At 48.1% G+C, this 69,914-nt stretch overlaps 5 protein-coding genes and 1 pseudogene across 10 annotated transcripts; 4 read left to right on the forward strand and 2 right to left on the reverse strand.

Annotated features, from left to right (window-relative positions):
- The first annotated feature begins 18,553 nt into the window (after positions 1–18,553).
- On the forward strand, positions 18,554–25,158 carry LOC120654965 (transcription factor TGAL9-like). Of its 5 annotated transcripts, none has more exons than XM_039932651.1 (10): positions 18,554–19,003; positions 19,807–19,910; positions 20,818–20,876; positions 20,970–21,086; positions 21,626–21,775; positions 22,009–22,086; positions 22,301–22,355; positions 22,447–22,742; positions 24,288–24,536; positions 24,654–25,158. In XM_039932651.1, the coding sequence occupies exons 1-10, from the start codon at positions 18,903–18,905 to the stop codon at positions 24,870–24,872; spliced, it is 1,428 nt and encodes a 475-aa protein (XP_039788585.1). In that variant the 5' UTR covers positions 18,554–18,902; the 3' UTR covers positions 24,873–25,158. The 5 variants fall into 5 exon arrangements, with proteins under 5 accessions (XP_039788585.1, XP_039788586.1, XP_039788584.1 ...); XM_039932652.1 differs by having other exon boundaries at positions 18,560–19,003; positions 19,804–19,910; positions 20,976–21,086; XM_039932650.1 differs by having other exon boundaries at positions 18,561–19,003; positions 19,804–19,910.
- On the reverse strand, positions 25,046–29,193 carry LOC120654966 (protein ABHD18-like). Its single transcript, XM_039932657.1, has 6 exons — positions 28,817–29,193; positions 27,141–27,593; positions 26,601–26,685; positions 26,355–26,524; positions 25,882–26,195; positions 25,046–25,553 (listed from the first exon to the last, which is right to left on the reverse strand). Exons 2-6 carry the CDS (start codon positions 27,514–27,516, stop codon positions 25,398–25,400), a joined length of 1,101 nt encoding a protein of 366 aa, XP_039788591.1. The 5' UTR covers positions 27,517–27,593; positions 28,817–29,193; the 3' UTR covers positions 25,046–25,397.
- An 8,671-nt stretch (positions 29,194–37,864) lies between these two features.
- Positions 37,865–43,061, forward strand: LOC120654967. Its single transcript, XM_039932658.1, has 12 exons — positions 37,865–38,796; positions 38,898–39,100; positions 39,183–39,380; positions 39,471–39,542; positions 39,901–39,996; positions 40,466–40,545; positions 40,639–40,714; positions 40,788–40,998; positions 41,248–41,441; positions 41,522–41,627; positions 41,713–41,802; positions 42,094–43,061. Exons 1-12 carry the CDS (start codon positions 38,253–38,255, stop codon positions 42,828–42,830), a joined length of 2,607 nt encoding a protein of 868 aa, XP_039788592.1. The 5' UTR covers positions 37,865–38,252; the 3' UTR covers positions 42,831–43,061.
- Positions 43,062–44,295: 1,234 nt separating this feature from the next.
- On the reverse strand, positions 44,296–46,088 carry LOC120654968 (zinc finger A20 and AN1 domain-containing stress-associated protein 8-like). Of its 2 annotated transcripts, none has more exons than XM_039932660.1 (2): positions 45,926–46,088; positions 44,296–45,166 (listed from the first exon to the last, which is right to left on the reverse strand). In XM_039932660.1, the coding sequence occupies exon 2, from the start codon at positions 45,152–45,154 to the stop codon at positions 44,639–44,641; it is 516 nt and encodes a 171-aa protein (XP_039788594.1). In that variant the 5' UTR covers positions 45,155–45,166; positions 45,926–46,088; the 3' UTR covers positions 44,296–44,638. The 2 variants fall into 2 exon arrangements, with proteins under 2 accessions (XP_039788594.1, XP_039788593.1); XM_039932659.1 differs by having other exon boundaries at positions 45,920–46,079.
- Positions 46,089–49,684: 3,596 nt separating this feature from the next.
- Positions 49,685–50,344, forward strand: LOC120653252 (annotated as a pseudogene).
- Positions 50,345–51,108: 764 nt separating this feature from the next.
- LOC120654969 (chaperone protein dnaJ 6-like) lies at positions 51,109–54,410 on the forward strand. Its single transcript, XM_039932661.1, has 8 exons — positions 51,109–51,446; positions 52,734–52,832; positions 52,917–53,018; positions 53,099–53,158; positions 53,247–53,353; positions 53,472–53,554; positions 53,735–53,825; positions 53,936–54,410. Exons 1-8 carry the CDS (start codon positions 51,336–51,338, stop codon positions 54,135–54,137), a joined length of 855 nt encoding a protein of 284 aa, XP_039788595.1. The 5' UTR covers positions 51,109–51,335; the 3' UTR covers positions 54,138–54,410.
- The last annotated feature ends 15,504 nt before the right edge of the window (positions 54,411–69,914 follow it).

The raw sequence follows: 69,914 nt of genomic DNA on the forward strand, positions 1-69,914 counted from the left end.
GGTGTGGCCAAGGTGCGTGCAGGCGTGTGTGTGTGTGCGTGCGTGGTGGTCTATGTGGGGTGTAGGGTGCCCTCCAGGTATTCACGGGAAATGCCCCAAGGGCCGGTGCACATCGCGAACGCGATGTCATGGCGGCGTTCGGCACGGTGCGGTGGTGGTGTGGCACCCTAGAGGCGATGTCGACAGTCCCTAGCGGCTAGGCCACGTGGCTTGGGGCGAGGCGTGAGTGAAGGCTCTGTCGATGCTTAGCCGCCAAGACTACTCAGGGATACCCCCAAGAAGTAGGATTATAAGAAAGGGATCGACTAGTTCTGGAGTCCATGGTGCAAGGAACACAAAGATCTAGACAGGTTCGGGCCGCGAGATGCATAATATACTACGTCTTGTGTGGTTGTTTGTATTGCCTTAGATGAGATTATCTTTCGAGGGGGTCCTTGCCCACCCTTATATAATCTGGAGGAACAGAGTTACATGAAAATCCTAGTCGAATACTACTTAAGGGGCTCTCCCTAATGTCTATCGAGTAGTTTTCTTTTATTTGACTAGTCCTACTTCTGTACGAGTAGTTATAATAGAACAAGTTACCCCGCGAGGTGCCCCGTGAGGTCCAACTTGTTAAACTCTAATCAAGCAACTTGTTAAATCAGTAGGCAACTTGTACTAATAATGGCATCTCGCTTGAATTTGGAACACAGAACACCGAAAGAACCCAAATAAACAGCAAGAAGCAAAAAAAAAATACTACTATACAATGTCAACAAGCTTTTGCGCAGATTTTAACATAGCTTACATATGCATAACATTCTAAATAGCCAGTTATAGCCTTTGGGAGAGGACGAAACTGGATATCCATCTCTTAGCTCTAAAACGCTAAATCTGCTAATAACTGGATATATCCTGCTATAGCCGCTAAATTGTGGGTTATTTAGCCAGCTAAACCATATAATTAGTCTTTATTTATTGTTAGTTTAGTATTGAACTTCATCATTTACAAAAATTAGTATTTTATCAACGACGTAATGAGGGAATGAAGCCCAAGACATACTTCAGTGCATGAAATTTTCTTCATTTCATTTTTACATGCAAAATTACTAATAGATTTATGCATGGTTTTCATGGTTTTGAAATAGAAATGTATAATTGTGAGAAGCTTCTAGAAGATTAGAGAGTATGCATGAACCATGGTTACCATGCTTCATGGTGAAATATGAAATACTCTAAAATTAGATATTTGTATGGTTAGATAAACAAGAGAAAAATTTTAGAGTTACATATTTTGTAAAGAATTGTGTAGAAGATGGACACATGCCAAAACCATTTGAGCCATGGAGTTCTATAAATATGGGTGCTCCCTTCCCCTCTTGCCATACCATGGCATCAGAGGTCTCAAGTCGAAGATGATAAAGTTGCCATGTAGTGTAGTAATGTCATAGTAGGGTCCAATCCTTAGCTCCAGCTACAATATCTAGGATTTGCTCATTGGTAGAGAGCAAGAGATCGTTCAACTCCGCGATGCGAGCTTTAAGAGGGAGCAGCTAATGATCACAATCCACCATGCATACCTGGAACATGGTGTTGTAACACTCCTGTAGCTCGACCATGGCTTCAAACTTACAATCCAAAAGCTCAGGGTTAACCAATCTAAATCCATGCCTTCCAAGTCGGGCCCTCGTCTTCCCTTTTTTTGCATCTTTTAGTCAGAATATCTTTTATGCCGTAAATGCTAGCAAACACAGCTGTTTTGCGAATGTGATAAGAAAGTAGGGTTGCATCTGATGTATGTCCCAATCTTTTAGCCTAGAATAGATTTCCGAAATAGCTTCTTGAAGTTGTTGCCAAGAGTTAATAGATGAGGGGGATAAACTTTGGCCGTATGAGTTGAAAGCGATGATTCTTTCAAGATGAGTGAAAGTAAAGCATTGAGGTCATTCCAACAGGCATCACTGCTACATTTTTCCTTTGCAATAGCCCATTGTATGATCGGATACCTTGTATCTCGTTGTTGTTCCCATGTATTATCACATTCTTATCAAAAATATAATTTCAGGTGCTTAGGTTATAATCCATCTTTAACAGATGAGTGTATGTTGTGACATAACCATGAGCTCGGAACGTGTAAATAACTCTATTTCTCATTGTAGCTATATCTCTATCAAGCCGAAAATAAAGGGAAGTGAATGAGTAATGTCCATTGAAAAACCTTATATTCTTCCAAAAATGCGTAGCACTGCTTGTCCAGAGTCTCATGAGTTGAGGTGGTGTTTCTTGATTTGCTAATCCGATTTGTCCATTCTGGCAGCATAGCCTTGTTGGTTCATGCTCAAATTTCTTTGCATCACAAAATGCATAGTTTTCCTCAGGTTTTAGCATGTGTGCGTTGTCTGGTATGTTGCTATAGATGATGTCATATGGATCAATGATGTTTGAACCCTCAGTATTGGTTCTCTCGTCTTCCTTGATTTCAACCTCTACATCTTCTTTCCATTGTATTTTGAGTTGTAGGATTTCAGAAATTAGGAAAATATACGACATGATGATGGATAGATATTTTAAAGGTGTTATAAGCATACATTAACCATAAATCATGTTATCTTCCTCGTCGGTATCTTCTTCAAATTTGACCCCTTCACCTGCGTACAAATGTGTTAATATATATGTTGGTTACTTTTTATGTTGCATGACAATATGAATGCACTTGATAGTCTTACCATTATCATGATCATCGATCTCAGTGAGTGTGTTGATGCGTCCCCGTCATTGTTGGTTGGACACATTAATGAGGTATGTCTGTTCATGAAGGATAGATTTTTAATTTTAATTGTGGGTGCATTTCGTATTTGATTGGCAGAGTTGTATGCACAATTGAGCTTATTACCTTCTTTTATGACTTCTAACTGTTTTGGAGCTTGTATATCATTAGTGACTTTTGTATTCTTGGAACCTTCTTCTGGTAGTGTAGAATTTTTTCTGTTTAGTGCAGCTCTGAATTTTTTATTACGACAAGTGTTGCGGGATTTCTAGGGTACCCACAGCCGGGTGGCGGAGCGCACCCACCTATTCCCAGTGAGGGAGGACTCGGGGAAGTACTTTGGCGATTGGGCTGATCTTGCTTTGAGACAGGCACACAAGAACACACGATTTAGAGTGGTTCGGGCCGCCGGAGCGTAATACCCTACGTCCACTGGGAGAAGTATTGTTCTTGGTTGTGTATGAACCTATCCTCTGCCGGGTCTTGGCGTTCACCCAGCCTGCCTTCTTCTAGCGGGCGCCCCCCTTTTATAGACCAAGGGGTGCGGTTACATAGGACGTTGGGGCCCCGACAAGTGGGCCCAACGTGACTGTGCAGCATACTGCGCGGAGTACTTAAATGGCTACAGTAGTTAAGAATCTTTTCTCCGATATGCTTCCATACCCCACCGCCCCTCTGACTCAGGGGAGTCTTCTCTTGTCCCGTCAGCTAGGTGCCCGTTGGAGTATCGTAGCTTGCGGCGTGGCCTGCTGAGGCTATTATGTAGGCGTCATAATGGGTGAAGCCGAGCAGTCGTATCCATCTGTCTGGGCAGACTGACAGGCGCGGCGCGGGCGGCGCCAGCGGCTCCACTACACATCTTGGTAATACGCGATCAATAGTGTTCCTTGGTCAATGAATCGCCTCAGCTTCTGCTATATCAATGCGAACGTCCACCTACCGCAATGAATGCAGTGGTAGGTGAGCTTTAGTATGGAAACCAGGCAGGCATATCTTGCAGACACGTGGCGGCTCCGGACCACCTCGAGGCGGGGTGTCGATTTCATCCCTTAGTGAGGGGTCCGGTTACTATACAGGGGGTCCGGGACCCCATGAGGGGTCCGGGACTTCCACGGGGGTCCGGACTCCACGGGAGGTCCGGAGCCCCGGCTGTTCGGGCTGAGCGCCTGCCTCTTCCGGGACACGCGGTGTTCCTGGACCTTTCCCAGCCGTGAGACAGGTCCGGGACCGTTGTCGGGAGAACAGGACTCCGGACCACAGGGGTCCGGCTGTTTGGACGTAGTCAAGGGTAACTACAAGGCCCTTGCCTAGACACAGCAAGAGGGGGTACCCCAGTCCTGGGGTACCGACAACAAGCAAGCAAAGCCTGTCTTTCTCCTGGTGTTACGTGCTTCTTCTTTCTTGTACTTACTGCAGATGGACTAACATCGGTTGATTCACTTGTTTTGATATATGCAGGATTCTACATTGCGATTGAATCTTTGCTTAGAGTGTCGCGCCTCAATGCTTTGTTAGCAACAACTTGCTCTATCTTTGCTTTCTTTTGGTCTGGTTGCATATTTGAATAATTTGTCCTGTCTCGAATGCTGTTTTTAATTTTTTTTCCTGTTTTTCTTGATCAAGAACTTCCTCTCGACAGAGAAGGCAAAAGATAAAAAAAAATAGATCTCTCATTTGGGGCCGATCCCCAAATCTTCCTCTCGACAGCATGCGGAAACCCCCGCCGCCGCGGCAGTCCTCACCCCCAGTGGGACATGGGAGAAGAAGCCCGCAGCAGCAGCCTACCAGAGTTGGGCATTGCTAGATCCCGTGGTTCTAGAGGAAGGCCCAGCCGCCGACTCCACCGGGTTCGCCATCTGCGCTGCGAGCGACGACCGGGAGGTCCGGGTGTCCCTCCGTCTCGCCGAGACGCCGTCCCCTTCCTATCTCCAGCTACACACTAATGCCGAAGTGCACGTAAAGCCCATGCCATTGGCCGCTGATGGTGATCTGCTTCTTATTCACATGGTGGTGGCCGTCATTCGTGATCCTCCATTCCCCTCCTACGAGGACAACATATTCGTCTACAAGTCCCGCCCGAAGCCGGCGATGGGGTGCCTGCAGCTTCTCCCCCAGTTTCCAGATCATGCTGCCCCGGTCCGACACACTGGCATCGCATGCCGAGGCAAGGACTTCGTCGTGGCAGGGTTTCATACAAGTGTCATTGGCGACGATGAGACAGGCCTGCTCTCACGCTTCTCATCATCCACAGAGCGATGGGATGTGTTAGATCTCCCCATCCCCTTCAATCCCAAAAAGGGTCTCTACAAGTTCATATGGGAGTCGGATGATATGTTCGCCCTCGATGGGCTCATGTTCTGGGTTGACTATCACCGGGGTATGATCAATTGCGATGTGTTTGCTGATTCCCCAGTGCTTCAGTTCATCCAGCTACCTGGAATTGACATTTGGGACCAAGATCATGATTATACCCGGGGCTGCCAGTTACCTCAGGCATATAGGACGGTTGGTGTCAGCAGAGGTGAAGTGAAATTTGTTGGTATTGACGATGGATTGTTTGGAACTAAGAAGACTTCTGGTTTCAAAATAACGACTCGGTCGTTGAAGTGGACTGACTTGAAGTGGGTGAAGGGCACTGTTGTCCAAGTTGATGATCTCTGGTCACTCCCCAACTTTCGACACTTACCTCTGCCAAGTTGGGTGCCGAAGCATCCGGTTGTGAGCAAGCAGGATTCAAACATCATCCACTTCATCCTAAGAGGACCTCAATCTGACGCAAAGGCGTGGATCATTACTTTTGACATGAGGAATGAGGTGTTGAAGTCATTCAGACTCTTCACGAATGAGTTAAACTTGGTATTTGAAGATTATGATGCGGACACAAAAAAAATCTTCTGTGATACACCGTTCATCTCTTGTGATTTTGATCACCCGAGCAATTCTACAGGTACAAGTTACAACTGATGTGAGCAGAACCTAGTATTTGAAGATATAAAAAAAGAACAAACCCTGTTACAGTACCAATTCGTTAGAACCTGGACCTGAAAAAAAAATAGAGTCATGCAATAGTTAAGGGATAAGATAAGGTCCTCCACACACGCACACTCGGCGACTCGTGAGCCCAGTACATTTTTCTTTTACAACACGTAGGCCTGCTAGTGGGGTGTGTTGAAATGGATTTTATAAGATGTGTTTTGATGTGGAGTGTATTTAGTGGATCAAAATGAGTTGTATTAGATAATAAGGCGGAACGGAGCAAGTTCTATGTAAATATGGATTGGGATGGATTGAAATGTATATTTTGTGCAAAACATTATGACTATATATAAATGTGGTTCCACTTTAAGAGCCGGACTCTGAAATTAAAAACCACACATTCACATCATAAAATTTTATCAAAATTGATTGAATTTGACTCAGTATGACTTGTGACCACTCTATGCAAGTGTCGGTAGAACTACTCATGAGCCCTGTTGGAATAAACAGCATTTTAGTGATGAACAAATTAATTCCGACAATCATAAAAGGAGCAACAGCAGGTGACAAGGGTGAATAAACCACTGGCACTACACAACCTAATGCTAGAGACATGAAGAAAACAAGATCAAATAGCTGAGAGAGTTTAGACATTCTTACAGTGGGGTTGTCGGCACCGAAACAATGCAAAAGTAGACGAAGCAGACCAGCGAAGCAAACGAACGGCGCTTCCCAAAAACCTTATACGTCCCCTATCCCGTGTAGGGACACGAGGAGACGCGGGGCTTCGGAGATCCTGCTCTCCCGACACCGATGGCACGCCCGCAAGGTTAAGACGAGAATTTTGCCGGACCATGCAAACGCATGTCGTGCGCCCGCATATTTCGCCACGCCACGCCACGCCTGGCCCGGCGAGGCGAGCGAGCGCGCGCGCGCGTGTGGAGCTTCCTTTGCCTCCCCTCCATAGCTTCAACCAAGTGGATACAGCTCAACTATTTAAGTTGGTCTCACTCCACCTAGAGTAGCAAGGTGGTACTAAAATTTCCCACCACCTCATGCATGTGTGAGTGTGCCTTTGGGATTTATTTGGAATTATTATTTGGGCCAAGCCCAAAACTTCTAACAATCCCCCATCAGATCCCAGAGGCACGCTTCATCCTCCCTGTACTATAGTACTATTAATATACCAGCCTTTCCAGTGGAGACCGATTAAGGTTGAACATCCACCTAGAGCTACAAGATAGACCAACCCACAACTGCACAATGGACTAAGCCTTGAATTGGCAGTTTGGTGTGAACAGGCTTCTCTTGAAGTCTTGATTGATACTAGGCCGTCATATGCCTACCCCGCGTGTGGAGCGTATAGGTCATACTACATGTCTCACTTCATGAGCTTCTTAAAGAATACCCAGTTCTTACAAACTGTGACCACCAGTTGAGCTCACATAGGTGTGTTCTTTCAAGGACACTCTGTAGGACAGTATCCCGCTATAAAAGCCTCAGAACACATTAAGACTAAGTCAGCCTACCTTACAGAAATGAGAGTACTGCATCTCCAACGGAGTGGGTTAAAGGTTAAGTGTACTCTCCCGTTAACCAACGGCTTGTTCTTTCCAAGATCTAATTCACGGGATCTCCGATCACATAGGTTGGGTTACCACTGAGGTTAACTCACACGGGTCTCAATCCCATCTCCTTTGATGCATTATCAATCACAGTACGTGATAGCCCCTTAGTGAAGGAATCTGCCAGGTTCTTAGCTGTCTGGATATATTCCACAGCTATTACTCCGGAGCTTCTCAATTTCCTGACAAACTTTAGCCTGTGTTTCACATGTTTGTTGGACTTCATGTTATCCTGGCTATTTTTCACCTTCGTGATAACTGTTTGATTGTCACAATTTATGAGAATAGTAGGAATTGGTTTTTCAACCACGGGTAAGTCCATCAATAGTTCTCTTAACCATTCAGCTTCAGTAGAAGCTATCTCCAGAGCCGTGAGCTCAGCCTCCATGGTAGACTTTATAAGTATTGTTTGCTTACAAGATCTCCACGAAATAGCACCACCACCCAATGTGAATATATATCCACTTGTGGCCTTTAGCTCATCAGCGTCCGTAATCCAATTTGAATCACTATATCCTTCAAGTACACTTGGGTACCCTAAATAGTGAATCCCATAGCTCATTGTACCCTTCAGGTAGCACAATACCCTATCAATACCACGCCAATGATCATCTCCTGGATTAGATGAAAATCTACTCAACTTGCTTACAGCAAAAGAGATGTCAGGGCGGGTTGTGCTAGCTAGATACATTAGCAAGCCAATAATCTGGGAGTATCTCAGATGATCTTTTCCTAATCTCTTATTCTTTCAAAGTATAAGACTAGGATCATAAGGTGTTGGAGAAGGTTTGCTATCTGTATAGCCAAAATGGCTCAATAATACCTTCTCCACATAATGAGACTGCAAAAGAGTAATCTCATTTTCACCCTTAATGAGTTTAATATTCAGGATCGCATCAGCTTCCCCCAGATCTTTCATATCAAAATTTTAGGATAAAAATGATTTTACATCATTTATCTCATCGATACTTGTTCCAAAAATCAGTATGTCATCAACATACAAGCATAGGATTACTCCTTTGCCCCCACCATAGCGGTAGTACACACACGTGTCGGCTTCATTTACAGTGAACCCAGCAGATGTCAAAGTTTATCAAACTTCTCATGCCACTGCTTGGGCGCTTGCTTCAAGCCATACAAGGACTTAATTAACATGCACACCTTGCCCTCTTGTCCTTGTGCTATAAATCCATCAGGTTATTCCATATAAATTTTCTCCTCTAGCTCTCCATTTAGGAAAGCCGTCTTCACATCCATTTGATGAACAAGAAGACCATGGGAAGCAGCCAAGGATAGCAGCACTCGGATTGTAGTTAATCTGGCAACAGGTGAGTAGGTATCAAAGAAATCCTCGCCTTCTTTTTGTGTATAACCTTTAGCCACCAACCTTGCCTTGTACTTTTCAATAGTACCATCAGGTCGAAGCATCTTCTTGAAAACCCACTTACAGCCGACTGGCCTGCAGCCCACAGGTCGGTCCGTTACTTCCCATGTACCATTTGCAATGATGGAGTCCATCTCACTACGGATTGCATCCTTCCAGTATTCAGCATCAGGTGATGCATATGCCTCTACAATGGTTGTGGGAGTATCATCAACAAGGTACACAGTGAAGTCTTCACCAAAGGACTTTGCTGTCCTTTGTGTCTTACTCCTTCTAGGAGCTACTTCACTGTCATCCTCTCTGTTTTTTGGTGGATTTTCGATTGGCTCAATTGCAAGTGTGGGTTCAGGAATAAACTCATTAAATTCACTAGGTAGAGAATATGCAGCTTTCATCGGGAATATGTTCTCAAAGAAGGTAACATCCCGTGACTCCATTAGTGAATCAACTAAAATGTCAGGCATGTCTGATTTTATCACCAAGAACTTATAAGCTGTGCTATGGTGCACATACCCTAAAAAGATACAATCAACTGTCTTAGGTCCGAGCTTACACTTCTTATTAATTGGTACTCTAACCATGGCCAAACAGCCCCACGTACGCAAGTAATGCAGCGAAGGTTTCCTTCCTTTCCATCCTTCGTATGGAGTTATCTCACTATTTTTAGTGGGAACTCTATTCAGAACGTGACATGTTGTTAAGATAGCCTCCCCCCACCATGCCTTAGTCAAACCGGACGTTCCTAACATGGCATTCACCAAGTCCATTAGCGTCTGGTTCTTTCTTTCGGCAACTCCTTTAGACTGAGGCGAATATGGAGGTGTCCACTCATGAATTATTCCATTCTACTAACAGAAAAGATCAAACTCATTGGAAAAGTATTCACCGCCTCTATCAGACCTAACACATTTAATTTTCTTTTCCAATTGATTCCCAACCTCAGCTTTATAAGTCTTAGAACATTCAAACGCCTCATCTTTAGTTTTTAGAAGAAACACATAGCAATATGTGACATCCCGGAAAATTTACTAAATTAAATCACGCGCTAAAATATTTTTTTCCAAAAACTTTTCATCGCTGAGCTCAAAATCCGCCTAAAACCCTGAACCCTAATTCCCGGAATATTTCTCTGTTCCAAACGTCCGATCTCCAACACCCCCGACCCCTTTTTCCTGTGGCCTCGTCAGCGCGTGCACGCGACCGCTGAGTGCGGCCGACCGGCCCCACGGTCGACGCCGCGATCACCGTGGCGCGAATCTCCGTCTCTCTCTCTTCTCTCTCTCTTTCCCTTTTTCTTTTTTTCCTTTTTCCTTTTCTTTTTCCATTTTCTCTTTTCTTTTCTTTTCTTTCTCCTCCCTCCTCCCTTCTCCTTCTCCCTCCTCTGCCCCGCTCGGCCCGCGCTCACGCCCGGCCCGGCCCTCCCCTCTGCCGCTCTCCCCTGCGCGCTGCCCAGCCCGGCCACGCCCGCACGCCGCTCCTGCACGCGCCGCACACCCCGCCTGCCCAGCCCGCGCGACTCGCCTTCCTGTGCGCCCACGCCGCCCCAGCTTGCCCGTGCACACGCACACGCACGCACGCACGCGGCGCTCGGCACGCCGCGCCGCGACATCGCTCGGCCCACCATCGGCCGCCTCCACACGCGCATGACTCGGCGCCCTGCTCGCTCGCCCCGCGCACCCGCCGCGCCTGCGCCTGCTGCCGCCTCGACGAGCGGGTGCGCACGTGCACGCGCACCGCATGGCCGCGCCGCTCGCTGGCCGCCCCGGTCCTGCTTGTCCTACTCCCGGGCCCGCCCACGCACTGCTCCCACGTGCGCTCGCCACGCCGAGCCCCACGCCGCCGCTGCCACCTCCACGTGCTTGCCTTCCTCCTGCTCGCCGTTGTAAGGATCACCGGGGTGTCCGACCCTAGAGGGGGAGGGGGTGAATAGGGTCGCTAATCGCTTTTCTATCCTAGGGCTCAATCTAATTGCATAAGATAAACCTAACACGTCCTACACATGCTAGTTATGACTAAGGTTTATCTATGCAACTCTCTACTTACCCCTAAAAACTTGCAACCTATAGCCAATCCTAATCAAACTAACTAGGAAAGTAAAGGCACACAAGAAAGAGTAAATGCGGAAACGTAATAAGGTAAGTAAAGAGGTAAGTGCAAGAGGGATGCAAACTCCCGAGTAGACACGGTCATGTAACGTGGTTCGGCACAAACGCCTACGTCCACGGGACACCGAGGCTCTTCCGATCACCGTCTTGCACTACGCCACCAAGGCGATGCCGGCAAGCAAAGGCAAGTGCACACAAGACACCGAGTCTAGTGCACCGCCACCGTCTCTCTCAGTCACCCGGCCGAAATCCACTACGGAGCTTCTCCACCAAGGAGGGGGCCTCCTCTTCCCCCGCACAAAGTGTCGTTGCCACTCCACACCAAGACGGAGGGTCACACGACGGATCACAAGTTGCTTGCCGCAGCAAGACTTCTCTCAAGGGAGCTCTCGCAAGAACTAATCCCTATTACAAGCACTAAGCACTCTCACAAGTGTGCTTAAGCCTATATGATGTACAATGAAGCTCTATGGTGGTTGGAGATGTTCTTGGGTGTGTTTGGGATGTTCAGCAACTCTAGCACACTTCAAATGGACGGGGTGAGGCGTATATATAGGCCACCAAGTCTTGTAGCCGTTGCTCCAACGGTCAGCTGAAAAACTGCGTATCACCGGAAGAACCGACGCCTCTTGGTGGGGTAGCGTCGGTTCATCCGGTCACTCACAACATGAAGTAGCCGTTGAAGTCCTGACAGCAGACGCAGAGACCACCGGTTGAACCGATGCAATGCACCGATGCCTCACCGGTTCAACCGGTGCTGAAAGAATCTTCTCCTGGACGCTGACGTCATTACACCGGTGGTATGCACCGATGCACCGTCGGTTGAACCGGTGCTGAAGAAACTTCTTCTGGGCACTTGACATCGTCTCTGGTACAAAGGACGGCCATTGCACCGATGCCCTATTTTGGACCGTCGGTTCAACCGGTGCCTATAGGCTGACTTGGCTTCGATTCCCTTCTGCACCAAAGTATCATGGCGTCGGTTCTTCCGACTACCACCGGATGCTCCGATGCCGTGGCGTCGGTTCTTCCGGTGCTCCTGAATCGAAGAGCCTCTCTTCTCTTTGTCATCACTTGAACCTAAAAGCCTGAGAATAGTCATCTTAACAATCACATTAGTCCAAGTGTTGTGTGTGTCATCAATCGCCAAAACATTATATTGAAATATGGCATGAGAGGCCATTTTCGCTACAGCCGTGCCGCTGCCCGAGACATCGCGTCAACGCTGCGAATCGCGCGTCACGCCGCTCCGCGACGCCCTGGGCGCCATTAATGGCCACCGGCCAGCCACCACCGGTGCCTTCCCCCTCCACCGCCTCGCCACGCCTATAAATAGGCGCTCCTCGCGGCCATCCACCTGCACAAGCGACACCACCCCCGTGTCCCTCCTCTCCGGTCTTGCAACACCGCCGCCTAGAGCCGCCGTGGACCGACCTCCTCGCTGCGCCCCTACCCAAATCGAGGTGGGGAACTGGTTCCCCGAGGCCCTCTTCCCCTTTTCCCCCTCCCCATGGCCGCCGCCGAGCCCCAGGGCCGCCGCTCAGGCGCCGCCGGCGACGCGCCGCCCCCTCCCCTGTTTTCCAGCGTGGGGAGAGGAAAGAGAAGGGCTGTTTGCCCAAAAACCCCCCACCTTCCCTCTATTTACTAAAGAACCCCACCCTTTATAACCCTTTTTTTTTCCAAAAAGACACTTCATGTTTTCCCTTTTTGCAAACAAGCCCTCCCACCATATATAATTAATTTTAAATAAACCCCTACACCTTTTCAGTATGTCCCGGATATTTCCAAAAATTATAATCAAGCCCCTGCCTTCTCGAGGACAATTACAAATAGGTCCCTGACTCCTTGTTCAACCCCTAAACCTCGCTGTTACCTATCATTTCATGCGCCAAACAATCACCGATCGACCTGAAACTTTACCACACCTTTTCTGGCATAGTTTTGGCCATGTCATTAGGAAATCGCCCAAAAATATTACTTCTAACTCCATACCTTATTCGCTTCTGAATCGAGCTCAACGATAAAGCTTTTATTTCTTTTCTTGATTGTGTGTCTGTTTGTATACGTCGTAGATCACGGTGTGAACGAAGGAGAGCCCGTCGACGAGCAATACTGCGAGCAAGCGAACGAGGACCAGTTCCGCGATCCGAGCCCGAAGGACAGCACCTCGATCAGGACTTCCCGGAAGGCTTTGAAGACGGCAAGTTTAATCCCGCCCTCTGATGCATGTTTTGTCCCAGTTTTTATAAACACAACCTATTGGCCTATTTTATAAAATTGCATATGTTTTGCCTGCTGAAAACATGGTTGGATAGCCACCCCTTGATTTGCTATAACCATTTCTTGACCACCTAGATTAATGTCTGAATGTGTTTTGTTTGGACGTTAATCGCTGCTAGAACGCTTAGGACCTTATACACAATACAACTTGTTTTTATAAAGAAAAGGTGTGTGTGTGTGGGAAGGGAGAAATGTGAAATTTCGAAAGATGCGTTTAGACGGGATGGATGGCATTTCTGTGTGATTTGCCGATTGGTGTGCTCGTGCCTGTGTGGCAGAGCAAGGAAGGGAGATATCCATCTTGTCACAACTAAGGACCGAGTTGGTGTGTCATCTCACCTAACTCCACTATCGTGCAAACCACTTGACCATTGAATGGGCAACGGCTTAGCATAAACCCCACTAGTTAGTCTGATAGCCATCAGGAGAGCTGAGAGCAACGGGTGATCAAGGAGAAAGGATTAGCTCTGTGTGACTTATGCCCCGGTTAAAACCTCTGTGATAGGTCAATGACCTCTTGGTGGATCCCGTGATGGCTAGTCAGGTCTAGCTAAGGTGGGTAATGACTTTGTTGGGATCTACACCGACACTACAGTGTTCGAGCTGTGGTACCCCGCTTGTGGGTAAAGTTGCACACCTCTGCAGAGTTAAAATCTATTCGAATAGCCGTGCCCTTGGTACTAGGCGAGTTACGGTGTGGTCACATAACTAGAGTTTATTTTGGGATGGGTTGGCGTGAGTTATTTTGGAAACGTGTCCGGCAGTTGTGCCGTGTGCTACGGCGGATGAGGAGTCCGGTAGCAGTTTAAAACTTGGGTCCTGTGTGGATCAACACCATGTGTTACTCAAAAACTGGTTTTGGAAATGCTTGCTTTCAAATGAACCCATGCATAAATCTAGCTTTCCGCAAAAGTAAACCCTAACCTTATCCTTGAATTATCCTGTGCATTACATTCTGTTTATACCCCCTCCGTGGGTGTGGTTGGACTTGCTGAGTACGTTTGTACCCACCCCATTCTTAATTTTTACAGAGGAAGACCCAGACTTCGTTCCCGAGGACGTCGAGTAGGGTACCGTCCTGCACCCAACCTTGCCTGTGGATTAGGGTCACCTGCAGGAGATCCCGCATGGCGCAAGACTCTGACGACCCCCTTTTTATAATTAATATCGTTGTGTGGGTGTGGGTTGTAATCCTCGCGATAGTTGTACAGTGATGAACCATCTGATGTAATAAATGTGTCATCAGCCTCCTGGGACTGATGTTAGTATCACATTTAAGTCTTCTCTTATGAGGGGATGCTTCACAATACCTAGTTGCATCATCAATTAAAGTCATAAAGTAATGTTTGCCTCCTTTTGTCACCACACCATTCATCTCACAAAGATCAGAATATATGAGTTCTAGTGTAGTCGTGCGCCTCTCGTCTACAACCTTGTGTGGCTTACGAGGTTGCTTTGCTTGCACACACGCTTGATATTTAGAACCTTTGATAGTTGTAAAATTCGGAATTAAACTCATACTGGATAGACGTGACATACAACCAAAATTAACGTGACACAAACGAGAATGCCATATATTAGCCACATAATTGTTTGAATCACACACACAGTTCACGACTTTGTTGCAAAAATCCGAGAGAGAAAAGCAGAACAAGCCTCCGCTATCATAGCCCTTGCCAATGAATTGGCCATATCTCGAAATGACTACTTTATTAGACTCAAATACCAGCTTGAATCCATCTCGACATAGGAGGGATCCACAAACGAGGTTCTTCTTTATTGAGGGCGTATGCTGCACGTTCTTCAACCGCACGATCTTCCACGAAGTAAACTTCAGATCGACCGTACCAACACCAAGAACAGTAGCATGCGAGCCGTTCCCCATCATGACGGCTGAACCTCGTCCGACCTGGTAAGATGAAAACATGGAGATATCAGTACAAACATGAATATTGGCCCCTGTATCTATCCACCAATCATTAGATTGACATACAGAAAATATACTTGGTAAATTACCGTACCCAGATCCGCTAGGATCGCCAATAGTCACATTGGCAGATTTCTGCCCAAGCTGATTCTTCTTTCCCTTGCGGTTCTTGCACTTCTTGGCGAAGTGGCCATTCTCACCGCACACGTAGCAGACAACCTCGTCCATGTTCATCTTCTTCTTCTTGAATATGACTGGGCTTCATGTTCTTCTTCCCAGCATGCTGCACCATGTTTGCGCTAGACTGCCCTTCAGGTGCCCTTGGTGGAGCATCCTTTGCCCGAGCCTTCTCTTCAACATCAAGACCAGCCAACAAATCTTCAACGGAGATTTTCTGTCATTTATGTTTCAGAGCTGTGGCAAAGTTCCTCCATGAAGGGGGCAACTTGACAATCATGCCGCCCGCCACAAATTTATCGGGCAAGACGTGTCCGTGCTGTTCGAGTTCCCTCACAATAAGTTGGAACTCATGATCTTGTTCCACGATCAAATGGTTTTCAACCATTTTGAAGTCGTGGTACTGCTCCATCACGTACAGCTCGCGCCCAACGTCAGCGGCAAAGAACTTATGTTCCAGCGCTTCCCACAGTTCAGCAGCGCTCTTGATGTTCATGTAAACATCGCACAGCTGGTCAGAGAGAACGCTAAGGACGCATCCGATGAAAATCGTCGTAGCCGCAGTAAACTCCTGCAGCTCTTTCTCGGATCCGATCGGTAGTGCGGGAGGGTTACCCACGACCCAAAACATGCTCATAGCCGAGAGCCACAATTGCGCTCTCGTCTGCCATCTTTTAAAGTTCACACCAGTGAACTTCTCGGGTTTCATCGTATCAGAAAATCCAGCCATCACTAAATGCCTATAAGGTTTTTGGATTGTTGGAATAAACATCAATTTAGTGATGAACAAATTTATTCCGACAATCATAAAAGAAGCAACAACAGGTGACAAGGGTGAATAAACCACTGGCACTACACAACATAGTGCTAGAGACATGAAGAAAACAAGATCAAATAGCAGAGAGAGTTTAGACATTCTTATAGTGGGGTTGTCGGCACCGAAACGATAAAAAAGTAGACGAAGCAGACTAGCGAAGCAAACGGACGGCGCTTCCCAAAAACCTTATACGTCCCCTACCCCGTGCAGGGACACAAGGAGATGCGGGTTTCGGAGATCCTGCTCTCCCGACAACGATGGCACGTCGGCGACGGGATGGGGAAGACTGAGGCGGCGCAGCAAAAGAAAGCCGCGCGCCCGTAAGGTTAAGACGAGAACTTTGCCGGACCATTCACACGCATGTCGTGCGCCCGCGTATTTTGCCACGCCCGGCGAGGCGAGCGAGCGTGCGCATGTGGAGCTTCCTTTGCCTCCCCTCAATAACTTCAACCAAGTGGATACAACTCAACTATTTAAGTTGGTCTCACTCCACCTAGAGTAGAAAGGTGGTACTAAAGTTTCCCACCACCTCATGCATGTGTGAGTGGGCATTTGGGATTTATTTGAAATTATTATTTGGGCCAAGCCCAAAACTTCTAACAAGCCCCACATCAAAAGCCGGACCCTAGAAATAAGTATTGCATTCACACTACAAAATTTTATCACTGTTCACACTACAGAATTTGTTGAAGATAATTCAGTATGATTGGCAGCTACTTTGTGAAAAAAAAATAACTAGAATTAAACGTGGGCTCCAAATCAAGAGTCAGATCTTTGAAATAAAACCTATCTTTTAAATTGCGTGGCTTGATAAGAATTTGATCCTCTGTAGAACATTTAATTGTATATAACCTTTTGTGCTGGCAATCGTGTCCTCTTTTTTTACAAGTCCTGCATGACTTAACTTTTGCATCATCTTAATCTCTACTACCTATCTTTATCTCTACCTATACCTTCAGCTAGCCATTTGGTAACAGCCAGAGCACGAAATTAATGGTCGGTGATCACAAGCTGGTAGTGTCAGCATGAGGTCACGCACCAGCCCTCTCGATGACCATCACCTGCTCGACCTCAGGCGACGTGTCGGCCGTACGGCTCACAGGGCAGCGCGCATCATGAACGAGTACGATCGGTGCCAATCAATTCCGTAGACCCCGTGGCGTAAACTCGTCAGGCACACGCACACACTGTTCCATTCGTGTAAAGAGTCTCCAACAGTGTCAAATCAATTTGATTCGGCCGGCGACCTGGCTGTGTCTGTATGGACCCAAGAATTTCTCCCGAACCCTGAAAGAGACTCAAACGTTTTGTGCAGCATTCTTAATCATTCCTTGTCGCCAAATAAACAGGCCATTACCCATGAATAATTGCTAATTAATGAGCAAAGCATATATCAGTAGTATTATTTTTTCGAGGAATATCAGCTAGTATTAGTTTAGCACTTTAGATTTATCTTGCAATATATTGCTATGCTATAAACAAAAAAATTGTTATGATATACCAAAAGACATAAATATTGTGATATGAAAAGTTGAAAAAAAAAAGATTGACAGGACAGAATATCTTCCTAACTCTTGATGTCTAAGACATGTTTCTCATGTTTAATTTTTGTACTATATATATTATGTAACATCTGTAAGATGTTTTCCCTTGTCTCTGTCAGCATCAAAATTGCAACAGATCTCTAGCTAGCTAGTTCTGATATATTAATTTTTCAGCATCGTTACTTTATTTTTCTCATTTTATTTAGGGCTGCTGAAGATGCAACGCATATAGATCATACAAATGCACGCGATGCATAGTGAACGGCTGCAAACTTATTGCGTATCATCTGCACCTGCATGGCAAGTGGCAATGTACGCGTGGCGGTTAGCTGGATACATTCCCCTTTGTCCTGGTCGTCTAGCTTTTCCTGAAAAGTTTTGGGAATTCTCTAGGATTTTGTTCTAAGAAACCTTTTCTGCTGTAGCTTCGGGACTCAATGCTACTTGATTTCAGATACTGTTTGTGAATCTGGCTTAGTTTGTTGCTAGTAGCTATAGGATATCACGATCACCTTTTTTCCATTAAAAGTTTGGATAGTCACAAAGCTTTTTGTACACAACAAAAAGTGTGTGTGCGCCATGCATAATAAACCAAAGAAATAACAAATCATTTCCCACATCAAACATAATCCTGTAACTGAAGTTGGCTTTCCAGGACAAAATTAATTCTCCATATAAATCCTGCGAAAAGCTCAGAACTTAACAACAAATAGTACTTGGCATTGGTAGAATGTCTCTCCCAATTGATGGCCTATGGCTTTTTTTTCTTCGTTAAAATTGACTTGAGTAAATTAAGATGAAACATGAAATCAACTAGCTAAGCAAATTAAATCAATATAAAACTAACTGCTCCGAGACCAGTCATCCTACCGGACTCGATCCAACGACACCCATCGTATTCTACCTTTTCTAAAAAAGTCCAATTATTGTGCCTAGCTTTTTCCATGGTTTGTAACCACTCCCTTATATTTCTTGTACAAGCACTCCACGTCAACCAGGCTACAAGTCCTACTTTTGCTAGCTTCCGGTCAGAAGAAGCCATAGAAGACACAAAGCCGGCAAGGAAGAAGAGGAGAAGGAAAGGGGAAAGAAGAACAGCGGCGACGCGCGTCTACCGATCATAGTCTCGCATATCGATCAGAATCGGATGTGAAGAATTTGAAGATCATTTTTGAATCATCTTTCCTGCTTCAGTCCAGTTGGGAGACGTCTGAGCCGAGAGGATCCGATCGATAATTAAGGTGATCAAGAAGCTACCTCTGCACAGGTAGCAGCTTGTGCATGCAGGTTGCTGGCATATAGGCAAGTGATTGCATGCATGGGGGATAGGCCATGGCAGCAGCAGCCACATGAGCAGGCTTCCTATCCACACGCCGGGATGGTTCAAGCTGCTTCCTCCTCCGCCCATGGCGGTATCATGTAAACCCTAAACACACAGATATTTTGAATTAAGTCTATAGCTTGCTTTACTTTTTTGCAAAAACAGATGGAATTGAAGGCCGTTAGCTTTTGCTTACTTGTCTTTCCCCTTCTGAAGAACATGAGTATTTCTTGAATTCGTGCTTTATTATGCCCCTAATTTGTCTATTTTTCGTCAGTTTTCTCGGCCTGTGCTCTTTCTAAGGCTTCGGAGTTGTTTTCGTATGATTAGTTATAGCTACGCACCAGGCATGATTAGGAAAACATAAAGAATCATTTATCTGTCTGACTTTACACTTCTGGAGATTATGAATGAAGTTTGGGCACCTTGATTTGAAAATGGTTCATGCTTTAAAGTGTCTGTACTTTGCTTATGTAATATTCACTGCTCATGACACGCATCTTAGAGAATGTGATGGTGTAACAAATGCATGCTCCAGAATTTTTTATTTGATTTAAGTAATTATGAAATGTCAATTCTCTAAGAAATATTTGACAGCCGGGTCTTAGGGTTTTTTTACTGGTCTTCTTTCTCTTAAATATTAACTTTCCCCAAAAGATCTGAATGAATCGGGTAGCATTATATTTCTAGTGGATTTGTTTAGCATGTGATACTTGCTCAGACATCTCGTCCTCATTTTATCCCCTTCGTTCGGTGCCTCGGCGGAGTCACGGTTCTTTTATATAAAATCTTAAAAATATATGAAGGAACAAGTAACTAACCCAATCATATATAATTAATGATGATATAGCTATCAATTTTGTAACTTTGTTGCATGTATTAATCTGTGCAAGTGCAGCAGAAAGGAAGGTGGAGGGGGATACGACGACATGGCAGAATTCGATCAAGTCCTCTTCCTCTACCTCAACAGCCAGGATCAAACATCAGCTATTCAAGATCAACCTCGTAAGCCATACTTAAGTCCGGGCTCCTTTTTTCGTAATATGTCACAATCAATAATGCAATCTTATGCATATATAGCTGTAATGGGCCAGAGGGAATAAACTTTTTCCCAATCATATGAACTTTATTTGTTGCTTCATAGTTCATATATGCATGGTTTCCTACATGCCAAATAAATTAAGCATGCCATGTAGCATGCATCTACTAATACACTGATTGGATATGGTTACATGAGTATGGAGCAAAGAATTTTTTAAAAAAAATATGGATCAAAGATGTGCGGCAATGGCGATCAAAACTCTCAATAATCATTTTTAATTTCTCTCTTTTTTGTCTGTAAATTAAGCTTCTTCTGTCTGGAAAAGCAAGTTTCAGAAAAGGGAAAAAAATTAAGGAGTTAATCCCTGCTAGTTCAAGGAGAGTGACATGTAACAAACACCTGCTCATGTATGTGTTCATCCTAGGTCGTTTTCTGCTCAAACAAGGCAGTTAGGCAGAGAAGTGATTTCTCATTGCCTACATAGCTCGCTTGTCGCTCCTTTCACCGCTTCACTGTTCCAACAACCATGCATGTTGGGATGCATTTTTCCCTGGCTCATATATATATATTCAACCCGATTAGCTAGATTTTTTTTAAATGTTACTTAGCTTGTAGAATATTAGTCACATATTTGCTGATGAACACCTAACGTCACTGTAGACTGTACATGTTCACATGTGTGTGTGTGTGTGTGTGTGTGTGTGTGTGTGTGTGTGTGTGTGTGTGTGTGTGTGTGTGTGTGTGTGTGTGTGTGTGTGTGTGTGTGTATTATCTGTGTACATTCCAGTTCCCATCTTTTATTATATATATTTATATGTAAGTATATACATGGTATGGCGTGCTCATGCTGCATGTGCGGACATTGTGCAGAAACTCTCAACATCTTCCCTTCTCAGCCAATGCACGTCGTCGAGCCTGCACTACCGAAGGTATAAACTTGGGCATCTGATTGAGTGCGACTCTTAATCCCTTACATGCATCGACCTTGCTTCTGAAGTTCCGATCGATGAGCTTATTTCTAGCATCAGGGATCCATGGGGACTAACAACACGACGCCGAACGCCGGCGCCGGCCCTTCTTCGAAGCGGCCGCCGCCGGCAGCAGGAGGCCCCAAGGACGGCAAGACGGCTGCCGTCAAGGTTAGTGCGTTCAAGTATATATCTCTATTTGTGTCAAAGTACTAGTCTGAACTCTGAAGCTTTGAGCATATATACACACACATCAGGCATCCATGCATTATATCTCTGCACGTGCACGGCTTAGCTTGCTAGATTGTGAAATGGCATGCACGCATTTTCGGGTGTTGTTGGTCCCGTTTGGTTTGCAGCGTGCTAGTGAATATTGACAGTTTGACCGCTAATTACGGTGTCAAATAAAGACAGTTTACAAAACCAACTTCAAAACCCCCGCGCTAGTGACCCTGGAGAATCTAATGAGGCATTTGAACGCGCGATTAGAGAATGATTACTGTAGCATAACTGTAGCAAAATTAATTAACATCATTAGATTCGTCATGAAAAGTTACACACATTTCTAAATTTTTTTTGCAAATAGACTTTATTTAGTCCTTCATGCGGGAAAGATTCTCTTCTAGCGTTATAATTGTAGCGCCAAACCAAACAAGGCCGTTGTGCCTTGTCCGCGTGCTTGACGTCGTCCATGTCGTCGTCGTCGTCAGAGAGAAGCAGGGAGCAGCGGTGGCGCCTTGGGCAGCGGGACGCCGTCGACCTCGAAACACCAGGAGGGCCCCAGGACGCCGGACGCCAAGACGCTGAGAAGGCTCGCTCAGAACAGGGAGGCGGCAAGGAAGAGCAGGCTCCGAAAGAAGGTACTTCATCCTGTACTACCTAACCAACAAATAAAGTGCGAGTCAAAAAAAAAACAAATAAAGTGAGTCCTAAAAAATCAATGGAAAAATTATTGGATTTATAACAAGATTCCCATGTCTGTTTTTTCTATGTCATATATAAATTTATAAAAGTAGTGTTCCATGGCCTGGATATAGGATGATTATATTAATGTTCCATTTTGTTATTTTGTCTGTTGTGTCTCAAACTGTAGGCTTACATTCAGAACCTAGAGACAAGCAGGATTAGGCTGTCCCAGCTGGAACAAGAGCTGCACAGATCCAGAACTCAGGTATATATGCACGCTGAAACTGAAAAAGGATTACATATATGAGCTAAGCGGTGTGTTTTGTTCGCACACCTAGACCACCCAGTGCAAGTTCGTCTTAATTCTGCATTTTTAAAGAAAAAAAAGCAACACGAGCTTAAGCAAAGTTATTGTTGAAAACTAGGGGTTAATTGTGTTTGCATTGTTTCGTGCATGTCGCCAAACACTAATCATCCAGGAAGCAGTGTTTGGTGGTGGAGTTCTTTCTGGTGGCAATGGCAGATTAAGCCCAGGCATGCAGATCAAAACCCTAGCTACCTATATACAAACTGCTCAAATATTGCACATTGCACGTTTATTATTACTGCAAATTATTGTTGGCAGAGGCGGCATGGTTCGACGTGGAGCACGCGCGGTGGCAGGAGGAGCACGGCAAGATGATGCGGCACCTGCGGGCGGCGCTGGAGGCGGAGGAGCATGCGCACGCCGCGGCGCCGGCGGCGGACGCGCAGCTGCGGCAGATGGTGGACGCGGCCGCGGCGCACCACGGCGTGCTGGCGGAGCTGAAGGCCGCGGTGGCGTGGGCCGACGCGTCCCACCTCGTGTCCGGGGCGTGGGCGTCCGCCGCCGAGCGCTGCTTCCTCTGGATCGGCGGCTTCCGCCCCTCGGAGCTCATCAAGGTTAGTTCCAACAACTTTAACTGACTCATTATCATTGGTACACTAGCTAATTTGGGCATCTATGATAAGTATGTTAGATTATTTTTATGAACTAAACTTATCCCAAACGTCATAAATTTAAAAACGGATGGAGTACATTGTTACCTAGCACGAATTGAGAAAATATATATATAGTACATTGGCACATAGTTTAGTATAGAGCAGTTGTGTGTGACAACAGATACTACAATCCTCAATTCGTATCAGTAAACGCTGAGCTCACGTTTGTGTAAGCATGAGCTCACCGGTTCTACGCACGTACTCTAACCATCTACTCCTTTTCTATTGGTGTGCTGAAAAACGATTAGTATATAGTAAAAGTACATGGCATGCACTTGATTAATTTTGACCCATACGCCACAGAGATCTTGTTCTTGTACAAGCATGCATGTGTCATGACTCACGACTCACGAGTCATGATTGACTATGTATGCGCATATATAGTAGGCTAGCTCCTGTACATGCTGATGTGCAGGATAATAATATGTTACGAAATAAATACACTATTGAAGAATAAAGGAAAGTACTGTTTGCTAATATTAATGGACAGCCATCAGGTACAAGCATACATTTTTTTTTGAACGAAGGTACAAGCATACATGGACAAATCACAGATGTACATGATGGATTAGCTAGCTGATTAGGTAGGTCAGAGGTCCCAGTTGATGGAATTGTCTTTGGAATTGTCTTTGGACTTTGCTTATATTATGCAGTACTAGCAACGCAGCCATCTCCTACTACAATGCGGATGTTACTTTCTGCAACTGCAACAGGGTTAGGTTAGATAGGAGATGGGGACGGGGATGGTTAACTTACCTACAACGAACCAAAGGACGTGTTTAACACATTTTATTTCGGCTTCTAGATGGATTGGTTGGAATTGAAACAGAGATACCGAGGTCTCAAAATAAAATATCAAGCTTCGTCAACATGTAACTTGATCACATGAACGACCAACCCCTATCTCGTACTTCCTCCATCCTAAATTATTTTATTAGTCGTTTTGATTTTTCTAGATGCATCTAGACATAATATATATCTAGGTGCAGCATTAGAAAAGCCAAAAACAAAAATAATTAATAATTTGAGACGGAGTGAGTACGAAAAAAGTCCACATTATTACCACCTTTAGTGTATAGGTCTAGATTTCAGAGGATCTATGTTGATTTGATTGCAAGATGGATATATTTTTAAAGAAAAAATATATACAATACGTTCCAAATTATTAGTTGTTTTTTACATTTTTAGGTACACATTCTTTGCCACACATCTAGATATACTTTACGTCTATGTGTAGCAAAATTTATGCATGTATGAAAGTCAAAACGATTAATAATTTGGAAATAAAAGAGTAATTATTAGATCTATGGCTTAATTTCACATGCTTTATTCGCGGTTAATTTGTGCAAGTTTCAGATGATTTATTGTAAAGCTTCTCGGGAGGTGTGTGGGTGGAGGAGAGGAGATGAACTGATCAGCCACCATGCATGCATGCATGCTCCGCAGGTAGCCGTCCGGCACGCGGAGCCCCTGACGGAGCCACAGGCGATGGGCGTGTGCGGCGTGCAGCAGTGGGCGAGGGACGCGGAGGCGGCGCTGGACCACGAGCTGCAGGCGATGCACCGCTCCGTCTCGGAGACCGTCTCCTCCGACGCCGCGGCGCTGCTCTGCCCCTACTCCGACGTGCCCGGCTACATGGCCACCATGTCCCTCGCCATCGGCAAGCTCGCCTCCCTCGAAGCCTTCGTCAGACAAGTAAACAAACAAACAGTCTGCATCCCAGCATGTTTACATATAAAATGAAGCATTGACAAGAACAATGGTGTTTGGTTATTGGTGAATGAGTGAATCATCTCATGGTTGCGTTTGCAGGCGGACGCGCTGAGGCTGCAGGCGCTGCACCGACTGCCGCAGATCCTGACGGCGCGGCAGTCGGCGCGGTGCTTCCTCGCCATCGCCGACTACTCCAACCGCCTCCGCGCGCTCAGCGAGCTCTGGCACACCCGGCCGCGCCACGAACCGCCGGCAAACACACCGCCGGCCGGGTCCAGCCACGGACAACTCCACCAAAGTAGGGATGGTTTGGTATAGATACAGCCTCACGGACAGTGATGGAATAGTTTCAGAGATACACATACATATAGAGGTGATCAGGAATTCAGATGACCCATTTCTCGACTATTTGACATCAGTTCTAGGAGTATTTATATATTTATTTATAGCTGTGTATACACAAAGGATAAATAGGAGCTGATTCAGCAGTATGAAATACTAGGAAGGAATAACCATTGAAACTGCCAGATTGCCATGCAAGCTGATTCAGCCAGTATTGACATGTCAGACACTTTGATAAATGGTGAGAAAATAAGTTATTGCAGAACTACCGCCAAATAATGGGGTGTTACATGATATGTGATGTACAACCAGCCTTCCTCCGATCTCATGCCGAAAAAACAAACAATTAAGTTACAACAAATTGTCATTTACGAAAACCCTTCAGCACAGGGTGTAGCTATCATGGCATGTGGTCATGGGTTGAGCTGATCTAGTAACCTCAAGTTCAGAAACAGTCGCACAACATAAAACTGGCATCACAGGGATGACTTCCCTCTGGTGTTACAATCTGTCAAGGGCATCAACAATGGCCTTGCGGAACGCGTCGTTGTGGAGGAAAAAGGAGGAAACATGGCCGCCTGTTACCCATCGGACTTCTGAGCCTGGCCATGCCTTCTGGAGCTCCATAACTGAATGTCTGGGAATGTAGCCATCATCCTGAAAAGAGAACATAGATTCAGATTAGAAGAAAGCTCCAGCCGAATAAGAATACTCAAGTAAGCAATCTCTTTGTCTGAGATAAGGAGGTATTTTAAACAATCTTCAAAAGATAAGAGTGCTTGAGTAAACTATCTGCTATCAAATATCATTTTCTGATCATTGCTGAAGCGCTATATTAACATGCTAAAAACAGTGCAGGCAAAAGATATAATGAGAAAATTCAGAAGTCCATCCACTGTAATAGTCCTAAAATAGCCAGTAAACTAGTGATATAATCCGCTTTTGGTTACTCTATCAGAATCGTGAAACAAAGTAAAAGACTAACCGTTGCACCAACAAAGATGACAGCCTGCGGATTCTTTGGGACTGGAAATCTAGTGACGTCAGTCAAAGACAACACTGACCGCAACCTATCTCTGACTTGCTCGATAGTGATCCCAGTTTTCTGTGCTGCATCTTCCGTCAAAGATGTTACATGTTGAGTAATTGCTGCTGCATCTTCTCTCAACACATCCCAAGCTGTGGCATATTTGTAGACTCCTTCACAGAAAGGTACTACGGCAGAGTGTGGAGCGAGAAATGGCAGTGTGGCAATAGGTGTAGGATGCAGGGATCCCACCATCGCAGCATGGACACCACCTGGGTCATCAGCAAAGAACCCTTTCTTAGAAAAATGTACATGGAATCTTGAAAAAAAAAACAGAAATCTATAAGACTCAGATGGCTTTGACAAATAGTCTGCCACATTACTCTTAAGGCTCACTTCATTCAATCATGAGCGAAGCCAGTATTACATACCCATGCTGAGTCCACATATGCCCATCTTGCCATAGCCAGCCTCAGTCTGCAGCCAGTACAGTAGACTGCGAGCTTCATCAATTGTGGCTTTCCCTAAGAGTAATAAGTCGCTCACACACTGGAGCTTTGCACCACGCTGCATACTAGGACGGCGCTGTCCATAATAGGGGCTGTGGATCATGAGATATCAGATCTTGGTGAGTTGTGGACGAAAACATTATACCAAAGAATGCAAGTAACTCTTACCTCTCAAGAACCATAGTTGCAATATTGTTCTTCAGAAGAGGCCCACCGAGCCGAAGCCTGCGCTCAAATGTGTGATCACCAGTGCCTATTTTATTTCAAAAACTTTAGATTGATTCATTAGATGAGAGCCAAAGGCATACTTTTATTGGAAACAAAAAAGTGGCACAGGTTTTTGAAAATATGGAAAAGATTTTTTCGAGTAACAACTTCGTAATAATGCTCATGAATAAATATGAAAGTAACAGTAAAAAGAAACTAGCCCTTGTTCGATTTTGGCACCAGGTAAGGGAGAAAAGTTTTTATCTTGAAGAAAGACAGGGAAGCTGTCAAACAAGAATGTTAAAGTTGGCAGTGCTAGAAAGCCAGCAGGCTAATACATTCATACAGCATTCTCCCAGCAACACACAGAAAACTGGGGTGAAAATAAAAGAAAAGAGGAATGCATACAAGCCAAACATTCATATATATCAGATAAAATGGTTTTCCTAACCTGTCCAGTGAATTAGGAAACAAATCTAATGAAACTACAAAATCATGTACCTGCAAGATGGACCACGCATGCCATCTTCTCTGGTGTGATGTTTTTAGGAGTAAGAAAAGCAACTCTTGCATTGTGACTCTCAGGGGGCAATGCATCGATTAATCTCTCATCACATGTAGTCCTGAAAACACCCTCTCGCAGACACGAACTGTTTGTCTCCCAAACTGTTTTCCACATTGGATGGACAGCAGTTGGTGGCCAGTTTTGGCAATGTGCCTCAGGGAATAACTGCTTCACCATCCTCTCTAGCAAATCAAGTTTGGTACCTCCCCATCCTTTTGAGAAAAACGGTGTTCCTAATTTGGTGCGATGAAGAAGAGTTCCATATATGTGGTCCAGTACATAATGTACTAACCCAAGATTAACTGATACCATATCCAAGCACTGGTTGAATAAAACTGACTCTTCAGGCCTTAATTTTATAATTTCAAATCACAGGGGCAAAGATATGCCTGCAATACAAAATTAACAAGAATCCAGGTTAGCATACTGCAGAAGATCAATGTATCAGGAACACTTCACAGAAGGAAAATGGTCTGCGCCATATCACAGTACAGGTTCACTAATTTGCCAAGCTTGAAGCAAAAAATGTTTCAAGTAGATAAAGGCACCAGCTTGAAATTTGGATAGGGCATAACGAGACAAAGTAAGCATTCAAGCAGATATATAGACCAGTGAGCTACAAGAGCTAAGTCCAGATTTGGATAGAATTAGTAACCATGATCAGAGTAGAGAACTCCTGAGGGCCAAACTAGAGTAGTGAGTTCTGAAATTGGACTAACCAATAAAACGTAAATGAACACTAACTACTAGCCAACCACAAAAAAATGAAGCCAAATATTTCTTAAGAGGCAGATGACCTGACCATAATACATTTTTAGTGATTCAATCTCCATAGATATGAAAATGAAACATTGTGTGAAAAGGTGCCTTCTTCATTTGATACTTTGAACATGTTTGCTTGTATTTACCCATTCCAACAACCACATAATGTTTCCGTACATATCGACCACAATAGCAGATGCTATGACAACTAAATTTCACTCGGAACTAATCAGCTGCCAATGCCATCGATTTTGTATAATGTAGCATCATTTCATCACATACAAGTACAGCAACCACAGCTTAGACATCCAGGGCAGTGAAAACAACAACTTTTCCACGGAGGTACGCATCTAATTGAGGTAGATCCTGAACAAATCCAATAAGCTCACTAGCAAACATCGTGCAGATGCAATGCAGGTGCTCAAATGCACTCATCCCAGCACGCACAGAACATATCATCACATCGATTCGAAACTAGGAGGAGTCCAGAAGGCCAGGGGCGGATCCAGCATAGGACATAGGATGTACACCCGATAATTCTTCAAACAAAATCGAAGCAACATTGTGCAGATGCAATGCAGGTGCTCAGATGGACTCATCCCAGCACGCACAGAACATATCATCACATCGATTCGAAACTAGGAGTCCAGAACAGGGGCGGATCCAGCATAGGACATTTGTTTTTGGAGAAAATCCAGCATAGGACATGGGTGTACACATGTACACCCGATAATTCTTCAAACAAAATCGAAGCAATTAGGTAATATATTGTGACTGGGAGAGATCCGAATACAAATTAGGGTTTGGGGTGCTCCGTTTCGCAGATCAGGAAGGGAAGGGGAGGGCATACCTGGTGGGTGCTCGTCGCGGCAAAGGGTCCTGCAAAGACCGAATAGCACCACCGCCGCTCGCCAAGTCGTCGCCTCCAGGGAAGGAACACCAAGAGATGATAGATTGAGAGAGAAGGGAACGGGGAGAGAAACAGGGATGAGGGGGAGGGGTGCACCGTGAAGGCCTGGCAGGGACGAACTGCGCCGTGCGGGTGGCCGCGGCGGTGATGCCGGCGCCAGGCGGTGAAAGGGAAGCCAGGGGCGGAAAAGGAGGAGGATTGACCACCGACCACCGTCGAGCTCGGCGGAGGGGAGCGGTGGCGGCAATGGAGTTGAGGGCCGGAGGGAGCCGCGAGCCGGACGGGAAAGGGGAGGCGTGGGATAGGGATGGGGAGGGATACGTGGGCCCGGCTGCACTCGGACCCACATTTCAGTGGGAGCGAGTCCCTACACGGGCCGACCTGATAAACGGGCCGTGCCCTGCCGGGACGCTGTGCCCCGCTACCGCTAGTGCTCAAGCATAGAATGGGCGAATGACTGTCATATTGTGCTTGTTTGCATACTGACCTTTTTAATCGTAAATCGTAAGAGCATCTTCTTCAATACCCTTACTTCAGCCCTCTACTACTTAAGTAGGGATGGACTCCGACTTTCTGGGACTATGATTTCATATTCAACTCCAGCAATAATTTTTATTGAGTAAAGTGCGTCATCAGTTCCTAATTTTGTTCGACTGTGTCATTCCGGTCCCTAAACTCATAAATCGATCGTTTAGGTTCTTAAACTTGTTTGACTGTGTCATTCCGGTCCCTAAACTTATAAACCATCTGTTTAGATCCTCAAACTTGTCCACTCGTGTCATCCCAGTTCCTAAATTTGATTTTGAGTCTCATCTAAGTCCAAACCAGACGATCTAAAACCTCCATATCAAAAAATAATTTATAATTTTTTCATATGAACTCAAATCAAGACAAACTTTATATTAAAATTGTATCTCTCGACGCGATCTACAACTTTGCCGTTGAAAATTTTTTGAATTAAAATTGTTTAGAGTCCCAAAATTTAATTTTAACTTTTAAATTTCAAAATCTATAAACTTACAACAATATTTTGTGACCCTAAACAGTTTTAATTCAAAAATATTTCAACTACAAAATTGTAGATTACGTCAAGGGCTACAATTTTGATATAAAGTTTATCTTCATTCAAGTTCATATGAAAAAATTATGAATTACTTTTTGATATATAAATTTTAGATCGTGTTGTTTTGACCCATATGAGATTCAAAATCAAGTTTATGGACCGGAATGACATGATTGAACAAATTTGAGGACGTAAATGTTTGATTTTTTAGTTTAGGGACCGGGATGACACAGTGGAACAAATTTATGGTCCGAGATGACATAGATGGACAAGTTTGAGGACCTGAACGGTCGATTTGTGAGTTTAGTGACCAGGATGACACAGTGACACAGTGACACATGACAAGTGGAACCTACCCGTTCTCTCTCCTCCACTACTTTCTTCCTCCTCTCTCCATGTGTGCCTACCCGATCCAATCCTACCATGGCGAGCTCGGGTGGCATAGAGGACAGCGAGCTCGGGCGGTGGCCGGCCCGTGCAACAGAGCGGAGTAGCGGGGACACGGCGGCGGTCCGTGCGGCGGCGCAGATGAGCGGGGACTGCGAGCTCGGTCGGACAGCGTGGGGGCAGAAGGAATGTGCAACGGCGCGGCGAGCTCGTGCGGCGGTGTGGTGGGCTCGCAGGGCGAGCTGGCCGGTGCGGCGAGCTCATGCGGCGGCGGCGCGGCGAGCTCGCGGAGCAGGCCAGTGCGGCAAGCTCATGCGGCGGCGGCGGCGACGCGATTCCATGGCGGTGCACAGGAGCTTGGGGGACAGGGGAGTGGTAGGTCGGCGGCGGCTGGCGGGGTGCTCGAGCTCGAGCTGGAATCCTGCGAGGGAGAGAAAAAAATTAGGGGCCTCCTCAGGGACCGTGGGAGAAAGGGCTGGATGGGGAAATTTGGATGCCTCCCTACTCTAGGGACCCAAGTAGAATCTTGCTGGAGATGATTTTTTTTCTCTTGTCCCCTACTTTAAAAGTTGGATAACAAAATCGAAACAGCTAGATTTGTTCTATTTTTTATGTTTTAATAACCCTATTAAAAATCCAGTATTTTCTTATTTTTATTTTATTTCTTAATTTCTCCAAAACGATATAACAAAATCAGAAAACAGTTATTTTCCTCTTCTAATAGGAAATTAAGCACAGATACATGCTAAGTTTAAGATGACCATGAAACTCTGCTCCTATCACTATCATGTCGGTTGTCGGGCCGACCTTTTTTTTTATGTAGGCTACTGACCTAGCCTAACTTTAGTGTTTTACACCAAATCCATGACATGACACTCGAGAGAATTATAAGCTGGTAATACGACATTTTCAAAATGTTGTCATCGCATTTCTATATTACATACATACATTGGCATCAGAATCTAACTAGGTAGTGGAATCTAACATGTTGATCTAACAAAAAAATATTTTATGGAGCTGAAACTATAGAATTCCAACAATGTACATAAACAAAATCTAATATAAGCTATCATGTTAATCTAACAAAAAAAATATTTTCCAGGTTTTTTAAATATTCATGCAAATAGAATAAATCTACAAGTCAAATGTAAAATATATTTGGTTATAGTTCTAGTGGTATTTATATTATTTCACTTAACCAATTGAGTGAATAAAAATTGTTGGTAAAAATTTGAGAAGAAAAGTTAATAGTACCGTACTCCCTCCGCCCTAGCTCCTATAACATAAGGTATTGAAGAGTTCAAAATTTATATCCAAAATGACAACCGAATAAGGTGACATAGGTAAATGCTAGGACACCCTATATGTTACTACAGGAAGGAGGGAGTATATTCATAATCGGATGAAGCATGAATACTATCTGATCTTGGATGGAATGAGGTTGGTTCTCGCCTCAAGGACATCCTACACGACAACATGTTGCCAACCTTGTGTCATGATCAAGAAGGTACACAAGAGGCTGCTCCATTTGGCTCAGCGACAGGCGAACGAGTGAGGCCGACGCTAGCTTAGTTATCGGCCCAGCAGAGGCCCATTTCAGTAGCTTGAGTCTGGTATAAAGCCAACGATTTCATTCTGTAACAGGGAGGAGAAACACAACTCGCATTTGACTTGAATGAACACAATGTTCATCGTCTTCCCCACGGTTCCTTCCGTGTTCCTCTGCTTCCTACCCCAAATTCTCTGCTAGCCTCTCCCCAAATCTGTTCTACACATATCTAGATCGTAACAAAGCCTCTCACCACCAAACCTCCCCAAAATTTTCCCCCATCTGTTTGGATTTCTTTGTCATGGCTCCTCCCCGCAAGCCCACCAAGATGCAGCAGCAAATGGCATCCTCCATTGAAGACCTCTCTCAAAAGTTTGATGGATTTGATGCCGTGATGCAGCGGATTCTCGACAAGGTCTCAGGTCTGGATTCCTGGCGTGTATCGGTGGATGCCTCCATGGCGGAATTGCTGCTCAAGGCAGACGACAATGCGGCGCGACTCCAGCGACTCGAGTCGGCACCACCGCCCCGACCTCCGCCCCCTCCACTGTCTCCTTCTGCGTGGGTGAATCCCTTCGACCTGAACCTGGCTCCGGGGCCGTCGGCGCGCCCATCTGCGTCGACGGGTGAGCGGCCCAGCGGGCACCGCGTCAAACATGGCAACCGAGATGCTGGCGGGGGAATCCTTGGATCCCACCCGCCACACCCGGTCACGGGTATGGCTCCAACTTCCCACCTCCGTACTCATGAGTTTGTTCCTGAAGTCAGTGCTGGTTCTTCTCGGTCTAGTCACAAACCCAAACTCGAGTTTCCCAAATTTGATAGTCAACAGCCTAGGTTGTGGAAGGATAAGTGTGAGTCATATTTTGAGGTTTATGAGATCAGTGATGCCTTGAAACCCCGCTTTGCTGCTCTTAATTTCACGGGTCCAGCCGAAACTTGGTTGCACATTGCCGAACTTAGAGGCCATTTCATGAGTTGGGAAGCTTTGCACACGGCTATTTGTGATCGCTCTGATCGGGACCAATACCATCTCCACTTGAAACAGTTACACAACCTAAAACAGATTGGATCCGTTTCCGAGTATCTTTGCCGTTTCGAACAACTCACCCACAGTATTTTGCTGTACAACACTGCTTATGACGACACTTATTTGGTCACTAGATTTTTGGGGGGTCTCCGGGATGATATTCGTGCTCCTATTGCCCTCCACCGTCCCAAAGATGTCGCTACTGCGAGTTCTCTGGCTCTTTTGCAGGAAGAGGAAGTGGATTCTCGAATCAAATTACCCAACTCTCGGGCTGATTCCAAGGATTCTGGCAAATCTGGTAGCAAGGTTTTCTCTACCATGGATAAGCCTCGCTCTCAATTCAAGAAAGATGATACAAAAAAGCCTGACAAAGCTGTGGTGGATGATAAATAGGCTGCTCTTTTGGCACACAAGAAGGCCAATGGGTTATGTTATACCTGTGGAGAAAAGTGGACAGGCAGAGGTCACAAATGCCCTGAGCAAGTCTCTATTCACATGCTCCAGGAATTGGTGGATTTATTTCAGGTTGCTCCTCATTGTGATTTAGACTCTGATGATGAGCCCTCTTCTGAAGAAATTGTTCTGGCTGTCCAAGACCCTCCCTCTGTCCCTCTCAGAAAACGGAGAGCTATGCGTTTTCAAGGCATGGCTGGTAAGCAAGATATTCTCATTCTGTTGGACTCTGGGAGTGTGGGTACCTTTATCACACCAGACTTGGCAGCTTCTCTACCAACACTTGTTCAGCCGTGTGACCAAATGCAATACTCTACTGCTGATGGCAGTCCTATGGTGTCTGATACTTGGCTACCTGATTTCAAATGGTCTATCCAGGGGCACTCTTTTGCTGATCCTGCCAGAGTGTTGCCACTTAAAAGTTTTGATATGATTCTTGGCAGTGATTGGTTAGAGGACCATAGTCCTACATGGATTCATTGAAAGAAACGCAAAATGTGGTTTCCACTGAATGGCAGACGTGTTTTGCTTCGTGGCCTCTAAGATGACATCACTAGTTGCAAGGCTATCAGCTCTGGCAAATTAAAGGGATTGTTGCGACGTAAAGCAGTGACTCACTGTGTTGAATTGAGAAAAGTTTTCCCATCTTCAGACTACCATTCAGTACAAGCTCTCTCTTCTGAGGATCTTTCAGAGTCCCACCAGTCTGAAGTGCCTGAGGCTGTCCACAACTTAATTCAGCAGTTTGCTTCCCTTTTCAAGGAACCATCAGAGCTTCCTCCTCCCAGACAAGATGATCACCATATTCCTTTGGTCCCATGTGCTCAGCCAGTAAATGTTCGGCCCTATAGATACTCTCCACAACAAAAGACTGAAATTGAGAACCGAATCACAGAGATGCTGCAGAAAGGGGTGATTCAGCACAGCTCATGCCCTTTTGCATCCCCAGTTTTGCTAGTCAAGAAGAAAGACAGTACATGGAGATTTTGTGTTGATTATAGGCACCTCAATGCCATTACTATCAAAAACAAACACCCCCTGCCTATTGTAGATGAGCTCTTGGATGAGTTGGCTGGTGCCCAATGGTTCACTAAATTGGATTTTCGATCTGGATATCATCAAGTCAGAGTTGCTGCGGGTGATGAGTTTAAAACTGCATTCAGAACTCATAGTGGTTTATATGAGTTCAAAGTAATGCCATTTGGGCTAACAAATGCCCCAACCTCTTTCCAAAGTATTATGAACAAGATTTTTCATCCTCTTCTCAGGCAATGTGTCCTTGTGTTCATGGATGACATTTTGATCTATAGTTCTTCGCTTGAGGAACATATCCTTCATCTGCAGCAAGTCTTTCAAATAATCCAAGAGCATCAATTCGTCATCAAGAAGTCTAAATGTGTTTTTGCCCAGCAGCAACTTGAATATTTAGGCCACATTGTCTCCTCTCAAGGTGTAGCCACAGAACCCTCAAAAATAGTAGCTGTTTCCAATTGGCCAGTTCCTACTAATCTCAAACATCTTAGAGGGTTTCTTGGCCTCACAGAATATTATAGGAGATTCATTCAGCATTATGGTATCTTATGCCGACCCTTGACACAGCTGTTAAAGAAGGGTGTTCAATTTCAGTGGACTTCACAAGCCCAAGAGGCTTTCCAACTATTGCTGCTTTGGTTCAAGCACCTGTCTTGGCACTTCCAGATTTTACTAAACAGTTTATCATCAAAACTGATGCAAGTGATGATGGTTTTGGAGCTGTCTTAATGCAAGAGAAACATCCCATTTCATACCTGAGCAAGTCAGTTGGTCCAAAGAATAGAGCTCTCTCTACCTATGAAAAAGAGTGTATGGTTGTGATCTTGGCTGTGGACAAGTGGCGCCCATATTTATACCATCAGGAATTCATCATTCGGACTGACCACCGCAGTCTATTATTTCTGATGGATCAGAGGGTCACCACTAAAATGCAGCAGAAAGCACTGTTGAAACTGATGGATTTGAAGTTTATCATTCAGTACAAAAAGGGGGTTTCAAATTCTGCTGCTGATGCTCTTTCTCGAGTTCCTCATTGTGAAGTATCATCTCTGAATTCACTGTCCACTTGCACACCTGCATGGTTAGAGAAACTACAGGAAGGGTATTCTGATGATCCGGAGACACAGCAACTACTGGCTGAATTGTCCATCTCTCCAGATAATGGAAAGGGATACAACTTACAGAATGGCATAATCAGGTTCCATGGAAGAATTTGGGTAGGCAATAATGCATTGGCTCAAAATCACATTATGCAGGCTCTACATTCCAGTGCCATTGGGGGCCACTCTGGCTTCCAAGCTACCTATCATAGGATCAAAACTTTATTTGCCTGGCCTAAACTAAAAGCCTCAGTCACTTCATTTGTGCAGTCTTGTGAAATATGTCAGCAGGCCAAGATTGATCATGTTAAACCTCCTGGACTCCTACAACCATTGCCTATTCCTGAAAGAGCTTGGTTAGTGGTATGCATGGATTTTATTGAGGGTCTTCCTAAGTCACATGGGCATGATTCCATTTTGGTGGTCATTGACAAATTTACCAAGTATGCACATTTCTTACCACTATCTCATCCTTTTACTGCGTTGTCAGTGGCTCAATTATATTTCAACAATGTGTACAAACTCCATGGGCTGCCACAAGCCATCATCTCTGACCGTGACAGAATTTTCACTAGTGCTCTTTGGAAAGAATTGTTCAAACTCTCTGGCACTGATCTTCTCATGAGTTCTTCTTATCACCCCCAAACGGTCGGGCAAACTGAGCGTTTGAATCAGTGCTTGGAGGCATTTCTTCGCTGTACTGTCCACTCTTGTCCCAACCAGTGGTCTAAATGGATTTCATTGGCTGAATATTGGTATAATACCTCTTATCACAGTGCTTTGGGTCTCACTCCATTTGAAGCTCTTTATGGCCACCCACCTCGTCATTTTGGCATCACAGATCCTCAGGAGGTGCTTGTTCCAGATCTGGCTGAATGGTTGAAAGACAGACAGCTTCTTACTCGCCTGATCAACCAACAACTCTCTCGTGCCCAGTAACGTATGAAAAAGCACGCTGATACTCATCGGTCTGAAAAGGAATTCATGGTGGGGGATTCTGTGTTCTTGAAGTTACAACCTCACATCCAATCATCCGTGGCTACCCGTAGTAATCAGAAGTTGAGTTTCCGTTACTTTGGTCCATTCACCATCCTGCAACGCATTAGAGCTGTGGCCTATAAGTTGGACCTTCCATCCACCTCCCAGATACATCCAGTTGTGCACGTTTCGTTACTCAAGAAATATGTTCCACCTCAATTGGTTGAAGCTTCAGATCTTTCTACTGTCTGTACAAACCCTACAGCTGATTGTGTTACCATTTTGGTTCTCGACAATCAGCTGGTCCCTCACGGTAATTCTGTGGCTTTTGGTTCAATGGAACTCGGTTTCTCACATGCAGACATGGGAAGATGAGTTCGACATTCGCCGTCGCTATCCTCAAGCACCAGCTTGGGGTCAAGCTGCTTCTGAAGGGGGGAAGACTGTCATGACCAAGAAGGTACACAAGAGTGCTCCGTTTGGCTCAGCGACAGGCGCGCAGACAGGCGAACGAGTGAGGCCGACACTAGCTTAGTTATCGGCCCAGCAGAGGCCCATTTCAGTAGCTTGAGCTTGAGTCTGGTATAAAGGCAGCGATTTCATTCTGTAACGGGGAGGAGAAACACAACTCGCATTTGACTTGAATGAACACAATGTTCATCGTCTTCCCCACGGTTCCTTCCGTGTTACTCTGCTTCCTACCCCAAATTCTCTGCTATCTCTCCCCAAATCTGTTCTACACATATCTAGATCGTAACACCTTGATCTTCTGACACTGGAACGATACTCATCGCTGTGCATCCTGTTCACCCATCTGGTGTCCTCTGGTGTGAGTGTGACTGGCGTGGTCTCTTCCTCTTGGGCCTTACGCACGATTGTTCTGTAGTCAGAAGAACTAGGGGGCTGTTTGGTTTGGCGCCTACGGCGCCACACCGCGCCACACATCGTGCGCCGCAGGTGTGGCGGCCGAATCGGCCGCCGCAGGTTAGGCGCGGTGTGGCGCCGTAGGCGCCAAACCAAACACGCCCTAGATGCCATGTCCAGATAAGGCAAACAACGGGGAAACAAGATCGAGTAGATGCCAATGCCATGTCATGTCCTGCGCACGCAGCAGCATGCCAGGATCCCGGAGTCTCCGACAGAGTAGGTTGTGACCTGACGCATCCGCTCTCCTCCGGTTTCGGTTGCGAGCTCCGCGGCCAAGTTGCCATCTCCGCCCCTGGGTCGGAAAGGGGCAGAGAAGCTTTCTCTCCTCGACGTGATGCCGACGCGCCACTCGCTGCCGTCACGGTCGGCTTTGCGGCGGACCGGCGGTCGCGTGCAAGCAAGCGGCTCGCGACGATCACGGCGGATTGGAACGGGCAGACGGATGGATGGGTGATGATGGCTTCGCCTTGCGGCTCTTGGGGTCCAAGAATCCTCGGCTATAAACCGTCGCTCTCCGCGATGCGCGTTGGTCGCCCGCCACTCTTCCGGCGAAAAAGGGGCGATACCCCCTTCTTCTTCTCGCGGCGGAAGCATCACTCTCGCAGTCTCACTCCCGTGTAGCGAGTGGACTTCATCTCCCTGTTGCTTGGGAAGAGGCGAGGGCGGGAGGCAGGGTCGTCTTCTTCAATCCTTACTTCCTCCGATCTTTGTTACCCTATCGTGAACTGCTTTCCCGCAATTCTCGGTTGAATCGCCGATTTTTTTTCTGCTTAATCTTTATCCTCCTCGCCCTTCTCAAGTGGGTGTCGGTCAACTGAGGACCGGGTAACGAGTGGGTCTTGGCAAGAAAGGGGGTGATGGCGCGAGGGCCGGGCGTGCCGGTGGCGGCGGTGGTGATCTTAACCGCCGCCGCCTGGCTCGGCGCGGAGGGGAAGACCTGCACGAATGCGTTCCCGGGGCTGACGTCGCACACAGAGCGCGCGGCGGCGCAGCTGCGGCCGGAGCCGGCGTCCAATCACCACGGCCACGAGCATGGCCAGGAGCAGCACCTCACCCACACCGACGAGTCCACCTGGATGTCGCTCATGCCGCGGCGGGCGCTGCGGCGCGAGGAGGCGCTCGACTGGCTCATGCTCTACCGCAAGCTCCGGGGCGCCACCACCGGCGCGCCGTTGCCCGGCGCGGCCGGCGCATTCCTCTCCGAGGCGTCGCTGCACGACGTGCGGCTTGAGCCGGGCAGCCTATACTGGCAAGCCCAGCAGACCAACCTGGAGTATCTGCTCCTCCTGGACGTCGACCGCCTCGTCTGGAGCTTCCGCAAACAGGTCGGACTGACGGCGCCGGGAACGCCCTATGGCGGGTGGGAGGGCCCTGACGTCCAGCTCCGGGGACACTTTGTTGGTGCGCCACTGCATCTCAGTTTGATTTCGATTTTGCAGAGTTTACCTAGAACAATTGTGCAGCTAGACTGAATTTCAGTGCCTTGATGTTCTTCTTTTCAGGGCATTACCTGAGTGCTACTGCAAAGATGTGGGCTAGCACTCACAATGATACTCTTAAAGTAAAAATGTCGTCTGTCGTTGACGCTCTCTACTATTGCCAGAAGAAGATGGGCACAGGGTACCTGTCGGCCTTCCCGTCCGAATTCTTTGATTGGGTTGAAGCCATCAGGCCTGTCTGGGCTCCTTACTACACAATCCACAAGGTGCAAGGGGGTTTCAGTTTATACTTGATTAATACGTGAATGAACATTACCGAGTTGAGTGGGTGTAATTTTTTGTTTGCAGATTATGCAAGGCCTTCTTGATCAATACACAGTGGCTGGGAATTCCAAGGCTCTTGACATGGTGGTAAAGATGGCTAATTATTTCAGTGACCGGGTGATGAATGTCATACAGAAATACAGCATTGAGAGGCATTGGGAATCTCTCAATGAGGAGACTGGTGGGATGAATGATGTGCTCTATCAGCTCTACACGATAACGGTGAATTGCCATTTGTTGCAAGTGTAGCATCGATTAATACAGTTACGTCTGCAGGCTAGCTGATATGCTTCCTTTCTCTTAATTGAGCAGAATGATCTGAAGCATCTGACACTGGCTCATCTCTTCGATAAGCCGTGCTTTCTTGGGCTGCTTGCAGTTCAGGTCTGCAGAACACTGATCTGGTTTCCTAGTTGTGAATCTTCAGCTATTTAGTGATAGCTAGGATTGTGATTAGATAACAATAAATGACTAAAATAGAAATTAACCTGTTTCAGTTTTAAGTATGTTAGTGATTACTACTTCAGTTTAATTTGTTTATCATACGGCAGTCACTACATATCTATATATCATACAGACCTAAATTATGCCATTATTGAACTGGTATTACCATGTACAGGGTATACTTTCATTGAAACTGAACTTGGGTTCCTACTAGATCAATCAATGGACTAGAATTACTGTTCCTCTCGAGGGATTTTGTTTCAGTGATAGCCTTGTGTGTGTATGTGTTTCATTTCAGGCCGACAGTATTTCAGGCTTCCATTCCAATACCCACATTCCAGTTGTCATTGGTGCGCAGATGAGGTATGAAGTTACAGGAGATCCTCTTTACAAGGTAAAATTCATTGCAAATTTTATTACTAGAGAGCTGAATATTCCGTTCATAAAAAGTGAGGTATCTGTTATGGGATGCAGACATAAGTGCATGCTGTTATTAGTTTAGATTATGATAGCGATTACTATTCAAAAGGGGAAACAAGTGGACTATTTGACTCCCAAATTCCCATATAAGTATGTTTGTCAGGTTATGAGAACATCAAGATATGTATGACACTAGCTGTTATTAGTGAAATTCTGAGCTGGTCAAGCTAGAATGTTGTTCAAATTTTGGAAATATGCTAGACATTGTACACATTCAGCATAGCTGTTTAGATTTATATATATGCTTCTTTCTTTTATGTCCATTTTAGCCTTTTTGTCTATGAGTGTATGTTTCTGAAGTAGTACCGGCTTCTGTTCTTCTGTTTCTCATTTGTTCTCTGCCATTTGAGTGAAGCTGACCATAAGCCTCATTTTTGAAACAGCAAATAGCGACATTCTTTATGGATACAATAAATTCTTCTCATAGCTATGCAACTGGTGGCACATCTGCCGGAGAATTCTGGTAATATAGCTTGTATGATGCCTGATTAATGACCTCCATAGAATATCAACAGTTATATTTGGCAAGGAGCTTATTCTCTTAATTGATTTTCAGGACCTACCCAAAACATTTAGCTGAGACTCTGAGTACTGAGAATGAGGAATCCTGCACCACATACAACATGCTTAAGGTTGTTAAATTATCAAACCACCCTAAACATTTATTTCTTTTTAAGAAATGTGTCATATTAAAACCATGTGCAGATTTCTCGCAATCTATTCAGATGGACAAAGGAAATAGCATATGCAGATTATTATGAAAGAGCACTGATAAATGGTGTTTTAAGCATTCAAAGGGGGACAGATCCTGGTGTGATGATTTACATGCTACCCCAGGCCCCAGGACACTCAAAAGCTGTGAGTTATCATGGTTGGGGAACAAAGTATGATTCTTTTTGGTGTTGCTATGGGACAGGTAATATAAAAACCGCCGGCATCTCTATTTTCTGCCTTGGTGTGAATACTTTGCAGCAGTAATTACTAATTATTATGCTTTATTTCAGTCAACTGTGTTCTATCTCTTATTTTGATTCCATAAGCTAAAGGCAGTGTCTAGCCCCTTCATTTATACCTTTTTGCTTTATATATCAAACTGTGAAAGTTAGTGTTGCAATTATTCTCGAGCAGATTGTTTATTTTGAAATGTTATGATTTCCATCTGCAGGTATAGAATCCTTTTCAAAACTTGGTGATTCTATTTACTTTGAGGAGAAAGGAGATACACCTGCACTAAACATCATTCAGTACATACCAAGCACTTTCAACTGGAAAGCAGCTGGGCTTACTGTTACTCAGCAAGTCAAAACCCTCAGCTCTTCTGACTTGTATCTTCAAGTTTCACTATCCATTTCTGCAACGGTATTTATTTTTCAATTGTTTATACGTGAAATTCAGATAAAAGCATCTGCAGTCAGCTCATTTGTTTTCTGTTTGTTCAGACGACAAGTCAGTCGGCCAAACTGAATTTTAGAATTCCATCATGGACATCTGCTGATGGTGCAGGAGCAACTTTAAATGACAAAGATTTGGGGTCGTTATCTCCAGGTAAAGTCATTCCATTGTGTTTAATATTCAAATTATCATTGATCTTCTAAGGCCACTTCATTACCTGATCTTATTCTCTGAGCAGGATCTTTCCTCTCAATTACCAAACAGTGGAACTCAGAGGATCACCTATCACTACGCTTTCCCATCAGGTTAAGAACTGAAGCAATTAAAGGTAATTTCATGATAGTTCAGCAGTTACCTAATCTAGACTAACTTTAAGCTCACACGCTTATTCATAGCAAAATATATGTATCAAGATTTGCCGAAACGCCCTGTAATTTGGAATGGAGGGAGTATCACAATGATAACCAGTGGTGGTGCTAAAATACATAGGACCCTAGTAGAAATAATGGATTTTGCTACCATGTGTGCTACTTCTGATATTTTTGTATAGCTAGAATCTTGATCCAAATAGATTTTAGAGGAACTTGATCCAAATATTAATTGCTAACTTTCTGTTCAGATGACCGGCCGGAGTATGCGTCCCTTCAAGCAATCCTATTTGGGCCATTTGTTCTTGCTGGCCTATCCACCGGTGACTGGGATGCAAAAGCTGGCGATAGCAGTACAATTTCAGATTGGATCACCGTTGTCCCTTCAGTGTACAACTCACAGCTGGTAACCTTCACACAAGTATCCAATGGGAAAACATTTGTCCTCTCAAGCGCAAATGGCTCCCTAACAATGCAAGAGCGACCTGAAGTTGACGGCACCGACACCGCCATCCATGCAACATTCAGGGCACACCCTCAGGACTCGACAAAGCTTCATGACATGTACAGCACAACCATGAAGGGAGCTTCCATGCTGATCGAACCATTTGACTTGCCAGGAACTGTGATCACCAACAACCTCACCCTATCTGCTCAGAAGGGCTCAGATTCCCTCTTCAACATAGTACCCGGGCTTGATGGAAATCCTAACTCAGTTTCCCTAGAGCTCGGGAACAAACCAGGGTGCTTCTTGGTGACAGGCGTGGATTACCCTGCAGGGACGAAGATTCAGGTCAGCTGCAAGAGTTCTCTTCAGAGCATTGGTGGGATACTCGAGCAGTCGGCAAGCTTTGTACAGACTGCCCCACTGAGGCAGTACCATCGTATCAGTTTTATCGCAAAGGGACTGAAGAGGAATTTCATCCTGGAACCCCTGTACAGCTTGAGGGATGAATTCTACACGGTTTACTTCAACATTGGAGCCTGAGTCCCCAAAATTACACTTGGGGTTAGAAATTATACGGAATAATGCACAGCCTCTTTCTTCTAGTACAATGTAGTTTAGAACAGGCAATTAAAGAGGAAACAAGCTGTTTCCTGGGTATCCCTCTCATATACATTCACTTACTGCAATACCGAGACCAGTTCTTGAGTGAGAAAGTTATTTGAGATTATGTGCATTTTTCACAGGTGAAGAAACCATCGATGAGTTTGTTAACCTTATGTATCTCGGTAACTGAAGGTGCTGCTAAATGTTTCGTCCTGAAGTGCTCTGCTGTTTACCCTGAAACCGGGTTGCTATCTAACTTCTGGCTGGGTAAAGAAAAAAAAAGGTGCCATTGGGTGTCTGATTTGCAACTAGATAATCCCCATGGCTAAGGCTGCTGAGCTCTGCAACTGTTTTCTCCAGGTTGCATACTCTACACTATAATGGCAGTTTTATAGTAAACTGATCAGAGCAGGTAACAACAGCTAGTGCCATAAAATACATCCCCAGCTGCTGTGAGAGTAGGACGACAAAGCTGAGATCCTATCCATTCTCCCATAAACAACCAAGGAATCTCAAGGCGATCAGGCTTCTCTATCATTCCTTGCATTCTTTAATCCAGGGCAGCTCCACACCCGGCAGAAGAGTTGCTCAATGTTCCCATCATGTCTAAAGAGACACACCCACAAATTGAGGAGCAAAAATATTCGTCCCCTGCGGAAGAATATATTTTTTCGTACAAATTACTATCTTCTTTGCAAGTGACAAACCATACGAAAACAAGTTTGTGTAGACTTGTTCCAATTCTTTGCAGGTAACAATCATACAAAACAATGTTTCAAAAAAAAACAATCATACAAAACAAATTAGGTTTCGTTCCAATCACATGTAAAAAGGAAAGCCGCATGTTCCCACCTGTACTGCTGTACAGACTAGAAAGAGATGGAAGAATATGAATTGAGAAATGTTCCCTTGCAAGCAAGACGCTTTGTGTAATGATTTTTCAAAAAAAAATGATGAATTAAAGCATTCACCAAGTAATTGTATCTGTGAAAACTGTGTCTTAATACAGAATCAGCATACCCAACAACCTAGTTGGATCCTGATACAAATCACAGCTCCCCAACAAACATGATTTTGAGATCCTGTGTTCATCCACAAGACAAAGAGTCCCCTCATTGCATCCTTTAAACAGCTTAAGAAATGGAAATAGGTTGCTTCCTCTTCAGAGCAGGAAGCATACCAAAACTTCATGTGTACTTTCTTTCAGATGGTTAGATCTACAATACCAAATACTTGAACATGACAGAGCACTGCCTGAGAACCATCAGGACCCCCTCTTGATCTTTAGTCCTCTGAATGGAATCACAAGCACACATGAGATCGCAAAACAGGTTGGTTGAATAAGAAACAGGTAGAGGCATAAATGAAATATCACAAAAACCAACAGAACAAAAAAATAGACTTAAGAGGAAATATTGCAGACCATTGCTGATTACTATTACTGATTGGAATGTAACACGCATGAGACAGTAGTACATTACAGAGCTACCTAAATGGAAATGCCACAATACCGACTGAAACCACCATGAATAACTGAATAAGCTTACACAACATAGCCAACACGCAAACCATTTTGGACTCGACTGAGGATGACTTCTTGCAGCTGCCAGGATGCGTGAGCATCATAGTGTTGAACGACTCAGGGATGTGGCAGCAAACAAGAATGGGATGTTCAATGATAAAGCAGCAAAGATGCATGATTGAATCTTGCAGATCGCAACCCATTTCGTTCCCCATTGCCCCCTTCAGATCTTTTCAAGCTTCTCCGCCTTCACCACAGGATTGGCCTTGGCAATCGCATCCCTAGCTGCAGTCTGGTAGTCAAACTGGCAGTCATGTTTGTCGGAGTAGCGGTGCAACGCACAGTACATGTTACCGCATCGGCAGTTGAATCCCGTCAGACCAACCCGCTTCCTACAGGTTGCGCACCGGTTCGGACCTTCCTTGGCCTTGGGGATAATGGCAGCAGCCTCGCTGGTTTCAGCTACAAATGGAGGCTGCACAACAATAGTCTTCTCCTCAACTTGAGCAACCGCCACCTCTGCGGTTGCAGCTATGATAGGGCCTTTCCCACCATCACCGCCATTGACAATGCTATCAATGGAGGAGGCAGCCAGCTGGGAATGCTCCTGCTTCATTATCATCTCCTTGTGGCACTTGGAGCACATGTTCATGGTGGCCGCACTGCCAAAGAAGCCACAGTTGTTGATGCATAGTATTGGGCCCTCCGGTTGCTGGCAGCCCGTCTCCTTGTGTTCCATGACTACTATAAGCTGCATTTAAACAATCAATGTAAATGACCACAAGGTTTGTAACTTCAGAAAACATCAGTCATGCAGGGATTGCACTCGATGAAACAAGATCCTAATTTGCAGGGATTGCATCGCAGAAGTCACTATCTCAAAGTATCCTGCGCAATACAAATCAACCCAACATTCCTAAACAAATCAGGGTATATCAATTCAAATCTTTGGAAAAAGTAAAAAAAAATCCATGAGGATGTAAATCGAGAACAACATGCACCAAATCTACAAAGTAATTTAACTAATCCACATCTAAAACAACTAAATACACGCGATTTCCACGGAACAAAATACTTAAATCACTAGTAACATTTAACAGCCCCACGAACTTTAAGAAATCAGACCAAAAAAATACAGGTAAGGCTAATCATTTCGCCAGGAGATACAGCCTTAAATACAAATTTAAAAAAAAATAACAAGAAAAAAAGAACGCGTTTCCATTCCCCCCCCCCACCCCAAAGGACTTCCACCTGAACAGAAGAAACCACCAACCTTAGACCAAATCAACCCCCGAACCCTGGAAGCGCCCGTCCCCTTGGCGATTCCACGGCCCGTGGAATCCCCCGCACCAACGAATCAACACCCAAAAAACATCACAAGTCAACCGCTCAGATCGATCAAGGGACGTCGAATCAGGCCCCGAATGACACAGATCAAGCCTTCCCAAACAAATCGCACATGAAAAAAGAAAGGTAAAGCACGAGATGGGGGAGCAGAGCAAACCCAAACCCTGCGCGAGGCGGACGCGGAGGCGGAGGAGGCGGGCGGGGATTGGAATCGCAAGGAGGAGCCTCGAAATGGGGGCGTCGTCGGGCCAGGGAAAGGTGGGGGAGCCACTGAGCCAGATAAAAAGGGCGGATCCGAGGGGAAGTTACCTCCGTGACCCTGGCATTTCGTATTATTTGCGGTTGGTGGCGTGGAGTGGCCTGGGCGAGGTGGGGTAGGCGCCGTCCGATCGCGGGGGCGTGAGCCGACGGACGGATGGGACGGGTGAGTCTGTGGATTTTTTAGCGAGGTCCCTGCTGGTCGCTGGTTTATTTGGAAGGGGTCCCTTTTCTTTCTTGATGGGGAAGAAGGAGCGGCGTGGCAGTCCTTTTTCTTCTACTTAGCCGTTAATGCTGGAGCAATCGATTTCAATCTTATCGTGAGGCAAGATTTGGCATCGATTGAATTTTGAATGACCGTGTGTGTACGACTCGGATGAGTTCCACAAGCGCCTACCGTATAATAATATAATGACGTACCGTTTTTATACGCAATATCAATTTTAAGATGCAACATTACATGTGTCGGTTTGATGTATATTATGTTAGAATTAGCTATCGGCACATCACAATTATGGTAGCTTTTTGAAAGCATGATTGCAACAAGTGCACTAACTATTTTAGAACGTTTACATAGTTCGGTGTCACAGCATATTCTATTACGCAGTTATCAAGACTAAAATGAAGCTAGGAAAGTGTAATGGCAACGAAACTCATCTCTATCTCATGAAACTCCATCTTCTCTCCTTATAAATGATCCTGCCATATTAGTAAATTTGCTGATGCGGCATAAATTTAATATCCATGATACTTTTATGAAACTTCCACCGAAACTAACCTAATTCTCACTAACATTTCTAGTTGATTGGTCCTTTGAGCTCTTATGATTATAAAAAAAATACATTATCATGCACATAAAAACTCAAAATGAATATTGTTGTGTAGCATCGCTACACAACAACCGTAAATTTTGGTCGTTCTCTCAAGAGAACATCAAAGTAAAAAAGAAAAAACTTCTAAAAAAACTGCTATTTGGTAATCTCTAGTCCTTATAATGTGTCGGTTATCTTAAAATTATATAGTCCCGATTATGGGCTATAAGAGCATGCCGCCTCTTGCCACCTTGGAGTGGTCTTGGAATTTAAATATTGAGCAATTTATCAAGACCAAAAGGGTACCTATGCAAAAGGCGGAGAGATAATACGTGGACACGTATTGCCTTATGAAAAAGAGAGAGGAAAGAGAAGCTGATGGTGATGGTAGGCAGCCGGTTGCCCGGTTGCGGCACGGTTCGGTTCCGCTGACGCTTCTCTGGCACTGCCAGGCCCACACACAGGCCACGATTTTTTGCCCTTTCGAAACGAAGTTTAATGTTAGGCGCGTTTGGTTGCGCGTTGTAAAATTTTTGAAAATATATCTTTTAATATTTGAAGTAATAAACATAGACTAATTACAAAAATAATTACAGAACTCGTATGTAGCATTACTGTAGCAATTTAGCATCTAATTACAGCCTAATTAGGTTCATTAGATTCGTCTTGCCATTTACAGACAGCAGTCGCAATGCATTTTTTATTTCATCTAGATTTAAGTCTCCATGCAGGTGCCGGAAAAAAAAATTGGAACTTTAGTTTTTGCAACCAAACACGGGCTTAGTCGTTGGCGGCAATCTCAGGCCCCGTTTGGCAGGGCTCCGGCTCTTCCAAAAACAGCTCCGGCTCCTCAGATGGAGCGGCTTCTCTGGTGGAGTTGGAGCCGTTTTAGAAAATATTTGGCAAAACAGCTTCACTTGTTAGATTGATGTGTAAGCCGCGTGAAGCCACGATTTCATGGCTTCACCTTGCCTGTGTAAGCCGCCGATGGCTTCAGAACCGGCTTCACACGTGAAGCCGGTTACAAAACAAACGTTTGGGAGGGCTTCACCTGAAGCCGCTCGTGAAGCCGCCGGTGAAGCCCTCCCAAACGGGGCCTCAGAGAGCATAGAAAAATGGTACACGTGTGGTTGCTAGTGTAGAACATGAGTATGATCTGGATTGGACAACAGATGCTGGAGCTACAGTATGGTTTGCAATGCATAGATCTTTAGGGTAAGAATATCTCTTCTCTCTATATTTAGAGTAGGTTCGATAACTTTGAGTTAGAGCATCTTCAAGAGACTTTAATCTACTCTCTAAATTATTGTTTAGAGAGCCATTTGAGTTAAAATAATTTTCTCTATTCTTGTAGTTTACAACATCTTTTCTATATCTTGTATGTAGTCTAGAGAGTCATTTGAGCAAAAATAATTTTCTCTATCCTTGTAGTTTACAACAGTGTTTCTATATCTTGTATGTAGTCTGAAGAGTCATTTTCGCTCTCCATGTTTAGATAGCGAGAAATCCGGAATATATGATGTATATATTTAGCTGTTCAATTGAAGAGGCTATTGGAGGACATTTTCTCATCAAAAACTCTATTCCTGTAAACTAGAAAAGATATAAAAAGTCTTTTGAAGATGTCCTCATTAAATTGTTTCTAGGTTATGATCGGTTTCATCTAACTCTAATTTTATTTTTATTCCTTGCTATATTTGACACCTGTGTAGAGCTCATGAATTTTTCATGCTAAACATAGAAATTTTTTCTTAAGCAATATTGCTCAATTCAATCCAACGACTCTTCATTTCTAATTTCCCATCAGCATCTTCCCGGTTCTCGCTACGATGCACGGCCGCATGGTGACGAGCCGACGACGGCACCGTGGCAACCGGCAAGTTCTTCGCCCCTACATCGGCCAATCCCAAGACCAACGTGTGATTTGAAGTTAGGTTTACCCCAAAGCCTCAATCACTTAGAATATTTTACTTGACTTAGAAAATTAATTAGGAGTTTGATTTTAAAATTTAAATTTACCAAAATAATTTATAATTTAGAACAAAAGAAGTGTGAAGACTCCGCATTGTAGCACACTCCCGCACGGGCCGTGGCAAAGCTCGTGCGCCATCCAAGCTCGCGCCGGCATGGCCCGTGGCGGCGGATCTTGCGGTGGAGGATATCAGGGCAGCGAATCGAGGAGCAGGCGACAGAGGAGGAGCTCATAGTGGAGGCGAAGGAGGAGCTCGTGGTGGATGCGGAGGAGGTAGGAGCTCGCGACGAAGAAGGGGAAAACAAAAGAACGAAGCAGTATGCTTCATAAATGATGGTAGTGGGTAATTTTTGGGAAATTGATGATCTCATAGTTAAGAAAAGCACCTCCTTTGCTGCCGTGAGAAATGAACCGAATGAAAACTGCTTTTCTTGAAAGCACTCAAGTCATGATACCTGGAAATCAACTTGGTAGTGGTCTGGGCTGAGCCCGGTTTTAGTGGGCTGGTTTTTCTATTTGGGTTCAATTGGTTTGGTGTCTAGTGGATCCACACATTTACTGGGCTGGTTTGGTTCGGTTTCTCTTTTAACCAATTCAATTCGGTGCGTTTCGGTCTGAAACCTAATCCTCTAATCGTTGCTCCCGTCGCTGCGGGCTGCGGCTAGAGGGCTCGTGCACTGCCGGGGCCGCCCCTCCCATCACTACAGCCAGAGTGCTCGTGCGCCCGCTGGGGCCGCCCTTCCCGTCGCTGCGGTCGGAGAGCTCGTGCTTGCGCCCATCTTGCTGGTGCCGCTGCTCCCCCGACGCCGTGGCCGCCGCTGCTGCTAGGGGGCTTTTGCACCCGCATCTCCGGAAGCAAAGCAAAATCCCCACCAGGCCGCCCCCTCCCCACCAAATTGCTTGCTGCTGGGGAAAATTCGCCCTTCAATAGGAGGGATCTGGCCATGGAGTCCCTGTTCAGGAGGACGACGGCGACTGGCGGCGGCTTCGACGCGCTCAAGCGTCTGGGCCACATCTCCCCTGCCGTGCAGTCCCACCTCAAGCACGCAGGTCCCTTGCCTCGCCGCCTTCTCTTCCTCTGTTTCGATGCCATCTCACTCGCCGCCGCCATATTGATTGCTTGCTTGCCTCACCTAGACCTCCGCGCTGGCCTTCTCCGCGCTCGGCGCCTACCTCCACATCGCCCTCAATGTCGGCGGCACCCTCACCACTGTCGGCTGCCTGGCCGCCATCGCCTTCCTCATCTCCCTCCCCGCATCCCAGCACCAGGAGAGGAACCGCTTCGCCTGGCTCATGTCCGCCGCGCTCCTACAAGGGGCCTCCGTCGGCCCGCTCCTCGATCTAGTCCTTCACTTGGACCCGAGGATCCTAGTCACGACCTTCGTCGGGACAGCGATTGCTTTCGGATGCTTTCTCGGCTGCTGCCATCATCTCCAAGCGCAGGGAGTACTAGTACCTGGGCGGCTTGGTCTCCGCTGCCCTCTCCATTCTTTTCTGGCTACTCAGCTGTCAGACTACACAGCGTGAGATGGTGGGTTGAAACTGTTTGTTGGGAGGTGGGCTGGTCCAATTTGGTTAATATGGTGTATGCAGTTTGGTTTAATTTAGTTTTGGAAGATAGTGGGTGGGGTGGTTTGGGGTGCTATAATAATATTATTGAAATGGTCCGGTCCAGTAATGGTTTGGGATGCCAAACCACTAGTAGGTTGACCCGGAAGTCATACCCCTGAAAATCCAACCAAACACCCGCTATCAAATTTCTGGCTTCGCCGTCCTGCCCCACCTCCGTCCCCAGCCTTCCGCGCTGGCCGCTTCTTGCCACATGATCCCGGCCACCTCCGCGCCCGACGCCTTCGGACGGCCGCCTCCACACGTGTGGCGGGCTCCCGGCAACCTCCGCGCAGGCTGGCCGCCCGCCACCTTCAGCCAACGCCAGTATAAAGGGTGGAAAAAATCGACTCCGACACGGAGTTGAAGGGCCTGATTGGATCCCCGCATAGGGGTCATCCAAGCTCGCCGGATGCAACTTTCATCTGATTACTTATCTGCACTACGTTTCGGGCCTGGCCCTGACGATGCAAACTGCACCACCGGGCCTAGCTCCACAGATACAACAAAATCGACCGTTTCTGACGGGCCAGGCTCGCGAGATGCAAAACGAGGGGCAAACGTGCAGAGAGAAAAAGCAAGTACGAGCTAGGCAACCAAAGGCAGTTTCTTACTAACCTGTCCGTTCAGATGCAAACCAAACAAAAGGCTGTTGCATGTAGCAGGCCTGGCCGACGTGAGCATGTATGAGTGAGTGGTGCGAGCCTGGCTGTGTTCATCCGAGAACCAATCAGGCCCGAAGCTACCAGATTCCCTCCCAGCGCGCGACACCCAAAAGGGCGGGAAAATTTTCCGCGCACCCGCGCTGCCTTCCCCTGTATAAAGGCCCCCCCAATCGCCTCCACCATTCCTTCCGGTTCCCCATTCCCCCATTCCTCACCAGTCACCCCCGCAGCCACCGATCCACCACCGCCTCCAGTCAAATGGGCCGCAAGGGCAGGAAGGCTAGGGTTTCGCGCGACGCCGACGCCGATGGCAGCGAGGAGGAGTGGGCCGCCGCTCCGGCCGCCACCGGGAGCAAGAGCCTCTACGAGGTAAGGCGCCCTCCGAACCCTAGCTGGGATCTCGGCCAACCGCAGGGCGGGAGGTTGCGTGCTGGGTTGGGTTTGGTTGCGGTGTTGGTGCGGCGCTCGAATCCTGTGACTGTGAGGGAGGTTTAGGGTTCGAGGGCGAGCGAGGGCCCTCCATATGCCTGTTCGGTCAGCTGGATTTAGATTAGTCTTCTTGTAGTGCTATGTCTGGTTATAATTATCCTTGAATTGGCGAATCTTGCGGATTGGCTAGTTTTGGTGTTGGTATCTGAGGAGTTGAGATAACATGTTTGCCAATCGCAAACTGGTGAGCCTGCTGGTAATTTCTGGGTGTTGGCTCACATTGGTAAACAATTGAATTGTACATATAGGCCACTGCTTAATTGAAATAATGATTAAGCATTGGGGATTCAGCAAAACAGGGGAATGTTAAAGTTGCAATCATGTATAGGGAAACTGTGGGATTGCCAAGAGAGAGTTACACTCACTGGAATTTTTCTTTTTTAATCCTGTAACTATGTTATCATGCTTTAGTTAGCTCATTGGTATTAGCTTATCTTCGCGCTGTATCTGTATGACTGTATCTAGTATCCTGCTTGGGGGTAGGAAGAGGAAGGTATGCAGGTGGAATTGAGTATTAAGGCAATCAATTGCTATGAGAAGTGTTAGAACTGTCAAATTGTTATGTGCCTGGATACGAAGAGGCTGGCATTTTCTCATATGCTGCTATGTTAATTCAGGGATTAGTACTTTAATATGCTGTAGTTAAGTTTAAAATGCTTCTTGTTTGTCTGGTGAACTGTTTTGCTTTCAAATTTTAAAAAAAAGTTTGCCCATCTGGTGGACCACACAAGGCCTTGGCCATTTGTGGTTCATGCCTAGCAAATTCGCCCTTTTGTAACCAGAATAATAGAGCTTGCAACCTGCATTTACTTATATTCGCTGCGTGCTTTCACTGCTTTTTTTTTTCTTGATCTGCATTGTCACTTTAGACCTGTAGGTAGTGCTTACTACTTGATTGTACTTAGCTACGCATAAAGATGCAGCTCAAAATAAGACCAAGTATGCTCATTGTGGAAACACCCTGAACTGTAATTGATGGGGACTCTTTTGGTGCCTGTTTAAGATGTATTTTCAAATGTAGTTAATGACCTCAAATGAGATAAAGTCCGAACTGTTTTAAGTGCAAGTGTAGAGATTATGATTCACAGTTCAATTTCTCATTGTTCTCTTTGCAGATCAGAAGTTACTAATTTAACATCTTGTTTCTTTTCCTTACTTTGCTTAAAGATCTTAGGGGTTGAGAAGACTGCTTCACAACAAGAAATAAAGAAGGCATATTACAAATTAGCTCTTCGGCTTCACCCAGATAAGAATCCTGGGGATGAGGTAGGATCTCAACCCTAAACTGTGGATATTATCCTAACATAATTTAGTGGCTTGTTTCTCAAGTGGAATGTTATTTGATGCCAGGAAGCCAAAGAGAAGTTTCAGCAGCTGCAGAAGGTGATTTCCATTCTTGGAGATGCAGAAAAGAGGGCATTGTATGATGAGACAGGCATTGCTGATGATGATGTGAGCACCTCTTTTCTAGTACTTAACTTTCTACTTTTGAGATTGAAGCAATATTTTCTGAACCTATTCTGTCCTCTTAGGAACTGGTTGGAGAAGCTGCAGACAATCTCCAAGAGTACTTCAGAACAATGTACAAGAAGGTATGTTTCCTTCTATATCAATCACATGCTAATGCTGTCTATGCATTTGCAGTGTTTAACAAATCAATCTTTTAACCAATTTTCCCAGGTCACTGAGGCTGACATTGAAGAATTTGAAGCTAAATATAGAGGATCAGATTCTGAGAAAAAGGACCTGAAGGATCTTTATACAAAATACAAGGGCAACATGAACAGGTGATTTCCGTGAACTAATATCCTTTTGCACTTGATCAAACTTTTATTCTGAAGGCTGTGAGCAGGTGCCAAACATCTTGGTTTGTTTTCTATCTTGACATGGTTCCCTTCTATGCAGGCTTTTCTGCTCAATGATCTGCTCAGAACCAAAGCTTGACTCCCACCGTTTCAAGGATATAATCGATGAGGCAATTGCTGAAGGTAAAACACTTAGTTGTAGATGCTGCTCTCTATTTTCCGTTATCATTGATCGATTTCACTCTGTTTTTATTGAGAAAATAATGCCAGTTAATTGCCCAGTTTATGCATGTTTACTTGTTTACTGAACCTGCTGATTGAAATATCTTTCTAAAACTATTCGCCATTTCCTTTCTATACCAGGTGAGCTGAAATTAACTAAAGCATATGAGAAATGGGCTAAAAAGATATCCGAGATGGAGCCACCAACAAATCCGTTAGAGAGGAGAATCAAGTAAGTTGTTACTCCTAACAGAACACCTGTCATTTGATACCCTTACCCTTAGGTGTTGCATGTAGCTACCATTTGCTCCCAACTCAATGTTGTTTTGAACTCCATGGCAGGAAAAAGAAGAAAACTGAGGAGAATGATCTGATCCTAGCCATCTTGCAGCGCAGGGTGGAGCGTAAAAACCAGTTCAACTCCAACATCTCATCCATCATGTCCAAGTGCGACCCCAAGGCGAGCAGCTCGGAGCCCACGGAAGAGGAGTTTGAACAGGCGCGGCAGAGGCTGGAGAGCAAGAGGGCCAAGAAACGCAAGTGATGCTGCTGCCAGCCTCCTTGCCCAGTGCGGCTGTGCTGAACCATCATCTGGTTATAGCATCAGGATGTAGCCAAACTGATTGCAAATAACTAGGGTAGATTACCATCTGGGTTTCTTTTCTTCTCCTCTGAGCTAGTACAGTAGGTTTGTATGTTTATCGCCATTGCTGGGCGGGAAGCTTTAGCTGCTGGAATCTTTTTCGCGACCGTTAGCTGCTGGAATCTGGAAGTATGAGTTCCGTAGCATCTGGCAACTGGATTGGTTATTTTGGTACCGAGCTATGGCCCTGTTTGGGGGAGTTGGAGCTTCTCCAAAAGCTCCATTTGGAAAAGCTCCACCGGCTAGTTCAAAAAGCTACTTTTTAGATAAGCTAGAGGTCTGTTTGGCGGAGCTTCTTGACCATCAGCTTCTATCTCCTCCCTCCTTCCTTGCCCGCCGGCCTCCGCCACCATCGCCGTGCTCGCCCTCCTCCGCCGCCCTGCTCGCCGCCCGCCGTGTAGCCCCGCCCGTCGTGCCGACCTCCCGGTGGCTGTGCTAGACCTGCCGCCGTGCCGACCTCGCCGGGCTCGGCTGGCCGCGCCGCACCCCGCCCGGCCGCGCGCGGGTGCTGTAGCCCCTGCATAGAGCCCCTCCGCACCCTGACGAGGCCCGCCGAGCCCCTTTGCACCCCGCCGAGCTCCGCGGAGCCCTTGCGCCGCCGCGCGCTGGATCTGGAGCCCCTGCGCCGCCACCGACCTCGAGGGAGGGGGAGAGGAGGCCGCCGGATGCGTGGGAGCGGGAGGCGGAGGTCGTCGAAGGAGGGAGCTCGAGGGGTGCCGGCCGTCGGCCGTCAAGGGAGGGAGCTCGGGGCGGCGCCGACCGTCGAGGAAGGGAGCTCGGGGTGGCGCGGCCATTGGGGGAGCTCGGGGCGGTGCCGGCAAGGGGGAGGGGGCCATGGCGGAGGCCGGCGAGGGGAGGACTCAAGGGGCGGCGGCCAGAGCAGAGGGGAGGGGAGGAGAGGGGCGTGGAGGGGAGAGGAGGAGCAGCAAAGGGGAGGTGAGGGGTGGCGGTGGTTGGCGCGGAGGGGAGCGGAGGGGAAAAAGGAGCGGGGAAGGAGGCGGACGACGGGACGAGCAAAAGCTCGGGAAGCTCCTCTCACCGTGCTTTTCGTCGCTAGACAAAAATGAGCTTCTGGGTTTGCTCGCTGGTGGGAGAAGCAACCCCGTTTGGGGGAGCTTCTAGCTTTTCCAGCTACTTGGAGTTGCAGAAGCTGCAGGAAGCTCCCCCAAACAGAGCCTATGAGCAAGTCGTCTGTGCTATGCTTGACACTGACAAGTTGACCCCACATGGTCACCTCAATGTACAGCAATTGTGAGCCAGGCAGCAATCTAAGCCCCAGGCTGACAAAATCGACGGCCTGGAGATGTTGCCTGGCCCAGGCCGCAAATGGCAGGCTGAAACGAAACAGGTCCTTTGTCCGCTCTTACAGAGGTGTTACCCAAATTGATGGGGAGGCAAGTGTTAAGACTTAAGAGAATACAGTTGTGGACATGAGATATTAACACTTGGTGACAGTAGCAAAGCTTGTTCTTTTTCAAAAAAGAAAAAAAACAGTAGCAAAGCTTGGGAATGGAAGGCCACCATGGATCCACCATACCCTATCAATAATTTGTCTGCCGGCCTTCTTTTGGAGTGCTCTGCAATCCATGGCACATCGCAAGGCTGCTGCCTCAGATGTAGGCAGTGTCTAAGCAACAATGATGCGCTATCCGCGCTAGGTGGAAAGTTGTGCTATATGCCTATATCCACTCTGCCACTACGAGGGAGATTGCCATCTGGTTAGCAGAAGATGAACCAAAACTGACATGCTCAGTTGCTCGCTATGCCACCGAGTCAGTTTGCCTGTACCAAGAAATCTTGTTTTTCCTTGTGCGGCAACTCGTCCAGACAAGATATTCCTCTCCATTGACGCAGGCTCCTGTTCAAGTGTGATCTCCGTGATGGCTGTCTTGAAGAGATAATCAACATGCCACGCGAATTGTATGTTCTCAGGAACGGTACGAAATTTACCACTGGTGCTCTCCGCTTGTGCTCAGTATATCAGAGTAATAAAAATTTACCAACGGTACGAAATTTACCACCGAATCGATATGGCCACCACCTTGGGATGCAGCGTTTCCTCCTTCCCTCAAGACATATCTTGGCCTTCCCTTGTCGCCACATAACCTTCGTTTTGCAGACTACAAACCTCTACTTGATTCTTTTGATCGTTACCTGGCTGGTTGGAAGGCCCGTCTTCTAAGCACCGGCGGGCGTATTGTCCTGGTTAACCCGGTCCTTGGTAGCTTGCCCATTTACTTTATGTCCTCTATCCTCCTCCCGAAAGCTGTCAGGGACTCCCTGGATGCGAAGCGCCGGGCTTTTCTTTGGACGGGTGAAGAAAAATGTCATGTGGCTCCAATTGCTTGGTTGCTTGGGATGATGTCTGCAAGGTCAAGGAGCAGGGCGGCCTCGGCATCAAAAACCTTGAGGACATGAATCACTGCCTGCTTCTGAGTTCATAGAATGTGTTAGCTAATATGGTTAGCTTTTGTACTTGCACGGCAAGGCTATCGCCTGTCTTGTGCCTTTCTGTTTCACGCATAGGATCAGATCGGCATCTCCCACGTGATTCTGTTTCTATAAGTCACGGTGGTTGAGATTGCCTAGATTAGGTCCCTATATATTGTACCCTGGTTTCTCAGATGACAATTAATCCAATATTGCGTGACCTAAATCTTCTATCATGGTATCAAGAGACCGTCACGATCCGTGACCTCTCGCTTCCGCACCCCAGCCGTCGACGTAGCTGCGCCGCTCCCCTTCGTGCCCATGGCGCCTCAGCCACCTCCCTCTGACGACAGCGCGCTCACTGCCGAGCAGCAGGAGCACGCGGCTGCTGAAGCTAAGAAGCTCGCCGCCGACCAGGAGGAGAAGCGCAAGGCCCTTGCCGCCGAAGCCGACGCCGCTGCCCAGGTCGCTGCTGCCGACGCAGAACGCGTGCGCGCCGCCGCCCTCGAGAAGGAGCGGCGCGCCGCCGCCGATCTCGCCCATCAGGCTGAAGAGGCCCGCAGACGGGCCGATCCACCCAAGGACGACGACGACGACCCACCAGCGGACGCCGCCGCCGCCTTCGAAGCCGCTGTCATCGCCAATCTCCATGCCCAGGCCGCCGGCGTGGAGAACATCCGGACTCTTGTGTCCGTCGTCCTTGATCCGCTGTCCAATCACTATGATCGGTGGCGTGATCTCGTTCTCCTCACCCTGGATCGCTACGCTCTCTCCAGCCACGTCCTCTCCGATGCCGCCCACCCTGGTGTTTCGGCATGGAGGCGCATGGACGTCGTCGTGCTCTCCTGGATCTACGGCGCGGTCACCACAGAGATCATGGACTCCGTCCGCGTCCGCGGCGGCACTGCTCGCCAGGCGTGGCTTGGCATCGAGGCGCAGTTCTTGGGCAACAGCGAAACTCGCGCGCTGCGCCTTGACGCCGAGTTCCGCGCCTTCTCTCAGGGTGAGCTGTCCGTCAGCGACTACTGCCGCCAGATGAAGTCCATGGCGGCCAAGCTCCGGGACCTCGGCGAGGTCATCAACGATCGCACCCTCGTCCTCAATGTTCTGCGCGGCCTCAACGACAAGTTCGGTCACATGCGGATTCACTTTCATCGTGGCCCGTTCCCTTCGTTCGACGAGGTCCGCAATGAGCTGCTCCTCGAGGAACTCATCACCGGCACTCCTGCATCATCTTCTCCGAGTGCTCTCCTCGCCAACGCCCCGAAGAGCTCCGGTACACCAACGCCGCCTGCTCCCAGCACTGGTGGCCCTGCGACCACTCCTACCGGCAGCGGGCCACAGCCACGACCCTCCACCACGGCGTCCTCCGGCAACTCCAACCGCCGCCGACGTCGGAACAAGGGCAACAGCCCGTGGCCGTCCCTCTACAACCCCTGGACGGGCAAGATCACCATGTGGCCTAACCAGGGGGGTGACACCGGCCATCATCAAGGACAGCAGCGCCCTCCATCTCAGCAGAACGCGCCGAACCCGCGCGCCGGGAACCCGCAGACGGCCCAGGCCTTCCAGCAAGCACAGGCCTATCAGCAGGCCATGCTCGCCGCCTACGTCCAGCAGCAGTAGGCGCCGCGTCCTCCGTCACCACAGTGGCAACAGGCGTACTACCAGCAGCAGCCTCCGGTGCAGCCACCTGCGCCGCCTCTATCCTCGCCATGGTCTCCTTGGTCAGGCGGGTGGGATCAGCAGCATCTTGCCAACAACTTCAGCACGATGACTCTGAACCCCCCCAACACCACCGAGTGGGTCGTCGACTCCGGCGCGTCCGCTCACATGACGCCCAACATCGGTAACGTCTCGCTGTTTCGCCCGCCACGTTCCTCTTATCCTTCCTCCATTATCATTGGCAATGGTTCCACTCTCCCTGTTATAGCTTCTGGTCATTCAGTCTTACCTGGCCCCTTTTATCTTAATAATATTCTTGTTGCTCCTGATATTATTAAGAACCTTCTATCTGTTCGCCAGTTTACCACTGATAACCGTTGTTCCATTGAGTTTGACCCGTTTGGCCTCTATGTGAAGGATCTTCGCACCAGGAACGTGATCACCAGGTGCAATAGCGCTGGCCCGCTCTACTCGTTGTCCCTCCCGGCGTCATCTTCCTCACAGCGCGCCCTTGTTGCTGCCACCGCCACACCAGTCGACACTTGGCATCGCCGCCTTGACCACCCCGGCTCTGAGGCCCTGTCCAAGCTCATTAGTACTACAGCCATCTCCTGTAATAAAAGCACAATCGACACCTTATGTCATGCATGCCAGCTTGGTCGTCACATCCGTTTGCCTTTTCACAATTCAAACTCTCGTGCACTCAAGAATTTTGATTTGATTCATTGTGATCTTTGGACATCTCCTGTGTCAAGTGTGTCCGGTTACAAGTATTATCTTGTCATTCTTGATGATTGTTCTCATTACTTATGGACGTTTCCACTTCGTCTGAAGTCTGAGACGTTTGCTGCACTAACCAATTTCTTTACATATGTGCGAACCCAGTTCGGATGTCCCATCAAGAGTGTTCAATGTGATAACGGCCGAGAATTTGATAATTCTTCTTCCCGGTCCTTCTTCCTTACCAATGGCGTGCAGCTACGGATGTCTTGCCCGTACACCTCCTCCCAAAACGGTAAAGCTGAGCGTATGATTCGTTCCATTAACAACATCGTGCGCTCAATGCTGTTTCAGGCGTCCCTCTCTGCCTCTTACTGGGTCGAAGGCCTTCACACGGCAACTTACCTGTTGAACCGCCTCCCCACCAAGACGCTCGACTTCGGGACGCCCTTCTTCCACCTGTACGGATCCCACCCATCCTACGCGCATCTCTGTGTGTTCGGTTGTGCTTGCTACCCTAACCTGTCCGCCACAGCGCCACACAAGCTCTCGCCTCGGTCCACCCTTTGCATCTTTCTTGGCTATTCCTCCGATCACAAGGGGTACCGGTGTCTTGATCTGTTGTCGAACCGGATTATCATCTCTAGACACGTTGTCTTTGATGAGGCTTCCTTTCCCCGTTCCAAGACACCACCATCGACCACTGACCTTGAGCTCCTGTCTACTGACCATACGACCAGTGTTCCCCCCATTGGTCCTCCTTCCCATGCAGGTTGTGACGGCGGCACTCCAGGCTTGCCATCGCTCACGGCACGCGCGGCACGTCCTACACTGGTCCTCCACCCGCTCGTCATCGCGCCACGCGCGGCCCCGGCGATGCCCGCTCCACGCGCGGCCTCCTCCGACTCGGCGACGCCCGCGCCACGCGCGGCCCCCTCCGACTCGGCGACGCCCGCGCCACGCGCGGCCTCCTCCGACTCGGCGACGCCAGCGCCCCGTGCGCTGGTCCCCCCGCTACCGCACGTGTACACACGGCGCCCGCGTCCGCCCGCTGCGACTGGCTCTGCGCCCAGCCCGAGCAGTGCTGCGGCTGGCCCAGCGCCTGGACCGAGCGGTGCTGCGGCTGGCCCTCCCATTCCCAAGGGTGCCGTGCCGGTCGCCCCCATCGTCAACAACCACTCGATGGCGACCCGCGGAAAACATGGCTTCCGTCAGCCCTCCCTCCTCCATGCCTCGACGACACCATCGCCCATCCCCAAGACATACAGAAGCGCACTTGCTGACCCTAACTGGCGTGCTGCCATGGAAGAGGAATTCTCTGCGCTGATGTCCAACAACACCTGGGATTTGGTGCGTCGGCCCCCAGGCGCCAACATTGTCACAGGCAAGTGGATCTTTCGCCACAAGTACCATGCTGACGGCTCCCTTGATCGCTACAAGGCACATTGGGTTCTTCGAGGATTCACACAACGGTCTGGCGTCGACTACGATGAGACTTTCAGTCCAGTCGTTAAGCCCGCCACCGTTCACACAGTCCTGTCCCTAGCTTTGTCGCAGCAGTGGCCTGTTCATCAACTCGATGTGAAGAACGCCTTCTTGCATGGCACCTTGTCTGAGACGGTCTACTGCAGTCAGCCTACGGGGTTCCTTGACACAGTTCATCCTGATCATGTTTGCAAGCTCAACAAATCGCTCTATGGATTGAAGCAGGCACCTCGTGCGTGGTACAGCCGTTTTGCTACTTTCCTGCTCTCCATTGGTTTTGTTGAAGCAAAGTCGGACACGTCATTGTTCATCTATCGCCATGGTCATGACACCGTCTACTTGCTTCTCTATGTGGATGATATTGTGCTCACAGCTTCCAATCCTGCTCTCCTTCAGCGCACCATCACCGCTCTGCAGCAGGAATTCTCGATGAAGGATCTCGGTGAGCTTCATCATTTTCTAGGCATTGCTGTTCAGCGCCGATCTGGTGGATTGTTTCTCTCACAGCGACAGTACACCCTAGACATTCTGGAACGTGCCAACATGACTCAGTGTAAGCCGTGCAGCACACCAGTGGATACCCAGACTAAGCTTTCAGCGACAGATGGTAACCCTGTGACCGACGCCACGGACTACAGAAGCCTGGTTGGTGCCTTGCAGTACCTCACCTTCACGCGGCCAGATATCTCCTATGCTGTGCAGCAAGTGTGCCTTCACATGCATGCTCCGCGTGAGCCTCACCTATCGGCTGTGAAGCGCATTCTGCGTTATTTGCGCGGCACTCTTGATCATGGGCTCCTTCTTCGACCGTTGTCGCCTTCCGAGCTTGTGGTCTACACTGACGCCGACTGGGCGGGTTGTCCGGACACCCGTAAGTCCACCTCAGGCTTTGCAGTTTTCTTGGGCTGCAATCTGGTTTCCTGGTCCTCCAAGCGCCAGACTACGGTGTCCCGTTCTAGTGCTGAGGCTGAGTACAGGGCAGTTGCAAATGGTTTTGCTGAGGCTTGTTGGCTGCGACAGCTACTTCTGGAACTTCACTGTCCTCTCACACGGTCCACACTTGTCTATTGTGACAATGTAAGTGCTGTGTATCTCTCCACCAATCCGGTTCAGCATCAACGTACGAAGCATGTCGAGATTGATCTCCACTTCGTCCGTGAGCGTGTTGCTGTTGGTGACGTTCGTGTGCTTCACGTCCCGACGACATCCCAGTTTGCAGACATCTTCACCAAGGGTCTTCCTACCTCAGTGTTCACAGAATTCAGGACCAGTCTGAACATCTGTGCACCCAAAGTTCAGACTGCGGGGGGGGGGGGTGGGTGTTAGCTAATATGGTTAGCTTTTGTACTTGCACGGCAAGGCTATCGCTTGCCTTGTGCCTTTCTGTTTCACGCATAGGATCAGATCGGCATCTCCCACGTGATTCTGTTTCTATAAGTCACGGTGGTTGAGATTGCCTAGATTAGGTCCCTATATATTGTACCCTGGTTTCTCAGATGACAATTAATCCAATATTGCGTGACCTAAATCTTCTATCAGAATGCACAGCTGAGTGCAACCTGCCTTGGAAGCGTTGGTTTCTCTCCCATTCTGGGGATGATTGGAGCGCTGACCATGGATCCTACCTTGGTAAACTTATCTCGTCTGAGCTGCAACGCTTCCAGGAGCTGACAACGGTGCGCATTGGCAGTGGCGCCCTCACCTCCTTCTGGCACGACCGGTGGCTCCTCAACATCCCTCTAATGGAGGCATCCCCAGCCCTGTACAGTCACAGCTTGCAACCGGCTATCACCGTTGATCGCGCTCTGGGCACTGGCCTTCACCGTTCTCTCCGGCCACGCCTCACCGGTGCTGCCTGTCGGGTACCACAATTAGGGGTACCCTAACCCAGGGACCAAGCCGCCCTCAAAATGCAAAACACAATCCGCCGTGTCAGACTCTACAGTCACAACGAACCAAGGCCAGCAGACTTCCTCCGATCCGAAGGGAAAGAAGGAATGCTCGACAGCGATCCTGGAGAGGAAGAAGCCACCAAGGACGACAACTCTGTCATCGCTCTGCACCCAGATATCATGGAGTTTCTCTTACTCCTCCACGACACCCAGATCCTCTTCAGATCCCAAAAAGGCCCAATCCTCATTCGGCCCACGGCCCAGCTCCGCGGTACGGCCCATCCGGGTCCCCCTCGAACCCGCAGAGCAATCTCCGCTTCGCTCGAGGCCTCCCCGCCGAGGCCCTCGACAGCGCACCACATCTCCGCCAAGCTCGAGGGTAGCGGCCCTACCCTCGGAAGAGCGGGCCAACTTCGCCTTGGCCGAGTCCTCCACAGGGCCTCGGCTCAAGGGGAAACTCCGCCTCGCTCGAGGCTACCCCTCGGCAGTTGGAACTAGCAACCCATCTGCTCACCGGCCCGTCTGACAAAAGCATTAACTGCCAACCACTCCACTGCGGAGTGCGGAGTCAGACGACGTCAGGCCACCATGCCGCACAGCAGCTATGACCGGAGTCCCGTCCGCCAACTCCGGTCACTGCTCCGCCATCCCTGGCACTGTCGCGACACTGTGGGAACCAGCAATGCCCTGTGCAGACGTGCCCAGCACTGCTCCCGTCACTGTGCTGCCTACTCCGCGTACTTCGTCGGCTACGGAACCCTCGATCGGCATGAGCGCAACTCTCGAATGCGGTCCGAGCCTTGACCGGAGCAAGACCCCCGCCCGCAGGACCCTCGGCGCTCCACCACATCACGCATGGAGGACGGTACCCTCAACAGCGACCACCACGACACCCACAGGAGCCATTAGGGCGCCGGCGCGATCTCCGCAAGACCAGGTAACCGCCCAGAACAACTGCCACGCCCAGCGCCATACCCTACAGTGTACTTCCAAATAGTGATCGACCACTATACACCCCCGATTCGGGGAGAAGATGACAACTTCCGCGATCTCCCCGTACAAGTACTCCGCCCCTCCTTGAGTATATAAAAGGAGGAGGCGGGCTCCTTCGCGGGGACGAGATGATCCGCTCGGAGGCTCACACAACCAACTCCTTAGCTTCTCTCGCTCACTTTTCTGATATTGGCACTCGCCTCAATCACCTAGCAGAGACTTGGGAGCTTCCCTCCCTCTCTCGTCTCGCTTGTACCCCCTACTACAGGCACTCCGGTGCAAGATAGTACAGTGCACTCGCACACCTTTGCTGGACGTACGGCCCAGCTGCCAGAACTAGGATAAACCTCGTGCGTTACTGTGTTACCTCTTGCATCAACCATCTAGGGTGAGGGACCACGCAGCATCATCACTAGTTGGTGCCGGACCGCCGGGTCTGGACACCAACAGTTGGCGCGCCAGGTAGGGGTGGCGCTGCGTGACTTTTGTTTTCGTTCCCTCTTGTTTCCTAGATGGCAGATGGGCCACGCCCACACCTGACGGGCATGGTGCTTCGGTTCAGGAGTCTCGACTTCGTGGCTAGCGGCAGCAGCCACGATATGGAGCTCCCCCCGCCCGAAGCCAACCCCGACACACCGACACCACCGCCCCGGCGCAGGAGGCGCTCGGGCTGGCACGCGCGGCAAGCGCGCTTGGAGCGGCACAGAGCATCTCGCCTCAGCTCCCCCACGCGGGTCGAGGCTAGCATGTCGCAGCCCATCGCCGTGGCGGAGGACGTCACCGCTTCACCATCATCGACTGCAGCGACGGTGCCTCCCAAGGAGGGTGCGGCTGAGCCGTCACCCCTTCCCTTCGGGATGCACACTCCCGCTGCGACCCACGCTTCATCCGTCAGCACCAACGTGAGTGCGCACAAGGATCTGCCGGGTCATCGTCTCATCTCGATCTGCAACCTCATCGCGCCGCCACCTGACAGCTCGTACCCTAACTCCGCGGATGAGGGGTACGTCTTCGTGAGCGAACGCGTTGCCCCGGACTTCTCCGGGATCCGCGATCGCGAAGCACTCCTGTTGTTTCAAGCCACGGCGGACTACTGCTTCTCCTGCTCCGACGACTCCAGCGAGGAGGATTACGACCTCACTCGGGAGTTCTTCATGGTCGGGCTGGGCAATGACACGGCAAACGATGCGGCGAATGATGTGGCGGACCCACCAACGAACTCACCAGTTGAGCCACCGGTGAATCCCGTTGCGCCCAGAGCAGCCACTCCGACGAACCACACCTAGAACTGACGCTTGGAATATTCAGCAGCTACGTCGCTTCTATCCTTAAAATTTCAAGCTATTTGTACATAGTTTGTACTTGTATTTCAAGTTTCCCGAAGTAATAAAGAGTATGCATTGCTTATTTATTTTTTGGGAATCTTCCGAACCCTCGGGGGCTCGGACGCGCACGAACACTGAGGCAGACTCGGCTTTACCCTCGGCAAAGCCAAGCCTCCCTCAAGGGCTACTACGGGGGAACCCCCGAACGTCCCCAAAAATGCCACCGTTTTTCGAAAAAAAATTTGTATCTAAGATTCTCGCATTCTTAGAAAAATGGATGCAAGGTGTAAGCCACTACGGTACGGGGCCGGCCGAGCCGCGGGACCGCCTACGCCTCCGGGATACGGCATCTCCACTCACCACCCTATGCCTAAGTCGCTTATGAATGCGAAATTCCTTGCAGAAGTTTATCTGAGTCGCATACGAGAACACGAAAACTTAGTAACAAAAACGGTGCGCACAAGGCCTCGAGCGGCCACACTGTCAATTTACATTAATCTGTTTTCTCGCACAGACACATGTTAAGGTAAATTGCTAATCTGATTACATGGGCTCCACGGCCCTAGACTTTCTACAGGTCTCCTTCTCCGTTGCATACACCCTCGGCGGCGTCATCTTCAGCATCGGAGAGGAGCACAACGACGACGCGCCGAATGCTTGGAATATTCAGCAGCTACGTAGCTTCTATCCTTGAAATTCCAAGCTTTTGTACATAGCTTGTACTCATACTTTGTACTTCCTAAAATAATAAAAGAGTATCCGTTACTTATTTATTTTTTGGGAATCATCCGAACCCTCGGGGGCTCGGACGCACACGAACACTGAGGTAGGCTCGACTCTACCCTCGGCAAAGCCAAGCCTCCCTCGGGGGCTACTACAGGAGGAACCCCCAAACGTCCCCAAAAACGCCAATGTTTTTTCGAAAAATTTCTGTATCTAAGTTTCTCATATACTTAGAAAAGTGGACTATGGAACGGGACCGGCCGAGCCGCGGGACCGCCTACGCCTCCGGAATACAGCATCCCCGCTCACCTCCCTACACCCAAGTTGCTTCTGAACGCAAACTTCCTCGCAGAAACCTATATAAGACGCATACGAGAACACGGAAATAAAGTAAAGAAAATGAGGGCTCGAATGCACAAGGCCTCGAACGGCCATACTGTCAATATACATCAACTAGTTTTCTCGCACAGAAATATAGTTAAGACAAAATCCTAACTTATTTACACGGGCTCTAGGGCCCAAGACTTCTACAGGTTTCCTTTTCCTCCATGCGGACCCTCAGCGGCGTTGTCTTCAGCATCGGGGAGGAGGTCGCCCTCAAGTCGCTCGGACAAGGCGGTGGCGAAGCCCTCGATGGCGGCGTCGACCTGCTCCATAGCAGCCACTACGTCATCCCCCTCGACGCCAGGTGCGACGACGTATCCCGTCGCCACCTGCTCGAGGTTCATGTCGTAGTGCGTCGACGCCACGGCGAGGGTCCTCTGAACACCGAGGCGGAAGGTGCTCCTGAGGCGCTCGGCCACCCGACCGCCCGGCGATCGCAGGCGACTGGCCACCGAGCTCCCGGACAAGCCTCCCTCCCCCTCGAGTTCTCGGCACGTGGCCACGGCGGCACCCTCCAGGTCCGTGAGATCCTTCTGCGCCGATGAATATGCAGCCTGGACGGCTTCCTTCGCCGCGGTCTCGTCCGCCACCGCCTTCTTCAGCTCTGAACAAGAAAACAAAGATAAGTTTCAGCAAATTAAGAATCAACTTAAGCGAAATCACAGATATTTACCCTCGATGCATTCTTGTGCTTGCGCCAGCTGAGCACGAGCGGTATCCACCTGCTCCTAGAGCACGGATAAGGAGGCCTCCCTCTCTTTGAGGGCGGTTTCTGCGTCGCGGACGGCCACCTCTCGCGCCTCGAGGATGACGTCCTTCCCCACGAGGGTGTCGGTGAGCATGGTGACGGCCGCCTTCTCGCGCTGGAGCTCGGCCTCCTGGCGCTGGAGCTCAGCCTCCTTCGCCTCGAGCGCCTTGTCTTTCTGCTCCAGCGCCACCGCGTTCCACCGTAGCTCGGCTGCCTGCACCTCGACCTCCTGGGCTTTCTGCTCTGCCACGGCCCTCTGGGCGTCGTACCCGTCGATGGCTTGCGCCAACTCCTCCTGTAGTGCATGCTGACGCACCCCCAGGTCAGACACCAGGATGTTGGCCTCGTTTATGCGCGCGACCATACTGGCGTTGCACTACTCGAGCCAGCGCACCTGGGTGTACTGCCGGGCCAGCTCGGTGCTCTTGCTACGCGAGATTTCCTTCAGCCACTGCGAATGGAAGGACATGAGCCACACACACACGCAGACAAACGAGATCAGAAACGGACAATCCACAGGGAAAGGCATTTACCTTGCTGATGAGGAAGTCCATCTTCTGATGAAGCTGAAAGGCGCGGCCGAGGGCGTCCTGGATCTGAGTGCCGACCCCGTACAACGCCTTCCAGACCTCCTCCTCCTCCTGCTCATTACGATCAAAATCCGAGGGGACCCTGTGCTGGACCATCGCCCACTCGACCCCCACGGGGGGGCCCTCGGACGTCCCCGCACCGAGGACACCCTCGGAGGCTGAGATGAATTCGGCAATCCGGGCAGCAGTGCTAGCCGTAGCATTCGGGTCGATCTCCGCCGAGTCCCCGAACTCCTCATCCGACGACGTCTCCACCACCGGCACTACGTTCTCCGGCGCCATCTGCGTCGTTGCCGCTACGGCGGCCCTCTCGTCCCCGGCCTCCGTGGACTCTGGGGCGAGGGTCTCCTCCAGCCCCACCACGGGCGCCGTCTGCGCCATCACCGCGGCCGCGACACCCTCGTCCCCAGCCCCTGCGAGCTCAGGGACGAGGACCTCCCCCTCTGCTTGGCCGGCAGGATGCTCCGGCACATCCCCGCCCGTCTCTCCCCCAGCTCCTGACCGGGCGGCGTCAATAATGCCGCCTCGGCCAGCGTCATCCCCGGCGCCCGGCTGGGCGGCGCCGTCGTTGCCGCCTCGGCCGGGCTCAGCTTCAGCATTCGGCCGGGCAGCACCCTCCGTGCTACCTCGGCCGGCCTCCTCCTCGGCGTCCGCCCGAGCGGTCGTTGCTGCGCTGCTCTGGCCGGCATCGCTCCCGCCCTCCTGCGCACGGGCCTGCTGGGCCGACTGGGCCCCTCGAGCCATTGCCTCCTGGAGCACCGCGGCAGCCGCCTCTAGCGACTGGGACCCCCCGGACGGGGGCTGCGACGCCGAATGCAGCGTTGCATTTGCCCCGGTCTTGAGGGCCTTGGGCGGCACAAGACGAACCGTCTCCCGGGTAGTGGCCTTGCGGCTGGACCAACAGGGGAAAGCGACAAGTCAGCAGAGACCGGAGAAGTCGAACAAACAAACGCAAAACACGAGATCAAGGTTGCTTACCTCGACAGGGAGCTCAGCCTGCGCTTGCCCGTGCCGCTCCTCTGGCCTCGCCACACGCTGCCGCTTCCTGACGACTGGCCTTGGGGTGTCGGCCCTCGACCAACTTGTGCCCTCGGGGCAGTCCGCCCGAGGGTCTCCACGCTTGCCGCGGGCGTCCTGCCACCCGCCGGTGTTGCGGACACAAACGTCCGTGAAAGGATCAACACTAGGCCTAGATGGGGGGGGGTGAATAGGCCTGTTTAAAAATTTCCTAAAAAATTTGGCAGGAAAAACGTCAGGCTCAGATGATCCGGCCTAGGGTCGGATGATCCGGTCCTTGTCAGGTTCGAATGATCCGGCCTAGGGTCGGATGATCCGACAGGCGAGAAGAATCTTGCACAAGATTTGAAATCTACTTAGCTTTTAATGATTCCCTTTGAATACAAAGTCGATAAATGAAGTAGCTAAGTATGTGAACTAGATTAGCACAAAAGGAAAGCCACTAACAAGTAGATCAAGTCAAGATTAGCTCAAGAACAATAAATACAACAATAAATAAAAGAGACACAAGATTTATTCCAAAGTTCACTCCACAAAGGAGCTACATCTCCGTTGAGGTGCTCACAAAGAGCAGGGTTTCCCTATAACCCTTTCCCTCACTCAATCACCCACACAAGAGGATTGAGTTGCTCACTAGAATATGTCTATGAAGGACGGGGTAATACAAACTTCCGGGGCTCAACCACAAGAGAATGGAAGCTCACCGGCACTTCTAACCGTCTAGGAAGAGTAACAAATGCGAATCGACGAAACAAAGGTTGCTTCAAGTGCTTCTTGAGATGAACAAGTGTTAGCCCGTGGAGTGCTCTCAAATCACACCTCGAATCTCACTTCTTCTCAATCCCTAGGTGTTTCCTTACAAGAATCAAGCTCTAGGATGGAGAGAAGTGAAAGAATGAATGCTTTGGAGGCGTGGTTAGTCGGAGAGTGAGAGAAAGGTAAATGAAGAGGGTGAAGGGGTATATATACCCCAACCCCCAAATGTGACTGTTGTGTGTTTTCTGGTGGTTTTTGGATCATCCGGGGTAACCTCGGATCATCCGGGGTGTTGACAGAATAGGCTAAAACACACTCGAAATTCCCAGGCCCGGATCATCTGGTGTAGAGCCGGATCATCCGGCCTGGCCTTCTTCCAGACGCTCATAAGTCACTAGGTCCGGATCATCCGGGCTAGGGCCGGATCATCCGGACTTACGCAGTACCGCCCAACACTGTGTGGCCGGATCATCCGGCCCAAGGCCGGATCATTCGACCTTGTGCAGAAACTTTGTGCTGGGGAATTTTGTGAGTGTTTTCTCTCAAGAATATCATCTCAAATGAAGCATTTAACAACTTAAAAATTCATTCGAATGTGTCCCCCATAATAGTACGGTGAACCTATACTCAAATTCAAACCGAAAATTAAAATTAAATCTCCAATAGAATCCACCATACTTAATTTGAAGTTGGGGACCTTCCTTTCATCTTCTTCTCGTTTTTCTTATTTTATTCCTGCACACACTTTCTTCAAAGCATCATATCCCCAAAATGTAATTGTCAAAAATCACCAAAATCATTTAGGGGCCTAGATGCACTTTCAGTCCGCCCGCCTGTCGTTACTGCTGGCACGTATGTCATCCTGCCCGCTGGCGCGGGTGACCCCCTGCCCGTCACCGGCGCGGGTGACCCCCTGCCCGTCGCCGGCACGGGCGATCTCCGTCCCGCCT

This window comes from Panicum virgatum, chromosome 1N (genome assembly GCF_016808335.1).
Source record: "Panicum virgatum strain AP13 chromosome 1N, P.virgatum_v5, whole genome shotgun sequence".
Lineage (NCBI taxonomy): Eukaryota > Viridiplantae > Streptophyta > Magnoliopsida > Poales > Poaceae > Panicum > Panicum virgatum.

What these genes read in the sequence shown, in the direction of transcription:
- LOC120654965 (XM_039932650.1), top strand. Translation starts at nt 18,903, where the DNA reads ATGGGGGATAGGCCATGGCAGCAGCAGCCACATGAGCAGGCTTCCTAT. An exon ending in AGCTATTCAAGATCAACCTC is followed by an intron (nt 19,911 to 20,817) that starts GTAAGCCATACT and finishes GACATTGTGCAG; the next exon opens with AAACTCTCAACATCTTCCCT. An exon ending in TCGAGCCTGCACTACCGAAG is followed by an intron (nt 20,877 to 20,969) that starts GTATAAACTTGG and finishes GCTTATTTCTAG; the next exon opens with CATCAGGGATCCATGGGGAC.
- LOC120654966 (XM_039932657.1), bottom strand. Translation starts at nt 27,516, where the DNA reads ATGGTATCAGTTAATCTTGGGTTAGTACATTATGTACTGGACCACATA. An exon ending in GCAACTATGGTTCTTGAGAG is followed by an intron (nt 26,525 to 26,600) that starts GTAAGAGTTACT and finishes CATGATCCACAG; the next exon opens with CCCCTATTATGGACAGCGCC. An exon ending in CATATGTGGACTCAGCATGG is followed by an intron (nt 26,196 to 26,354) that starts GTATGTAATACT and finishes CTGATGACCCAG; the next exon opens with GTGGTGTCCATGCTGCGATG.
- LOC120654967 (XM_039932658.1), top strand. Translation starts at nt 38,253, where the DNA reads ATGGCGCGAGGGCCGGGCGTGCCGGTGGCGGCGGTGGTGATCTTAACC. An exon ending in CTTACTACACAATCCACAAG is followed by an intron (nt 39,101 to 39,182) that starts GTGCAAGGGGGT and finishes TTTTGTTTGCAG; the next exon opens with ATTATGCAAGGCCTTCTTGA. An exon ending in TTGGTGTTGCTATGGGACAG is followed by an intron (nt 40,999 to 41,247) that starts GTAATATAAAAA and finishes TTCCATCTGCAG; the next exon opens with GTATAGAATCCTTTTCAAAA.
- LOC120654968 (XM_039932660.1), bottom strand. Translation starts at nt 45,154, where the DNA reads ATGGAACACAAGGAGACGGGCTGCCAGCAACCGGAGGGCCCAATACTA.
- LOC120654969 (XM_039932661.1), top strand. Translation starts at nt 51,336, where the DNA reads ATGGGCCGCAAGGGCAGGAAGGCTAGGGTTTCGCGCGACGCCGACGCC. An exon ending in ATAAGAATCCTGGGGATGAG is followed by an intron (nt 52,833 to 52,916) that starts GTAGGATCTCAA and finishes ATTTGATGCCAG; the next exon opens with GAAGCCAAAGAGAAGTTTCA. An exon ending in CGATGAGGCAATTGCTGAAG is followed by an intron (nt 53,555 to 53,734) that starts GTAAAACACTTA and finishes TTTCTATACCAG; the next exon opens with GTGAGCTGAAATTAACTAAA.